At 36.1% G+C, this 60,198-nt stretch overlaps 3 protein-coding genes and 1 long non-coding RNA gene across 4 annotated transcripts; 3 read left to right on the forward strand and 1 right to left on the reverse strand.

Annotated features, from left to right (window-relative positions):
- The first annotated feature begins 3,280 nt into the window (after positions 1 to 3,280).
- LOC106878965 (translation machinery-associated protein 7 homolog) lies at positions 3,281 to 11,217 on the forward strand. Its single transcript, XM_089351500.1, has 4 exons — positions 3,281 to 5,823; positions 9,844 to 9,899; positions 10,059 to 10,146; positions 11,004 to 11,217. Exons 1-4 carry the CDS (start codon positions 5,808 to 5,810, stop codon positions 11,036 to 11,038), a joined length of 195 nt encoding a protein of 64 aa, XP_089207626.1. The 5' UTR covers positions 3,281 to 5,807; the 3' UTR covers positions 11,039 to 11,217.
- Positions 11,218 to 17,271: 6,054 nt separating this feature from the next.
- Positions 17,272 to 30,798, reverse strand: LOC106878955 (folliculin). Its single transcript, XM_014928335.3, has 10 exons — positions 30,618 to 30,798; positions 27,279 to 27,525; positions 25,549 to 25,686; positions 24,340 to 24,561; positions 21,622 to 21,877; positions 21,126 to 21,253; positions 20,389 to 20,502; positions 19,124 to 19,349; positions 18,461 to 18,563; positions 17,272 to 17,611 (listed from the first exon to the last, which is right to left on the reverse strand). Exons 2-10 carry the CDS (start codon positions 27,504 to 27,506, stop codon positions 17,416 to 17,418), a joined length of 1,611 nt encoding a protein of 536 aa, XP_014783821.1. The 5' UTR covers positions 27,507 to 27,525; positions 30,618 to 30,798; the 3' UTR covers positions 17,272 to 17,415.
- A 330-nt stretch (positions 30,799 to 31,128) lies between these two features.
- LOC149136260 (uncharacterized) lies at positions 31,129 to 34,884 on the forward strand. Its single transcript, XR_016241702.1, has 2 exons — positions 31,129 to 33,558; positions 34,578 to 34,884. It is a non-coding gene; the product is annotated as an uncharacterized LOC149136260 (long non-coding RNA).
- Positions 34,885 to 38,183: 3,299 nt separating this feature from the next.
- On the forward strand, positions 38,184 to 58,159 carry LOC106878946 (uncharacterized). Its single transcript, XM_014928325.3, has 13 exons — positions 38,184 to 38,461; positions 41,277 to 41,454; positions 42,542 to 42,649; positions 43,499 to 44,956; positions 46,327 to 47,059; positions 49,321 to 49,670; positions 50,710 to 50,814; positions 51,420 to 51,491; positions 52,954 to 53,061; positions 54,694 to 54,752; positions 55,372 to 55,470; positions 57,071 to 57,120; positions 57,216 to 58,159. Exons 1-13 carry the CDS (start codon positions 38,418 to 38,420, stop codon positions 57,311 to 57,313), a joined length of 3,462 nt encoding a protein of 1,153 aa, XP_014783811.2. The 5' UTR covers positions 38,184 to 38,417; the 3' UTR covers positions 57,314 to 58,159.
- The last annotated feature ends 2,039 nt before the right edge of the window (positions 58,160 to 60,198 follow it).

Genomic DNA, 60,198 nt, shown 5'->3' on the forward strand with positions numbered 1-60,198 from the left:
AAAGGAAGATCATTCACATTGTAAATAATACAGATCATAAAAATAAAGGGAAGTCACCCCCGTTTAAGAAATCAATTCTTGAAAACGAAGACAACATAAGTTGTGTCCCTTCGATAAAGACTTGTCTAACTGGCTTAATGCATTACTGATTGTAATTACATTTTTGCTTATAGATAGTCTAATAGATAAAATAGAGAATTTCGTAGCCTCTCATACGAAACAGAATACATTTTTAAAAATCTGAAGTAATCATCAGAGATCTTTCTGCTTTGAGCAGAAACTGCATGAGCTACCTAAAGATGTTACAAGTTATCCTGATGGTAATTAAAATTATTTCATTGTTGGAAACCTTTGTCTCCTCAGTAATACGTATGACAAGCGATTTTCCCCCTTAGACAGTGGCTTTGCCTGAATCAAGCATCGAGGACTCAATTAGCCTTCGCTTGCAGAAGAGCTCCATCTGGAGTTTCTTGTCAGCCACGATCACAACAGAACAGGATTCATGAATATCTCTGATCGTGGCTTTCTTCAGTCGTTTGGGTTCCAAAACAATCTTCTGCCAGAAATAGCCCACTGACCTAGCTGGGAAGCTGCGACAACCGAATTCAATACATAATGAGGCAGCATGACAATTTTTGATATGTATCTCATCAACCAAGACTTTCTTCAGTTGGTTAGAAATATGTCTGTAGTAACGCCGTGCGCATGCGTAGTCTTACGCATGCGTAGAATTAAACAACCAAGCGTTCCCGCTCAATTCATTCTCTTTCTCGCTGGCCAGCGATTGAGCATGGACGTATTTAAGCTGTCTCTCTACATGTTTCGGACTTACACTCGACAGCTCGCTCACAACTACAGAACAACGTCCCAACAACTATGCTCATACACACAGAAGCTGTAACAACAAGAACTAAAGATGTATATATTTACCACCTGAATAAAGTGTTGTTTAAGTTGATAGTCTGGAGTTCAGCGTTCCGTTATATTCTTTAATTACATAGTAGGAAAGTCAGGTATACATCTAAAGATGTATAACCCACTTTCTACTAAATGTCCTCGCAGGATATTAGTTTGGTCGCTATGATCATTTCCGTGCTCCTGGATAGAAGAACCGTATCTGGTCAGAGCGCTGTTAAACCAACTTTCTTCAGGAAAGATGAGTCTGTTCTTCAGATCCAGTTGCATCTCTCAGTCAAAGCTCTCATGCAAAACAGAGAATGGGTCCTCCGTGGTTGCTTTTTACCTTAGGAGCCTTCTTACCTTCCCTTAAGAATCAAATACATTTTGGTGGTGATGCTTGTTGTTAAAATACATTCATGAAGGAGTTTGACACTCGACATCAGTAACCCTCTGTATAAATTTTCCAGTGAAGGGAACCTGAAAACCAAGCTCTCTTTCTGGTACCGCTTGATTTATTTTATAAATGTTTTATAATGAAAAGCTTCGTGGACTTTAAAAACCCTCTTAGAACACTATACAAAATTCAATAGGGCTTATTAATTTTCTGGTGAATCATTACATATCCGGCAATTTAACTCCAATGGTTGGTTTTATGAATAAATAGCTTTAAATTATTAAGAAGCAACAAAGAATTAAACAAGTGGATAACTGATCTAAGAACTAACAACAGCATCTAACCTAGAGTTAAAAGCAACTTATCAAGAGAGTTTTGAAATAAATGTATATTTTGCTGTATAAATCATATCTTGAATATACATATATGATATAATATAATATAATATATATGTACATCTATATATATATATATATATATATATATATATATATATATATATATATATATATATATATATCTATTTATTTATTTATTTAAAAGCAGCAGAAATATAACAAAAGGCTGTTACTCGGAGTTTCACGTTCCCGTTCATCCCGATGAACGGGAACGTGAAACTCCGAGTAACAGTCTTTTGTTATATTTCTGCTGCTTTTAAATAAAGCATATTACTCTATTTCTGGTATTTGAGTACTCTTTTTTCCACCTTGTTGCACATTTTATGTTCTTACTCCGGTATATATATATATATATATATATATATATATATATATATATATATATATATGTGTGTGTGTGTGTGTGTGTGTGTGTGTGTGTGTGTGTGTGTGTGTGTGTGTGTGTGTGTGTGTGTGTGTGTGGAGTTAAACGCAGGTGTTATTCAAATTCTTTTACTTCCGACATATGTTTCGAAGACAACATTGGTATTATTCCAAAAGGAATAAAATGGTGTAAAACAATGTAATCTTCTCATCAGGGAAACAAAAAAAACCAAATTCATCAAGGAAACAAGGGAAAAATACACACATCCATTTATATATATATATATATATATATATATATATATATATATATATATATATATATATATATATATGTATATATATATATATATATATATATATATATATATATATATATATATATATATATATATATATATATATATATATATATATATATCATATATATCATAGAATACAGATAACATATTGTGTGTGTGTGTGTGTCACAACCTTCTTCAGTTTCCTTCTATTTTTCTTTTGGTATATCCTGTCACTTTCACTATGGATGCGATAGACATGCTTCTATTGTTCTACTAATTACTACACCTGTACATCCATCCTCTAACCACTCACTTTAATCTGGTCGTCTTTAATTACTAAAGGCAATGAATACACCTGCTAACCCTAACCCTAACCCTAACCCCAGACATAACGAAAAACCTTCAGTGGATATGAAAATCGCGACTCAGTAACTGGTTAAGTAATATATAACCCATTTGGTTATTTGTCTTGCACACTTGCCTAAGGTTTCATACTCTGTTAAAAAGTAAAATCGTTGTCTATAAATAGACAGATCTGCCTTTTGTCAGATTTGCTGCCAGTCTTAATTGCTTTAATTTAATCTTTAAATTATAGCATTCGTTCGTCAAATTATCTGTAATACAGTTGACGTTGACTAGATCCAATTAGCTTTGCACTCAGAGGACCGAGATAATGTATAGGACTAACTTACAGATCTATCGTCTCAGATATGCTACAGTGTTTCAGTTAAATCTGGGTAATATTGCACATTCTGTTTGTTTTCATGAAGTTGTAATTCAATAGTCATTAAAAGTAATTGGTAAACAATTTGCTCTTAAAGTTTGTATTATGTAAAAAAAAAAAAACATTAATTTAAGGTAAATATGGTGGGTTTGGTTGGAGTGAGAAAACAACGAATTTACGAGAGGAAAGGTCGAGAGTTGTAATCTGTTGTATTATGAGGCGGTGAGCTGGCAATATCATTAACTAGTCGGACAAAATGCTTAGCGGCATTTCTTCCGGTTCTTTATGCTTTGGGTTCAAATTCTGCCGCGGTCGACATGGCCGTTCATCCTTTCGGGGTCGATAAAATAAGTGACCATTCGAACACTTGGGTCGATGTAATCAACTTACTTCCACCCTTAAAATTGCTAGTCTTCTGCCAAAATTTGAAACCGTATTGTAAGGTAGCAAGTTGGCAGAATCGTTAGAGAGTCGAGAAAACTGTGGTGCTTTCCACGCATTTTCGATCGAATCTCCTTCGAATTAACAAGGGATCCCTTGACGACAACGTAAACTTCATTTGATTAAGGTATCTTTGGCTCAACGAGCAGCTAGCGGATTACCCCTCGTTTGGGCAATTACCACTTCCTAGGTTCTGCTGGCTATGAAACATATATAGCCTGAATTTTATCTACTCCATTCCCTAGTTTGGGAGTGTGTGTGTGTGTGTGTGTACAATAAACACTAGAAATGTACAGAAAATAAACTCCATCAAATACTATGGTGGAAAACTAGAAGTAGTCGATAGCTTCCGTTATCTAGGTGACCGAGTCAGCAGTGATCCGAGTGTTCCGAGAGCGTAGCTGCTAGAATAAGAATAGGCTGGGCAAAGTTCAAAGAGCTTCTACCTCAGTTGGTAACAAAGGGCCTCTCCTTCAGAAAGGCAGACTGTATGATACCTGTGTGCAAACAACTATGCTACATGGCAGTGAAACGTGGGCTGTGACCGCAGAGATCATGCGAAGGCTTGAAAGAAATGAAACTAGTACGTTTCGATGGATGTGCAATATCAGTGTGCATGTACTACAGAGCGTAAATATCATGAGAGAAAAACTGGATATAAGAGGCATCAGGTGTGCTGTGCGAGAGAGACGAATGCACTGGTATGGTCGTGTGATGCGTATGGATGAAGACAGCTATGTAAAGAAGTGCCGATCTTTAACTGTGGAGGGAACCTGTGGAAGAGGTAAACCCAGGAAGACATGGGACGAGGTGGTGAAGCATGATTTTCGAATGCTGGGCCTAACGGAAGCGATGACAAGTGACCAAGACCTTTGACGATAATGCTGTGCTTAAGAAAACTCGAGAAAGTGCATTGTGATCAGCGGTGTATAACAACATCCAATAGTTTGATCAATATAATGATGCTATATACATCTATATATAACACAATTGTGGATCGGTTATTCTTCACTTTAAGACATCATGATACGAGCAATCAGCTGTCTTTCAATTTAAGCTATCACTATTTTTCAACAAAATTCTCCCACTCCTCAAGGAAAGAAATGATTCGAAATAAGAAACGTGTTTCAGGAACAGGAAACACGTTCCTCTAAAGACTGCCATTGCAAAATATTTTATCAAAGACTTGCCGCAAGTGGATATGTAGCGTAACAAAATTGGGATTTTGAAAGAAGTATCTATATAATGATAATTCCAGTTGTTTGAAATGTAGAAAAGAATACTTTTGATTAAAGGAAAGAATAATGGGACAAAATCATCCTAATTTCCTCTCGCTTACTCTCTTTTTCTGTCAGAGAAACAAGTGGCCACGGTGGACCAAACCAAAATAAGGAGTCCTTACGCAGTTGCTTGACTTGCCAGAAATAATAGCCCTGCCCTGTCATATTTGTTTCAAATTTTAGCACAAAGCCAGCAAGTTCAAGGGAGGGGTTAAGTCGATTACTTCAACCCCAGTGTTCGACTGGTACTTATTTTATCGACCCTGAAAGGATGAAAGGCAAAGTCGGCTTCGGCGGAATTTGAACTCAGAACGTAAAAACGGACGAAATGTTGCAAAGCATTTCACCTGTCATGGCAACGATTCTGCCAGCTCGCTGTTCTGCTCTGCCCCGATCGGGATTTCAAGCGACGAACATTTTAACACCATTTAAAGGATAATAAAATAAGGAAAGGACAGTGAATACTGTATCATAGGTTGTTTAGTGCAAGTTCTTGCCCGTGAATCGAAATATCTTAATGCAAAACAACCGTTCAAGTTGGAGATCAACACAAACAATGGAGAAAATAGGTCTTAATTGATTCTTGTTTCTCTCTTAATTCATTCTTTAATTTTTATGTATATGAGAACTATTCCGAAAGTCTGCCAGTATAGTTTTGAGGAAAGAAACAGAAGAAATAGAACTCAATACATGAGTGGGTGTATGCGTGTTTGTGTGTGTGTGTGTATGCACATATGCACACACACACACACACACACACTATATATATATATTGAGAGAGAGTGGGAGAGAGATGTGTGTGTGTGTGTGTGTGTGTGTGTGTGTGTGTGTGTGTGTGTGTTATCAACAACGCACGCAGTCATCAAACACTTTGTGCATGGTTACGTATTTCATTACCGAGAACCAACTCTCATTTTACATTAACTCCGGAGTATGCGCATTTATATAAACCTTGATTCCTTCCCTTCGTCATTCACAATCAAAGGAAAGTTCGCGTTTTTTTTCTCTGAAACTTAATTTAAAATGTCTGGACGTTCTGGTATGTAGCTTCTTTCTCATATTTATTATTAATATTGTCATTTAATTTCTGAATATCTTTACTCAATGTCTTGATGTATATTTCTATTTTTTTAAATTGTTGATTGCTCTTTTTTTTGTTTTTTAATTGTGTTTTAATTGAATTATGCCCAAAGCATCGAATGATTTATTAGTCAAAAGAACTCAAATTGTTCCAAAGTTCTTGAGTTAGCGATTGTTTATTAGAAGTTGTAATTAGTTATTGCTTTTTATGTTTTTATGTTGATTTAAGAATAAATTTCTCTGTTGCAATGCTACGTTTTTTTTGTTGTTGTTTTTTTAGAAATCTGTAAATGGTTAATTCCTTTGCTTGTGAATTTAGCAGGTCACGATTTGGTGCAACGAACATTCTATCACCTTTTAACATATAAAAAATGTGAATTTAACAATTTTTGTGTCGTTTTGAACGGCTAATATGTCTTCCACGCTGTGATCGTTTTAGTTTCCACTCACGTATCAAATCACTTGCCGGTCATGTACCCCTCCGAAAAACATTTTTATTTCTGTACTAAATTAATTCAAACTTCGAAGCAAGATTTAAGAGATGATAGAAATTAAATTGTGAAACATTAGAAAATTAATATAAATGACTTTATTAATAGTAAGAAGTTATAAAATAGCTTTGTAGTTAGTTCGGACAATTACAGCCGTAAGTAATGTTATGGCCATATATCACGTGGAGTGTTTGGTGTAAATGTGTGGGCTGAGAAGTAAGAAATATTCGAGTTGTTTTAAATTACTCGGACAGATTGTTAATCTAGATCAGTCCTGATTGAACGATTTCTATGATCAAAAGTGTTTCAGTTGTAATCTTCCTATCTTTTTTGTATATCTGGGGCTAACATTGTTCTGTAAAACAATAAGGATGTATTGTAAGGGAATTTGGCGGTATAACTATAGTCCCTTTCCCACTGTCTTTGTATCCACATAAAGTCGGTGGTGGCGGGCAGCAATCTGTCATTAATGCCCATATTTTTAGTAAAATTTGAAGGGGATACGTTTTCGAATGCATGGATTATGGTTATGATTATTTTAAAAAAGAGTTCCAGACCGTTTTAATCATTCGGTAACTTATTAATTGTCTTTGCAAAGTGTAACGGGACACATTGCAATATTTCATTCAGAATGTAGGTAGAATTGTTCTTTAAGGTTTCTATGAGTGAATCGACTTGAAGAATCTTGACTTCAGCTTGCTGGGCGTAAAGAATCCACTTCCCCACCCAGCTCAAATTATTTAGGATAACAAAACTATTCCTTTGTGTCGTGCACCTTTTATTATAAAAATTTTAAGAAAACTAACATTTACTGTATTCCAAAATTAACTGATGCCGTGATTATATAGATAATATTGCAAAATATGTGGTTAGATATGCTATAAGTATAATGATAGCGTTGTTTATCCAAGGTCAGCTCTGATCAAACAGACATGCTCAAAAGCTTTCTACCGTGAACATCTCATTTAAATCTGAGGGATTAATGATGGTGTGTTAGTGATCTGATCTTATCTGAAAAATTACATCCCATCCCATCTCCAGGGTACCCTCTGAAGAATCGTCGCTTTCCCAGGCCTGAAGTCGTGATTCTTTACCTCTAGAGTGGGCTTATGTTAAATATGTCTGAGAACATCAAATAGAAATGAGGAAGGAGACATTCAGTTTAAGAACAGTAGAAATTTGTCAGGTGTAAAAGAAGACATTATCATCATTAAACCAAAGGCATATCTGTGTGGTTTAAGTTTACTTCACAACCACATAGTTTGTGTTCAGTTTCACTGCATAGGACCTTAGGCAAGTGTCATTTACTAAAGCTCTGGTCCAACCAAATCTTTATGAATGGATTTGGTAGGTAAAATCTGAAAGAAGCCTATTGTTTGTCTCTAAACAAACTTCACTGTCATATTTCATGAGACCTGTGCAAGCATGGATAAGTAGATGTTAAAATGATGATGCTATTAATACTGGTATCACTCTTTCTTTCAAACTATCAATATAGATAAAAATTGGTTGAGCAAACCTTGGGATTAGAAATAAAAGAGGATAATTTTAATGTGAACATTTTCTAATACACCACTCTCCAAAAGACTCTGGTGTAGTGGTTCTTTAATGAACCTGAACTGGAAAGCTACTCTAACAATACACATGCAAAGAATATTCCACTAACTGAGAGGTGTTCACACACCATAATTAACATTTTCAAGGCATTAGGAAAGTGAAGAATATCTTTCTATATCACACAGTCTACAAGCTTTCTTGTTTCTTAAATTGTAGCCAATACTTCTGATCTTTAACCAAAAGAATTCCTACTAACTTGCAGAACTATAACAGTCCTCTTAATAATCCAACTTCATTTGCTGCCCATATTACTTCTAACTACCAAAAAAATATACTCACAAACTGTGTCTCCACATTGTTTGCTTCATTTTCATGTGTGTGCAATTACAAAGTTGAGTCTGTATATGGATACTAAACCTACCAGAAAAAACTAAATCTCCCACAAATCAACTCCTGCTGTCTTCAACAAAGGGATATGTGTGGTAATGTAAAGCTAGATACTCATATGGACAACCTTAGCATCACAGCAATATTGGCCCTTCAAGGGTTTAAGAAATGTATCACCTGAGCAAAGATAAGTTTTAAACCCACCGTGATGGTCAACAAATTCCATTTACCATCTCCTGCATTACAGAGCGATCAGTCAAGAGTGTGAACAAGCTTTTTGACTCAACTATGAAAGACTCTGCTACCATTTAAAAGTTCAGCTAAGACCGTGAAGCTAGCAGGCACCGGGCCTTGTTCTATCTATATTGTATCTGGGTCCCAAGTTTTGTGACCTCTGCTTCTTGATAGATTCCACTGACAACAGTTGACTCCCTCAAAATGAAGATTGGTGGCTTTTTCTACAGGTAGCTGGATCTTCCTCACAATGTCATAGCATCTAGCTTCTCCCATTCAATGGCTTGTGGGGTGCTGCAGAACAGAGACCAGAAGTTTTCCTCAGCTGGCATCGAAGTGAGGAAATGGAAGTGACAGTCATAGCTAAGGCAAAAGGTGCTGATAGACACCAGAGCAACAGTCTTAAGGGCGGAGGCTTAGAATATTTCCCAAAGACCCAGGGCAAGGTGACACACCATCTTATCAAGGAAGTGGTTTGTGTAAGATAAGGAGCAAGTGAGCAAGATAACGGGCCTCAAGCAACAAGAAGTATGGACAAAGGCCGGGAATGCTCACCAGAGGGGTCCTTTTTCATCATGACAATGCTCCAGCCCACACCTCAGTGGTTGCCATGACAACAATTCGTGATTGTGGATACAAACTTGTTCTCCATCCGCCTTATTCGCCAGACTTAGCCCCCTCTGACTTTCATCTATTTCCATAAATGAAAAAAAGCCCTGGCTGGTCGCCATTTTACCAGTGACAATGACGTCATAGACGCTATAGAAAGTTTCTTGGAGTTCCAAACAAAAGAGTTCTACGCCGGGATAATGGCACTTCAGCACCGCTGGAGAAAGTGTTCAGCCATCGAGGGGGACTATGTTGAAAAATAAATCATCAGAAGTCTTGTACCATGTTTTGTTTTTTTGAGGCTCAAGACTTTTCAGACACCCCTCGTATGCTTGGACTTGTACCATAGCTGCCCAGCTGAATTCCCTCTTCCTGCAATTCTCCATTTAATTTTTGCTGGATTAAAATTAGTGTTATCTTCATTCTCCCCTTTTGAAAGCAATTTCCAGTACTTCTAATGACTTTTTATCTCATTCCAGTTAAAATTTCAATTGATTAAAAATATCTTTGACTTATTACTTCTGTGTGCTAGCTGACAATGAACTCTATTTATTGTATATTAAAGCTTAGTTAGCTAGCGACTTGTCTTCTGAGGAGCCAACACAACACTAGCAGTGTTCCAAGGGTAGAGGGTGTTCTACAATACATGTTTCATCAATATAATCTGTTTTCCTGTACAGTAATTTTTTTTTTATTCACAGGTGGGAAAAAGAAGCCTTTAAAGGCCCCTAAAAAGGATTCCAAAGAATTAGATAATGTAAGGAATTTAATTTTTTTTAATTTAAATCATAAAAGCTTGTGCATTAAACTTGTACACATGAACATGTTGTCTGGTGTCAGATTTGTGCAGTTCTTTGGTATTACCACCTTCTATTTCTGTTGTTTTCTAATATGATGTATTTTATCTATTTGGCAGGAGGATGTAGCATTTAAGCAAAAGGAGAAAGAAAAAGAAAAAGCTTTAAAAGATGCAAGGGCTAAAGCAACTCAGAAAGGCCCAATGGGTATGTATGTCACTGAATATTGATTATGTTGGTGAACATTAGAAAAAAATAATAGGAAGATTCTGGTGAATGTTTTAAAGATGTCATGTCATGTCATATACACTTTTTTAATATGGTTAGGGATAAAATATTTTATAAACAAGAGGATGTATGAGATATATCTTTGGTGGTTTGTGAGGAGGACGTAATGCAAGGTGATCTTTGTGTAGCAGTTGAATCTGTTTTGAAAGAGATTAGATTGTCATAATTACATGAAAATGGATTGGTTGCATAATTCTGTGTTTTGGGACAAATATCTGAGACAAGCTGAGAGGTGTTTACCATAATTGGACATTTTCAAGGTTATTAGGGAAGCAAGGGTTATCTTCCTGTGTCACAGTCTATACAAGCTTTCTTGTTTACTAAATTGTAGCCAGTGTCTCTGATATTTAATCAAAAGAGTCTCTACTGTTATATTTTCCCTTTAGCATTCATTTTACTGTCAATTGTAAAGCTTATTTATACACATTGTTTTGAATTAATCCTGCATTATCTCATAACTGAGATTTTGCTGATGTGCTTGTCTATCTTTAGAATTATATTGTAGAGTAGAAGTGAGAGGCTGGATATGGCCAGTTTAAATGCTAAAGGGTTAATAAAGTATTATGAAGATACATTATAGGCGTAGGAGTGGCTGTGTGGTAAGTAGCTTGCTTACCAACCACGGTGCTCCAGCATGACCACAGTCAAATGGCTGAAACAAGTAAAAGGGTCTTTGTAGTTTTATAAAATGTTAAAGAAGAATGTATGTTGAAGTGTTTGGAATGATGATGATGATGATTAGCTTTGTTACAAAATGTAAATCTTTTTCATTTCAGGTGGAGGTGGCATAAAGAAGTCTGGAAAACGGTAGTGCCAACCCATTAGCAGTGATTGGCTTCTACTGTTTTCAGCTGCAGATTCATGATTTTCATTTGGATATAAATATTTTTATTTTAAATAAGTCTTCTGTTTTCATTTTGAATTTAGAAGCATTTCTGATCAACTTTTCAACTTGATGTCCTGAATTAAACATTAAATTTTCGAACCATACTTCAACCTGTGGACCATAATTTTACTAATTATTCTGCCTTTGTGAATTTGCATATCTGTATTGCTTTTTTTTTGAGATTTAGTTTACCTAAGTAAAAATTGTTAAACCTTCACCATCAACATTTTAGGTCCACTTTTGCATGTTGGACCAAGTCAGTTCTTTTGTGAAGTTGATGCCTTCCTCCTGAAAGAAGGACATATACAGCTTTTAAACCATTTCTTTGATAATTCGTTCCAGATTTGCAAAAAATTTAATGTACGGCAATTGTCATTATCATCATCAACAACAGCATTTAACTTCCATTTTCCCTGCTGGCATGGGTTGAATGGTTTGACAGATCCCAGCAAACCATAAGGCTGCATTAAGCTTCAATGTTAGTTTTTGATGTGGTTTCTATAGCTGGATACCCTTTCAACCATTTTACAGTGTGTGCTGGGTACTTTTTTGTGCTACCAGCACTGGCGAGGTTACCACGTCATGTAACCCCTCATTACTTTTTATTGTTTGGAATTTTCAGAAAATTTTTGCAAATTTGTATCCTATGCACAGGAATTCATACACCAAATATGAAATCACTTGGAATAAAAATTGAAAAGATTCTACAGTCCTATTCAAGAGGAGAAACTAAAAATAATTCAAGTATCCAGTTGGGATGGACGCAACATTGTTTTTGTCCATACCATATTCAATTATTTTTTGCCAGCCAAGTAAACTGGAGCTATAGCTAATAGAACTGCTTTCCTCAAAGCTATCGTAGGATTTTTTTTCTCTTACTGTCATTGCAAGCAAGGCTATGGTGCAGTCAGTCTCCACTTGAACCTGTTTGATTTTGCTTATACAATTGACATATCTCCATAAATACTATGCTTTTTAGCTAGTCCAAAATTTAAAAGAAACTACCCACCATTTAAATTTGAAGAGAGAGAGAGCAATGCACAGGTTTCTGGTCTGAAGAACAGTTTAGGTGATAGAATGTCACAAAAGCAGTTGGTCTAGTTGTATTACAAATAAAAACGGAATGGACTGAATTACAACATTCTTCAATAATTGAAAGCTTCTTAGTTGGAGAAAACAAACAGCATTAATTAGCAACTCTAAGAGAAGTGAAGATAATTTTAAGAAATTAAGAATGACATGCATAAGGAAAAGACTGATCAAAATTTCATTTTTATTTTTGCAATCTATGTCAAAAGTATTGTCAAGTGATGGAAACAGGCTTGATTATAGTATATTGATGTTGTCCATTAAGACTGAAACATGTCCATAGTAGTCTTCTTCCCTGCAAAAATCACGTTTACCCCTTCAGTTTTCTTGGTCTTATGACTGAGAGTAGTGGAGGTGCAATGGCCCAGTGGTTAGGGCAGCGGACTCGCGGTTTTGATTCCCAGACCGGGCGTTGTGGGTATTTACTGAGCGAAAACACCTAAAGCTCCACGAGGCTCCGGCAGGGGATAGTGGCGAACCCTGCTGTACTCTTTCACAACTTTCTCTCACTCTTACTTCCTGTTTCTGTTGTACCTGTAATTCAAAGGGTCAGCCTTGTCACACTGTGTCACGCTGAATATCCCTGAGAACTACGTTAAGGGTACACGTGTCTGTGGAGTGCTCAGCCACTTGCACGTTAATTTCACGAGCAGGCTGTTCCGTTGATTAAATCAACTGGAACCCTCGACGGAGTGCCAACAACAACAATACCTGAGAGTATCTTGTATTTCTACAAGGTTACCATTCAACTCTGCTGTCATCTTTTGGATTGGTGCCTCTGAATGCCTTGCTTGACTAAATTCAAAATCAAATTAACACAGTTGGTCCTCTTCTTTCTACTAGGTTAGAGTCTTCGGCTCATCATCATAGTGTATCTTCATTGCCATTGTTCTCTAATGAACTTTCTGGTCAAGTACCCACCGTCAAGATCTTTAAATATATCCTCACTTGATTCTCTTCCCAGGTTCATCATTTCTCTGTTGAGCTTTCTGTTAGTCATAAATCCTTTTATTCTGATAACTTTTATCCTTGAACTGCTTCTGAGCAACTCACAACCATCACGTTTTCCTTTATATTTGGGCCTTTTGAATTCTCAGGTCCCTTACAATAGTGGCCTCAAGTTTTGTTTGGGAAAAATTAAGAAAATGTAACTTGACAAGATTACTTGGTCTTTTGAAATCATACCTGCCACCTTTGAGAATATCTGCTAGGTTGTTTTTTTGTTTCCTTTCCCCAACTTAGGAAATTTCAATGGATTTTCTTTTCCTTTTTTTTTCTTACATATATATATATATATATCATTCAGTACATGGCACTATAACTTTTTTTTAAATCCAGCAAGCTTCCACACAGTCATTATCGAAAGTCTAAACTTTCAAACAATGAACTTGTATAATTTCTGCAGTCTATTTTTGAAATTATGTCAATTTAACATGGTTGTTTTCTTGTGAGTAAAACTAATTAACTTAAACAGTCAAATTTCTAAAGTATTGTTGTACTGAATGGCAAGTGTAGAACAAAAATCTCTAAACTTGGCTTAAAAGAAAATAATTAAAATCTAATTTAAGAAAGTAGAATAAAACTTTAATTAATTACAGTTCAATTAGTACAGGGCCAACTAAAATCTGATATCCTGAAATTAATCTTATTCTGAGGTTGAAAGTAATTATAGTAAGAAGAATAGTGTCCCTGATCTTTTTACAGTCCAGGTAAATTAATTTCAAATTTTGGCACACGGCCAGCAGTTTTGAGCATGGAGGTAAGTTGATTACATTGACCTGAGTGTTTAACTGGTACTTAGTTTATTGATCCCAAAAGAATGAAAGGCAGAGTTGATCTCAGCAGAATTTGAACTCTTTGCATAGTTTGTCATAGGTTCTGAATTCAAAAAACAAAACTAATTTGGTGCCCTGTTTCAGATAATATTCTTAGATATATGGAGTATACAAATTTCAAGATCTAGTTCTGTGTGCTTCCAATATCTTTAAATTATGCCTTAAAGTACAATTGTCTGTCATTAACTACTTAGTGTGTTCCTTTCAATTAGGAACATTGCTAGACAGTTGAAGATGGATGTGGACAACCACTTAGAGAAGAAATAAAGCAAGTTGGAAATCATTTTAATGAGTGGTAAGCAGTTTGCTTCCCAGCCACATGGTTTCAGGTTCTATTCCATTGTGTGGCACATTGGGCAAAATTCTTGTACTACAGCCCCAGAGTGATCAAGCCTTATGAGTGAATTTGACTGACAGGAACAGAAAGAACCCTATCATGCAATATATATATATACACACACACACACGTGTTACTGTCTCCTTGCCTTGACATCATGTGATAGTTGTTAAATGAATGTCACTGTTATAAGAACAGTTTCCATTCCTAATCTTTCATGAAAACGTCTGTGCATAGGGAAGTATTACCTTGGGAACAGGTAAAGGTTGGTGACAGGAAGGGCATCCAGCCACAGAAAATCCACCTCAGCAATCTCCATCTGACCCATGTGAGCATGGAAAAATGGACATTCAAAAACAATGAGAATAACAGACTCCCAGTACAATTAGCTTCAATAGCTTACCTTTCAATTTATAGCATGGAACATTCTAATCATTAAGATTAGATTCAGATTTTTAGAGGTGTTGACTTGTTTGTCATTGTCTAAAAGAAAACAAAATAGTGGCTACCATAAATTGAAACCAATCACTGGATTAGTCTAACCCTTTAGTATTTAAACCAGCCAAAAAATTCCACCTGTTTCATGTTAAAACTGGCCATATCTGGCCTCTTTCAGCTACCTTACAATATCATTATAAAAATAAAGAATTACATCACGAAGCTCTTGAAACTAAGAGGTAATGCATGATTAATTCAAAAACAATATTAATAAATAAGCATTACATTCGAAAGTAATCTGAATGCTAAAGAGTTGAACCAAAGAAATAATTCACAAAATAGGGAAAATAAATTAATAGTACCAAAGGTTTTGCTTTAACTGGTAAAGTGAAACAATTACATTTTTCATTGCATATCCAGTAAAAGATCTGTATACAAGACTTCAGCAGTTCCTTGACCAAAATATGTGGTGCTCAGTTATTCTGTAGCACATATTTACTGCTAGGTGCACAGACTAGTATAGTTAATTACTGCAAGCAGATAATTTTATTGATTTTATTAAGCTCGTTTAGTTCTGCAACAGCCACCAGACATTTTGTTTGCATTCAACTGTTCAAAGAAAGAAAGCTCATCTGACTTTCAGTTTGCTTCCCAAAAAGATGTGTATCTGAAGCTTCGAGAGCTATGGGTGACGTTATTGGGTTATAGCAGTGGAAAAGGCTAGCCACTGAATTTGGTTAAAAAGAGACGATGAGCGATGGCTAGAAGAATATCGAGCTTTATTTGATAACCAGTTGATCTAGCAAGCAGGGCCTCATATTAGTGAAGGTGTGCAGTGATGCCATCAAGAGGTAGGCCCTGAAATGGCACACATTCTCTCCTGATGACCCTATACACTAGCTGGCTTCTGGTATGTGGAGCTTTCGACTGGTAGCACTTGCATCTGCAAGTTGTTTGCAAAACAACATATATATATCTGAAAAAAATGAATAGAAATGGCTTTTCTGATAATTTTTCCACTTTAATAATTACAAAAGGTAAAAACTGTTTGTAAATTTATAAACATCTAATTATTAATGTGGAAAATTTATGAGAAAAGCCATTTCTATTCATTTTTTCAAATATATAATACTGTACAAAGGACATTTTATTTCTTATTCTAGTATATATATATATAATACAAATCATATGTGAGCATATGCATATATACATACATATATGTACATACCTACATCTAAATGTATATATAGATGCATATCCAGGTACAGGACATAAAAAAAGGAACTTTTTTTACGGACAACAGAATGAACACATAGACAAGCCACATATGGAACTTTTCCTTCATCAGCTGCCTCTATTCTAAACTAGGCATTTCGAGACATTTATGTATGTATATATATATATATAGAGACATTTATGTATGTATATATATATATATACACAGACATTTATGTATGCATATGCGTATTTACTCGTCTTGACAGCATGGTTGTAAACAGGTATCACTGTCATACAAGCAACGTTTATTTCGAGTCTGATTGGAAACAGATGAGGGTTGGTGACAGGAAGAGCATCCAGCTGTGGAATATCTACCTCAACAAATTCCACCTGTCCCATGCAAGCATAGAAAAGTGGTCATTATAAGACAATGTTGAAATAATTCAAGCAGTGGCAATAAATGTTGAACTGTGAGGAGCATGTCAAACATTTGTCTTATAAACCTGCTGTTTGAAATTTAATCAATTCCCCAGGTGAAGTGAAATGATTAATCAGAGAATCAAAGCAAGGATGTCACATCTGCTGGTTATAAATTTTACATCTAACTCTCCAATACTCATCATACATTTCGCACAATTTTACACAACACATTTTTCAAATTTCATAGAATTTTAATTTAAATTTGCAAAACAGGTACTTAGCGTATAAAGATTTCAAAATATTAAACATACAAAAAATGGTCTTTTTCTCTTTATATATATATATATATATACATATATATGCATAACATATATATATATATACATATATATATATATATATATATATATATATATGCATAACATATATATATATATATACATACAAATAACATATATATATACATAACATATACATATATATATACACATATAATCATATACATATATATATATATATATATATACACATACATATATATACACACACACACATGTACATACATATATACACTTTATATATGTGTATATATATATATGCATATATACATAACAAATACAAGAACTATTTTTATTTTACTCAAATAAAAGTAGCTCTGAAATTTATAAATATTCTCAGCATTTATAATTGAAAATTCTTCCTTCCCATACAAATTCATGAGCAATTAACATTTCTTTTCTTGCTGATTTGTTTTCGATATATATATATATGTATGTGTGTGTGTGTGTGTATCATCATCATCATCATCGTTTAACGTCCGCTTTCCATGCTAGCATGGGTTGGACGATTTGACTGAGGACTGGTGCAACCGGGTGGCTACACCAGGATACACACACACACGCACAAATGTTTATGTACAAGAAAAAGAGGGAGAAGAATTTTGGAACTGTGATGATGACATCAGTTTAAGGAGGAACCATGTTCATATTCATTGATGTGGACAAAATGTGGTTACGGTATTGAACACTTAAACCAGTCATCCAGAACTTTAGCAACTGTTTGTCTTCTTCTTTGGCACCAACTACTTGCAGAAGTTTCTTCATGTCGTCTTCTGACCGGCTGCCACCAGCTTTGGTGAACTTGAATAAAACCTTTACTTTGCTGGAAAAATAAAACAAAATTGCTATAAAAAATATTTCATCTAAATGGAGGGTGGGGGTTTCTTCTTAATTTTTTTATCAACAAAACAAGAACTGACCTGAACAAAGTTTGAGGTAAATAGAGTGCGAAAGTGAGGGAGAACAAGGAAAATGTGCAGGGGACAGGGGGGGAGATAGGAGGGTTGGTTTGAAAGGGAGGATGCCCAAAACCTGGCAAGATGGTGTGAGGGCGGTTGCCATGGCATTGAGGTAGATCCAGCCTCCCCTATTGACAGGGACAAAACCCATATTTAAAACACTGAATGATGATGATGATAGAATACCAAATACTGCAGTATTCACCTTGAGAGATTCTTTCATATATACATATGGTATTAAAAGCACAGACATATATCATTAGCAAACAAGAAGTGTCTGGCATGAGTTCCAGAACTGCCAGATCATGTGATTTCACCATACTCGCTTCCTCAGTGGTAGGCATCTACCAACCACATACCAGCTAAATCTCACTGCCAACAATATCTAGAATAACAGTGATTTTTTCAGTCACTGATATTGCAGGCTTATTAAAAAACAAATATTAGTGACAGAAGTAATATTAATACCAAATAGCAATCATTATATCTTACTTAATGTGGATGTGTTATTAGAATGCCATATACAGTGATATTTACCTTGAGAGATCCTCTCATGTTTGTGGAGCTCAATACATATGACAGGCATACTGAGCACCCAGAAGTATACTAGTTGGATCATAGACACAAATCTCATTTAATAAACAAAGTGATCAATATTTAGTAGTAAAAAATATATAAATTTCAAATGAGAAAAAATTAAAAAATATGCTTACTTCATCCATTCTTCTTTTAAGCAAATTAAGCATTGTTCAATAACTTCATAGCATAGATTTGTATTTCTTAGTGCAAGTTCCATACGGATTAATACCTTAGGAGCTGAAAAAGGAAGACAATTCTTATAATTAAATACACGTGATTTATCCATGAAATAGAAAAGAAAAAGCAATCAATTACATCAAAAATAATTCAAAACAAACATGCTTATTGTCTTACAAAACTGTTGGACAAGATCTAAGAGGAGAATTTTCGTGACAATTCTATAAAACAAGACTAAAAGACAGCGTCACCAGGCATACACAAGACGACTGTTAGTGGGGCAGAAGAGATTTACTTTAAGTAATACATAGAAAAAGATCAATTCCATATGGATAAGCTGTTAACAACAAACAAGATGAGGACAAATATCCGTCGAATGTAAATAAAGTAATAATAATGTTTAAGTAAATATTATTCTTATATAATCAGGCTTGGCAGAAGAGACCGTCTGGATTAAAATTAACCTATAGTAGTGAACACCAGGGACAAAATTAGCTTATGGGAAACCCAACTTCATGCATAGAACCTGGGATGGTGTTATGAAATATTTTGGGGGAAAAAAAGTCTTATATGCCATCAAATATGGTACATATAAATTGTTTAAAAATGGAAATTTTTACCTTTATCTGGCAGGATAACATGGCTACTGATTTTGAACTCGTAGCTATTGAGATCTTGTGGTCCCTCTTCAGGACTGAGGATCTCGATTAAAAGGAACTGTTCTGAGTTTAGAATATGGTTAGGTAACAAAACTCCAAGAGGGACTCCTAAAAAGTTGCAGCGCCAAGATTCTTCATACTTTTCACTGTAAGGAATTATTTTACAACAGCCTTTCGGTAATAAACCCTGTAGTGAGATAAAGAAATAAATAAAAATGCCATGACGACAGAGAAAAATGATTCAATAAAATTTATTTTTAAAAATGGTGTGCATTGAGAGAAATTAAAGAGAATTATGAACGAAAAATAAAAAACAGAATAATTCAACATTAAATCGTTAACAAATTAATTACATTGTTACAGGGAAGAATAAACAACAAGCTAGACTCTCTTCTTCCAGATCTAGATTTCATATCCAGTTGTTGGCATTATTGGAAGACAGTTCACTCTACCTGTTGAGCCTTCAAACCTAGTTACTTATGTATCATCATCATCGTTTAACATCCGCTTTCCATGCTAGCATGGGTTGGACGATTTGACTGAGGACTGGCGAACCAGATGGCTGTACCAGGCTCCAATCTGATCTGAGTGCTTCTGGTGTATCATAATGAAGCAAATAACAAGTAATTTTGTATTTATCAAATGTGAGCACAGTATCTCATGAAGTTGGGTTCCCCAGTTGAAGACATCAGCTTTACATGTATTTGAAGCAGGACCCATCTGGTGAAGACACTCTTTTATAAGCTTCATTCATAGAACTTCAACTCAATACAAGCTAACACAACACATCACTTATGCATTGATATCAGTTTCTAGTAGTGAGCTACACCTATATATGATGCCTTGTTCAGATCCCAGATCATCAGTGATCTAGCAGACCTATGAACAAAACCATACCAACCATGACCATCCCATCTTATATTTTAAGACATGATATATCTAGGACTATTATCCAATTTGTTCATCATTTTTAAGACAATAGGGTGTGTGTGATTCTAAGGAATTTTGGTAGTTATTTCAAGCAGATCAAGTGACTAACATAGAGGCTCCCACACTGATTCATCTACATGATGCCCATTGAAAGTACTGTGATGTAGTTACATCACAGTGCCAAGATATGAACCACTGACCCTGCAGCTACCAGCCTGTGAAGCCTATCAATTCAGTCTACTGCAACAGCAATCATTATAATAGAACAGATGAAATAATTTTGGGTAGTAACAAACCTTCAAGACTTCTAACATTGACTTGACGAGCTGTTTCTCTGTACCCTTGACAATTAATTGGTTCCCTATGACAATATGATGAGCCACCGTGTGAAAGTTTAAATAACCAAGCACCTGTAAAAAAAAAACACAATTCATTAGGCCTATAGTTATTTGTTACTCACTACGTTTAGATTACACTTTAGCATTTAAAACTGGCCATATCCAGCCCAAATATTTTACCTATTTTATGTTCAAACCAGATCCAGCCTCTTACACATCATCATCATCTTCATCATCATCATTTAACATCTGCTTTCCATGCTGACATGGATTGGACGGTTTGACTGAAGACTGGCGAGCCGGATGGCTGCACCAGGCTCCAATCTGATCGAGCAGAGTTTCTACAGCTGGATGCCCTTCCTAACGCCAACCGTTCCAAGAGTGAAGTGGGTGCTTTTACATGCCACCAGCACGAGGGGCAGTCAGGTGGTACTGGCAATGGCCACGCTCAAATGGTGTTTTTTATGTGCCACCTGCACAGGAGCCAGTCTAGTGGCACTGGCAATGACCTCGCTCAAGTATATGGAATGCTGTGAACAACAAATTATAATTTCATTTCAAATACATTTAAATATATTTAAGATAATTAGTAGGGGAAAAAAAGAACATAATATTGATCTGGTGTGGACAGAGGGGTATAGTAACTTGAGAAATTTAGTATTTTAAAGACAAAAAATTTGACAGTACAAAATTACCTGCATAACATTTTGTAAATTATAAAATCTCGGCTGATTTGGGTCGGCATCCATTGAATCAATGTCTGGATTTTCTTTGTCTGGACTGGATTTCCTCATGTAGAGTTTTATAAAGCCTTCTTCAGTTTCTAGAAAAATAAAAGGGACAGAATAATTTATTTACACTTTAGAAATGTTCATTCATTGATTCACACACAACAGGCTTCTACACAATTTTTGTCTATCAATTTCACTCACAATGCATTGGTCAGCCTGAGGCTATAGTAGAAGATACTTACACATGGGGTCATGCAGTGAGATTGAACTCAAAGCTACATGCTTGCAAAGCAAGATTCTTAACCACACAGCTAGACCTGCGTCTGTGGTCAGTAATCCATCTTAACCTCAGTCATTATATATCAAGCATTAATGAGCAAAATAAATTTCGGAAATTATTGTTCATCAAAATTTTGCTTTCTTTATCAAGATTTTTTTTTTTTTTAATTCTTCAACTCACCTTCTAATCTCTCTGTATCCAGAATAGCATCTTCTGTAGGAGGGGCTTCGAGAGAGGTTTCAGTTATTCGGTTAACGCAAGCTTTAAGGATCCACACAAATGATACATGTAACATTTTGAAAATATGTTTATCATCTGTTAATTCTTTCAACGATCTAGCTGGCTTGTTACCACCTCGTTGAAACCGGAAGCTTGCTGGGTAAATACTGTCTCTGTAGCCTTTCTGCGGACATCTTGTCTGTTCTTCAGTGTAGACCTAATAAACAGTAGACCAAAGTAAAAACGATTCACTCAACTACTTTGAAAAAGAATGATACACACACACATATATATATATATATGTGTATATATATATATATATATATATGTGTGTGTATATACATATATATATATATATGTGTGTGTATATATATATATATATATATGTGTGTGTATATATATATATGTGTGTGTGTATATATATATATGTGTGTGTGTATATATATATATGTGTGTGTGTATATATATATATGTGTGTGTGTATATATATATATGTGTGTGTATATATATATATATGTGTGTGTATATATATATATATGTGTGTGTATATATATATATATGTGTGTGTATATATATATATATATATATATATATATATATATATATATATATATATACACACACACACCTTGAAACTTGAGTATGAGGGGGGGGGCTGAAAAGTCCCTGGCTTTAAGAGTAACACGAAAGGGCTGGCTGGAGGCCTGACCTTCCGACTTCTTTTACAGGGCTTAGAAAAACTGAAGGAATGCTGCAATAACTGCAAATCTGGGAGGGGAATATGTTGAATGAAATCATAATTAACTAATCTTCCTGTTTCTTTTTTTTACCCAAAGCCAGGAACTTTTCAGCACTCCCTCCGGTGTATGCACATATGTAGATATGTATGCATGTATGTATATACGTATGTATGCATGCATGCATTTATTTATTTATGCATATATATGAGGGGATGCTAAAAAGTTCCTGGCTTTAAGGGTACCACAAAAGCCTTATTTGGAGGTCCAACCTTCCCAGTTCTTTTACAAGCCTTAGAAAAACTGAAGGATTGCTGTAATAAGTGTGTGAATCTGAGAGTGGGATATGTTGAATAGAATCATAATTTACTAATTTTCCGGCATTGTCTTTTACCCAAAGCCAGGAACTTTTCAGCTCCCCCTCATATATACTCTCACCATTTATCTCTCTCTTTTTCCAGCTGAAAAAGCCATGTATCTCTTCTATCATACATCGTCCCACTATCATACTTTCATCTCAGTTGAACAGGGCCTTATTTTGAAAGTTACTTGGTGACTTCATTAATGCTGGTGCCACAATAGAAGCACCCAGTACACCTTGTAAAGTGGTTGGTGTAAGGAAAGGCATCCACCTGTAGAAACCATGTCAAAGCAAAAACCGGAGTTAGGCACAGCCTTCTGTTTCCCTGGTTCCTGTCAAACCATCGAACCCATACCAGCACAGAAAACAGATGTTAAACAATGATGATATGTATATATACACACATACATATAAGCATGAAAAATGCATGTTAAAACAATGACCATGGTATATGTGTGTTGTGAGAGAGAGAAAGAGAGAGAGAGAGAGAAAGAGGGAGAAAGAGAGCCATTACAGCTATAGAGTGCTGACACAACAGAGTCTCAAGTTTGGTTCCACTGTGTGGTACCTTGGTCAAGTGTCTTCTACTACAGCCTGGGGTCAACCAAAGCTTATGGGTGGATTTGGTAGACGGAAACTTAAAGAAACTTGTCATATATGTATACATGTGTGTGTCTATACCCTTGCCTTGATATCACATAATGGTTGTAAATGAGCATCACTGTCACACCAGCAATGTTATCTGTTTCCAGTTTTCTGTGAAATGTGTTTGTCCATAGGGAAATATTTCCTTGCTTGGAAACAGATGAAGGTAAGTGACAGGAAGGGTATCCAGCCATGAAAAAAATCTACCTTAAACAAATTCCATCTGACTCATGCAAACAAAATTAATTAATTCTATATTTAAGAGATGAGGAATTATGTACATTATTTACATTATTTATATTTGACGGATATTTGTCCTCGTCTTGTTTGTTGTTAGCACAACGTTTCAGCTGATATACCCTCCAGCCTTCATCAGGTGTCTTGGGGAAATTTTGAACCTGGGTTCTCATTCCTAAGATATTTTTTGATGTTATTATTATTATTATTATTATTATCATCATTAAGGTCAGTGCCTGGAATCAAACTCGGAATCTTGGGGTTAGTAGCCCACGCTCTTAACCACTATGCCATATGTTGAATGAAATCATACGCCATATGGTGTAGTGGTTAAGAGCATGGGCTATTAATCCCAAAATTCCGAGTTTGATTCCAGGCAGTGACCTCAATAATAATAATAATAATAATAATATCAAAAAATACTTTAAGAATGAGAGGTTCGAAATTTCCCCAAGAAACCTGATGAAGGCTGGAGGGTATATCAACCGAAACGTTGTTAACAACAAACAAGATGAGGACAAATATCCGTCAAATATAAATAATGAAAAATAATTGGGTATTACATCATGATGATCTCTGTCTCAAAACACAGGGCGAATTATTTCAATAAATATCAACAATGTTAGCTTATTTTCATTTTTTTTCTCCCATTCCACTTAAACTTCTTCAACAGAAAAAGAAGAATTACACACAAGTTACCTTTTCTGCTTTCATTTGTAGTTGCTTGATAACAAGTTGTAAATTTGGTACAAGGAAAGACCAAGAGTTCAACAAATATAATTTATCCATCATAACAATGATGATGCTATACCAACGTTTAAATCCACGAGCTTGATTATCTTGGATATAGAAAGTGTAACTGAGAACATTGCCTTGTTGTTTATCACCAAAGAAAATAGGACCTTCTCGACCAGGACACACCTGTGGGTTATAAAAAGAGTAAAAATAGCAATAAAATATGACTAAACAGCTAATTTTTTTTCATTAAAATCATTACTTAGATATTTTTCTGTTATAGTGTCCATCTCTTACAAGATACTATAATTTATAAAACAGCAATCAGTTCAGTGTGGCAATAAACCAAGAATAATTCAGAATTATTTTTTCCAAGTATGAACAATTGAGACTAGAGATATTATCCAACCATCGTGTTTTTGGTCTACCCCTAGGTCTCTCATCAATCGACTTGGCTTGAGAAATATCTTGCAATTCTTTCTTGTGACATTCTAATCACATGTTCACAGTACCAGAGCTGTGACCTCTCCATGCAGAGAAATAGCATCTCTCTGATCTCTGAGCTATGCACTCTTGTCAAGTAACGTTATTCTAGAGATCCTTTGGAGTAGGAGCTCTCAACCACTTTTTATCTATGGACCCCTTTGATTACTATTTTATTCTGGTGGACCCCTATACCCATTCAATGTTTAAAAGTTAGTTTTATAGAAAATTCTTTGAAATTTCCTATTTTGCTTTTCACACATTAATTTGTGTAAGTTGAACTAAATAAATGCTAGAGAAAGAAACTTGTTTCTTGAAATGCATACAAAAACACACATCTAAAGCAAAATTTTTTCAGGGGCCCTTAAAATACTGTTGTGAATCCCCAATTTACTATTTTGTTACATGAACTCCCAAAAATCTTATATGAACCTTCAGGGGCTATATGGACCCTGGTTGAGAACCACTATTTTGGAGGAACCCCATTTCGACCACCTGCATTCACAATAATACTGACATAAATTCTCTAAATACAACTACACAAGTGTTTCTCTTACTTATAAGTAATAAAAAAATCTCCATTTTGCACTTTTAAATTATTCCTAAAAAAAACTTGGAAAAAATACCAAATTGATAGTATTCGATAATAATTTTGAAATATATAAGATATAGAAAAAAAGTATACATTACCTCACAACTAAGACTGCGCAGACATGCTTGTCGTACCATACTAAAAACTTTGGGATGGTGTGGATGTTGGCTGCTCACATAACTAATAGGAACTTCATCATCGTGACTAACAAATCCAGTTTTGACAGAATAACAGCCCTGCAAGTAACAAATTATCCAGTTTTTAAAAAGATATACAAGTGACAATTAAACAATTATGAAGAACACAAATTTATAATTCATCTCAAAATAAACTGACATGTTAAAACATTTGCATTCTAATTCGTTTGATCTTTTAACTGGTTTGTATCCAATGGCTTCATGGCCCTGTGGTTAAGAAGTTCGCTTCCCAACCATGTGATTTTGGGTTCAGTCCCACTGTGCTTCACCTTGGGCAAGTGCTTTTTGGCATAGATAGTCCTGGGTCAATAAAGTCTTGTAAGTGGATTTAGTAGACATTGTGTGTGTGTGTGTGTTTGTGTACACACACATGTAAATTAGTGTTTGTGTGAGTGAGCTTGTACTTCCCCACATGTATTTGTTGGTTATAAACAAGGGCTTCACTGACATGGTGTACAGTGTTATTTGCTTCTCATCCACCACAAAAGCATGTCTGGCCTTCTTCACATGTGAAATATTTGTAAATATTCTTCTCACTTTCTCCTTTATTATCATTCCCTTGGCTGTTTTCTCTGCTTCAAGCTACCTGGCTGATATCAACATCTGGTGGTCTGTGTGCTTGTCTACAAACAGTCATGAAACATGGTCCATAACTTCTAATGAACAGCAACTCTATGAAATTTTCCCTAATGGAACTTAACTGCATGGTATTATTGCATCTGTTCATGCAACAGGCAAGTTTGTTTGGTGATATGTAGTATCTTAAGTTTTGTGGCAGAATCTGTTTAGAAATTATGCTCTTTGCTTCTTTTTCAATGAATTGGAAATGGATTTGCAGTGAAGAGAAGGACACAATGAAATTAAGCAGGCCTAGGGAGTGCCCCCATTATTATATGTTCCATATTAAATCTGATATTATGTAGGGCATACCGTGTGACTGGCCTTTGTGCCGGTGGCACGTGAAAGCACCCACTACACTCTCGGAGTGGTTGGCGTTAGGAAGGGCATCCAGCTGTAGAAACTCTGTCAGATCAGACTGGAGCCTTGTGCGGCCTTCTGTTTTGCCAGTCCTCAGTCAAATCGTCCAACCCATGCTAACATGGAAAGTGGACGTTAAACAATGATGATGATGATGATTATGTAGAGCATTAAAAGTCTCTTTGGTTTTTATGACCTTTTCTATGGAAAGGATCAACAAAGAGCATTATCTACATATCTCTGGTATATATGATGTGTTGCTTCACTTCAGTTCAACTGGAGTTAGAGTTGTCAGGATCTTACTGGAAGGTTACTTGTATGTGATGGAGAATTCAAGGGAGCTGAAATTTACTGAGGTGAAGTCTGCTGTAAGTTTGTGCCCTCTTTCCAGATGTTGTTAGACTTGTTGTATGGCTTGTGCTGGAGTGCACATCCAAGTTGAAGGTAAATGATGAGAAATGACATAATAGTCTAGAGATTTTACTGAACAAATATCCAATGTTTACATTTAAAAATAAAAGTGAAATATAAAGCAAAGACAGCAAATAAAGAAGAGAGTAAAAAAGAGACAAAATAAAGGGGAAAGAAAAAAATAGACAGCGTAGAGAAAGAGAAAGAAGGAAGAATATAGAAATAGGAGTAAGATGACATACTTCACAAAGATCTGTCTTCATACTTGTCACAGCAGCACTATCAGTAGAAGAAAAAGAACCATGTCTTATGGCTTTTGACCGGTTGTGTAGATGACCAGCACTGACATCAGACAATGCATCCTCATCATCTACAGCTCTGTGTTCTTGTGGATGGAAAGATTGTGTGCAATATACAATTCTTGGGCCATGGAGTTCACAGAAGTGACACACAGCTATGATAGCATTCATTTTTATAATTTAAAAATATCTGGAATGAAAGATACATACAATGTTACTAAAAAGAAAACTTTAAATATAAATGATTTCTGAATTAGAATCTAGAAAAACACTTGAATTGCTGACCATATAAGGACAAGCTATACAGGTGTTTTGAGGAGGATTGCAAAAAGTGGGTGAAACAGAAACAATTAAAAGTGGAGGAGGAGGAAATGCCATTTCTTTTCAATTCAAAGTTGTTGCACTTGACAATCAGTAAAGCATTCAAGAGTGTCCAGCTCACAAATCTACCAAAAGTAGGACTGGTTATGCACATCTAGTAAAACTACCTGCCTATAGACTCTGTCACTCATCTATTGGATCAGAGGCATCCTGCTAGATCACACAACTGTTGAGTGTGCTGATTGAGCTCTCTGTCCAACTCTATCAATTCTGGTAACCAAGGTCTGGGTTTGTCCCCTACATTTTTTCCCTTCCAACAACGTCCACTACTGTGTAGAGGATACCACCCTTCATTTGTTCTAACATTCCAAATGCAACTAAGATACTTCATATCAAAGCTGCACTGGGTCCATGAATAGAGACCTCAAAAACATTCTCTAATCTCGTCTTCTTCAATAACACAAAGACAAATTACAACATATATCAAGAAAACAATATTGTACCTAACCCTTCCTAACTTAGATCAATGCAAATGTTAGGTCACACAATTACTGAGGATTTCTCCAGGAAACTGCACATCTTCAGCATAGCAAAGACTGGCCTTCCTATTCAGGGTCAGAAAACAGTACAGTCCCCAACAACTCAAATAAATCCCACAATGAAGTACTTCTCCCACAATGCAGCTGCTACACATTCAGACATCCAAAACAGACCAGCCAACTAAGTGACATGAAATCACTCACCAACACATTCAACCTCTAGTCCATAATCATGCTGTATATACTCACTCCACCTTTTCTACTGCTGCAGTGGCCTCTGCTTCACATAGCTGGCTGGTCTTATTCCACTCCACAACTCAGACACTTCCAACTTGTATTTCCTTGCCACATCATTTATATTGCATTCAACCCACTTAGTCCAGCTGTTCTCCCCAGAATGTCAACACTTTGAAATACCCTCTCTACCCATGTTTTTCCAGCAAACATCAACTTGCAACTATAAGAACACTAACTATGTACATTTCACCAATTTCAGAGGGTTTGCAAAAACAATGGGCACATCCCTTCCTTTATACCTCCCACCCTAAAAAGATATATGGGTTTATGTGCAAGCGTATACAATAAGCAGAGAAACAAAACCATTGTTGAAGAGATGTAGTATTCATTACAGGCTTATTTTCTTGAGATATGCCAAATGTGCAGTTTCATTCCACTACAAAACTAAGACCCTCACAGAACATTCTCAATGAGATAGCACATAACAGGGAGTAATCAAATTATGTGGATGAAGCTTGTATGTGAAAAGAGAGGAAGGCATATAGGCTGGTGCTATCAATACAGGAGTATGTATAAGACATAACATTAATATAGAATATGATAGAGATAACTTGAACACTGAGATACATCTGAGCATTCCACCAACATACACACTACAATGGAACAATCGGACACGAGTCTTCTAAACCTAGTGATTAATGGCAAGTATAACCCATAAACTGGCAAATGTATCTAACATCCTAGACATGGTCAAAAGCTTTGCAACAAATAAGCTTTTACCAAAATGCTCAAGAATAAAAGACAACTGGCATGTAACGTAGCACAGACCTCCAATGTAGTTGACTGTGAATACTAAAAGAAACCTAATGAATATAGTAATAAAGTGTTTGTTTACTATCACCATCATCTAAGAAAAACTGGAGATGAGGGTGATGGGCTAATAATTGACAGGATAAGAGAGATTACCTTTCTAAGGAGTAGGTCACAAAGATGCGTTTCCATATCTCAAGGTAAAATGCACACAGAAAGAGAGCAATTGCGGAAGTTGGTGAAGCCGGCAGTGCCCAATTGCTGAGTAATTTTCTTAGATATGGTTGGGTCTCGCATATGCAAGACTAAAATTCAATCTATGAATATTTTGTACGCAGAACGCTCCTTTGAGGTACTTCCTACGGCCATATTGTGTAATTTATTTACATCTGTCTAATTAGATACATGGCATCTGAAGTTCCGTTTTCTGGAACAAGCCCAAATAACATTTTGTTCATTTTAACTCCCAACGTGTGCATAACAGGAAAACTATCAAACTATAAAATTAGTAAAATTTAAGACTATTTTTGAGTTTTCAAAATCAGTTTAAAGATTTTCCATTTATTTTGGGTTTCTTTCTTCTTTTTTTTTTTTCCAAATTAAGGTACAAATTCTATATCAATATAAACTTAGTGGTTAATGTTTGCTTTAGTACCCAACTAAAATTAAAAAGATTAATTCATTCTAGTCATGAAAACATCAATATAAATGTAGATTAGTTTATCGGAATATTACAATACACAACTTAAATAGAGTTTGAAGAATTCAAAACAATTTTATAACTTCATTATAGTGACGTTTTTTTTCCTTCTTAATTGTTGTTGCAAAAGTTATATAATGTTTGTAATTAAATATTTAATAATGATCAGTGACACGCACATCATCAAACAATTATTTTCCTGCGATTCAATATTGTATATAATCTAACGTTAAGTAAATAACCATGTGCTACCTGAGGTGGTTGAATCAAAGCAAATTAACAGAGAAGATAAATAAACACATTATATAGATATATTGACAAAATAAAAAGATTTGGGAGAATGGGAGTGCGTGTTTAAATAATTAAAATACACTAAATGAGAATAAGAATAAAGTAATTACCGATATTTTATTTATTAAGATAAAAATATAAATGTTTATCAGTAAAAACAATGGTGACAGTTAATCTAACAAACACACTATCTCTATGTTCGAAATAAATCATTTTATCAATCACACGAAGTAAATATATCATAAAAGAAAAACAACATGGTTATAGTAAACAATACGACAAAGGTAAAAATGTCGGGAAGAGGAGACTGACGGTGAAAAAGGAAACTAGACAAGCTTTGGGAGGAGGTTCTTAAAAACAAAATTAATCGATGTATATACAGACCATCAAAAATTGAATGCACTTGTTGTGTTTACAAAGCCGTGTTGGCTAGAACCAATTTAGATATCGGCCACATCCCCGTGATTAATGAACTGGTTGGCACACGATGAATCACGAGAAACACTCCTGCCATTGCACAAGATATCGTAAAATGCCAAGTTTACTAGAAAGCAGAGTTTTATCCGCTGATGTTTCTAACGCTATCTATGATTGGTTGATATTACGAACGTCAGCGTAATACTGACCAATTATAAACGTCGTTTCAAACAGTGAAATGTTTGTATTTGTTTGGTTTTAAAATGGTGTCTGCTTGTTGATAAAAGTTTGTCGAAGTGACTACGACAGCTAAGTTTATTATCTGAAACATACTTCAGTTGTCCTCTCTCTAAGGGAGGCGCAACGGTCCAATGGTTAGAGCAGCGGACTCGTGGTCATAGGATCGCGGTTTCGATTCCCAGACCGGGCGTTGTGAGTGTTTATTGAACGAAAACACCTAAAAGCTCCACGAGGCTTCGGCAGGGGATGGTGGTGAACCCTCACAACTTTCTCTCACTCTTACTTCCTGTTTCTGTTGTGCCTGTAATTCAAAGGGCCAGCTGTGTCACGCTGAATATACCCGAGAACTACGTTAAGGGTACACGTGTCTGTGGAGTGCTCAACCACTTGCACGTTAATTTCACGGGCAGGCTGTTCCGTTGATCGGATCAACTGGAACCCTCGTCGTCGTAAGCGACGGAGTGCCAACAACCTCTCTCTAAACTGAATGAAAGTAATTTTCTTATCTGTATTACAAATGTATTTCGTAGAAAGTTAAGAAATTATCTTCGGTCTGTGTTATTTATTCACTTTTCTTCGAACATTCTTTATCCTAGTTTCTTTGGAAAACCATTTACTTTCTTATTAATGACTTAATTGCGGTATCCTATAATATTTTCACTTTCTTTTACATTATTTTCCTACTTCATTTCTGCCACTTTATTAGTATGTGCTATGGACTGAACCGTGAAGTCAAATCGGACAACCTGTGGCCTCCGTCAAACATCTGCCTGCGTACACAAAGTTTTCCTAGTCTTTAATAAAGAGCAGTCTATTTATTGTCATCCTCTGAGATTCACTTTTTCCCCGTCATAAATCATTGAACTTGTTACCTATTTAAGCTAGATAGACTCGGCTGATTTGAAAGTTGTGAAAAAAGTCACTGACACCACAAATAACAAGACATTAATCGCCGACCTCTCGACTGGATGTCTGATGAGCTACTTGTGTTCCCTCTCCATCCGATAGGTTTCTGCATAGTTTCCATTTAACAAACTTCGCTCATAAGTTTTTGGGCAAAGTTTTGGATTAGCTGTCCTAATGTCACGGGAAAGGAAAAGAATAGATGTTCCATATTTCACTGTAAAAAAAAAAAAACAATAGATTTTTTTGGTAATTTTTCAGATTAACATCCGCACGATCTTCACTAGGGTGTTAGGGCTAAGGTTTTAGGGTCAGGGTGTGGGTTTTAGGGTTATGGTTAGGGACGGAATTCCCTAACCCAAACCTTAAAACCCTAACCTTAACCCCCTAACCGTAACTGTAACCGTAACCCTAAACCCTAACACTAACCCTAAAACCCTAACCCTGACCCTAAAACCCTAACCCTAACACCCTGGTGAAGATCGTGCGGGTGTTAATATGAAAAATTACCGATTTTTTTTTCTTGTTTTTTCATACAGCAGAAATTATTCTGAGAAAAAAAAATTTTTCAAAAAAACTTCATTCCTTTACATTTTGCTCCCTTCTTCTGTATCCTTCTACCCGATTGTAAGCCAAAATCTGCTGGAGTTGCTTGTTTCTGGATAAAACCCCTTAATCCACATTACCTCAGTTCAACAAACTATCATTAACAGGTATCAAATCATTTAGTATATTTCACCATAATAGACCAGTACTCTATCCAGGAGAACATCCATCTCAGCTACTTAACCATGAAATTAGGACTTTGTACTGGTTTTAAAACTCTCTTAGGGTTTTGAAAGTACTTGATTTCCTCTTTTTTTCTCTTTCATTATAAACTTTTCTTTCTTGATGGAACAAGATATTTTTCGTTCTTATTTAGGATAGAGAAAAGTGTTTGAGATGCTTAACTTTATGTTTTGCTAACAAACTTTTTGACTAAGTAAATTATGACTTTCATTCTTTACCTCTTTCTTGTGAATGTTTTTAGCAACACTTTACAAAGTTAAAATAAATGATTCACTAAATAAGTCGTTCTCATAACAACAACTATCAGCCTCACCACCACCAACTATTAGTAAGAAATGAAAATACAATTTGAATCCTTATTATTCTTTCTTTTTCATGTTGTTGTACAAGTTTAAAAGTGTAACAGGCAGTCTTTTTATGTCTGTTGGAATATAATTTATTTGTTACATAAATAGGAAAGGTGTTCATGCAATACAATTAATGGAAACAATAAAATGAAACAACATAAGATGGTAAATAATTTCATGGGCGTCTGCCCGTGATATTATTAACCATCTTACTAACAATAACTCTGAGCACCTTTTCCAACTCCACCTGTCTAACACCCGTGGACATGTTTACAAAGTCAGAAAACAGCACAGCTCCCATGACTTTCGGAAACACTTTTTCATGCTAAGAGTTGCTGAAGTATGGAACAAACTGCCGGCATCAGTTGTTAGTTATCGGAGCACTGCATCCTTCAAAACTTCCATGCTTCCTGAGATTCGCTGACACTACACCTGATGTTCTCCCCTCCATACACACGCAAGCATGTATCTGACTCATACACAGTTCACTTTCCAGACATTTGTACAATACTGCATATGCTTTATACACACTTTTGACAAGTTGTAGTGCACCTGAGCACTGTATACAATAATTTCATTATTATAATATGACACGTAGGGAATGTCTCTGCAAGCAACTCAATACAAAGGCAAGTATATCAACTAAATATTCAAGTGCCATGACATGTCTTCTTCAATTATCCTAGACTGAATACGCAGCTGTGAAAATAGCTATTAGGATGCCGTAACACAACTGAACTCTAAACATTCTGAATTGGCAAGAGTGGAGAACCTGGTGGCTTGGACATCTCAATGCTCTGCAAAATTGGCAGCTAATTTGACTGTATTTAGAGGTTGTGTTCACAGAAAGTTCTTGGTAGGCCACTGAACTATCATGTGAACAATGGCTGTTCATTGAATATTATCTCAATTGCACACATGCTGAAACTATAACTGAACTGTGGCTTGAAATTCGTATGTGGCAAAACACAGGATCAAATCTAACACTACAAAAATGTAAACCATCTTTTCCAATCCTTACAGACCTCCCACTATGAGAGGCACTGCACTAAAGTACTTCCAAGGAAAGACTGCCTTCCAGAAAAGTAAACCCTTACTAATCTCTCTTAGAATGGTCTCAGTTCCTAAAATTACCAGACCAATGCTACTCCACCACATTTACTCCCCACCTCCTCATCACTTCAGCTGTATGATCATCCAGCAGCCTTTCATTTGTGTGTTAAACAATTTGCCCTATCCCTTATTTCCAGAGCTCATTTCTTCTGGAGCACTATTTCTATCTCAATACTGTTCTAGCCGGTATATCCTCATTATCATCCATTTCACACTGGCATGGGTTAGACAGTTTGACAAGGATCTGATAAGTTGAAGGAATGCTTCGTGCTCCACTGTCTGCTTTGGCATGGTTTCTTCAGCCAGATGCCCTCCTAATACCAACCATTTCACCATGTGTACTGGGTGCGTTTCATGTGCCACTACCACTAGTAAAGTCAGCATGCAGCTTCCAAATCTTGTAGAGGATTTACATGGCTGCTCACAGTTAGAGGAGAGAATGAGTATATGTTGTGTATATTTACTAGTATCTTGATTTTTCAGGTTTTCCATGAAGTAATAATAAATAATTCATAAAAGCGTTCTTTCTTTGTAGAATATTGGTAAATTACAGCTCAGAGTTGGAAAATAACAATATTGAAATTAACGATGCTTCTTCTTTGGAAACTATGTCAAACATTGATTTGGATAGATATCTCACCTAAAGTGTATTTTCATCCATATTATTGTGACTGAGGATTATTTTATATTGTTATTCAGTATTTGCCTAAAAGCAAAAACCTGAAAACCATGTTAACATTTTTATAAGATAATATTGGTTTGAATTTTTCATTATCTTTTAAAAATCTGACTTTTGTAAACTAAATTACTTTATCGAAATAAAGCAAATAAATTTCTCCAGAGTTTTATATTTATTTGGTGTTACACTGAAAATTTATGTCTGTATATTTTTTAATGCATGTCATCAAGTTTGTGTGATTCAAGGAGAACAATGTATATTTACCAGTATCTAGATACCGTTTCAACCTTACATTCCTTTAACAGTTATAATGATGTTGTGTTTACTCATGATACTTGTGTGAACTGAGTCACTTAGTTAAGTGTTTTGGACACGAGATATAGATCATCAGCTGGTTCAACAAAACAATATTGACTCTGAGGCTGTGGCTCTATACATCTAACATTAGTTTCATATAAATGCATATCATCATCATTTAACGTCTGTTGTCCATGCTGGCATGGGTTGGACAGTGTGACCAAAGCTGGAGAGCTGCACTAGACTCCAGTCTGATTTGGCATGGTTTCTACAGCTGGATGCCCTTCCTAATGCCAACCACTTTACGGAGTGTACTGGGTGCTTTTACATGGCTCTGCCACAAGTGCTTTACACCTACTTCTGCTGTAGGGGTATGGGTCTTCTTGAGTATGGCCAGGTGCCAGGTATCTCGGTCCTTTGTCATCTTGTTTGAAAGGTTCAGCATCCTGAGATCGTTCTTCAGTACTTCATCCCATGTCTTCCTGGGTCTCCCACTTCTACGTGTTCCATCCACTTTGAGAAATCAGCACTTCTTTATTGAGCTATCCACAACACACCATATTTTAGCTAGAACACAGTGATATATTTAAATAAGTCAACTTTACCTTCTGACAATAGCCAACCCACACTTGAAGTATTTTGCTATAAGATATTTGGTATGTTAAAACTAAAACTACAGGAAAACACAAAATAAGTTCGTCTGAGGAATAGAATTACTTAGTAAAGTTATGAAAATTAAAGGATGTTGTAATGTTAATGTGACATATTCACTTATGTATAAGTTGTGATTTTTTTTGCTGACAACTTCAATGAAAAAAAATATGAAAAAATTGAGGGATGCAAGAAATTACATCAGTACATCATGTGGATTATAAAAGCTTTGTGTCAATTTTTCTGATCAAAGTATGGAGTGTGACTGATGCACAATAACTACAGATGAATGGTAGGTATTGAAGTTGAGATACTGACTAATTGACTGGCGTTTAGCTGCTGAGTGACATCATATCTAATGAACTAGCTTACTGGTACTTGTGCACAAACTGAAATTTTACAGAATAACAAAACATTGATATTAACCCTAATTGTGTATATAGAGAGCTTTCATATCATATTAATGCTGATGGAGTAATCAGGTGAAGAGAGAGAGTACTGCGTAAATGACAGTGCTGGCTGAAAGGTAATGTTTCTTTTTGACTCCGTGTGTGTTGTGCTTAAGAACATGTTTATATTCTTGAATGTGATAAAGTGTAGAATTAGATTATTATCCTGCTTCCAGCTTCAGTGTTGCTGCCAAGATTTGAAAAATAGGGCACATTTCCCCCACTTATTTTGTGATTTAGGGGGGATTTTTGAAAAACAAGGGGGAATTTGCAGCGCTGTTCAGTGAACAAATTAAGCACACTACCGAGCAGTGGTTAAAATGCGAACCAATCAAGTTTATGCATAAATTTTCTTTTTATATGTTTGTTTCTTTTTACACAATATTAAAACAACGGCTAAGAATTTTCTGAAGCAGTGCCCCCACTAATTTTATCTACGAGCTACCAATGCTGATATATGAAGTTAGACCTTCTCAACAATGAATGATAGTGACCTCGTTATCAGAGCTAGTTTTTTTAATGACATGTTAGGTAACACCATCATGGTTTCTCCAGCAAACATGGAGGTTATGGATATGGTGCAAGGAATGAAAAGAGGATAAAGGTTCTTTGAATTTTGTAATGTAAATGACCCAAACATTTGCAACACTAACTTCAGGAAAGCAACTAGTGATCTGACCAGGCAAACATGCAAGCCAAATTGACTTACCAGGATACAGGATAAACAGATGATTGTGAATTAAGTTTTTTACTGGTGAAGAATGTACCACTCAATTTAGACTATTGAATAAAACAAACTGCTGAACCCAGAGACACAAGACAATTCAGAGAAAGAAAATGTGAAAGTTAAAAGATCCCTTTCAAGTGATAAAACATGTCAAGAGTGAGAAAAGACACAAATTTATAACATGGAGGACAACTAAAAATTTATGAGAGACCGCTTGCTGTGAGCTGTAAACCAGATTTATGGTTGAAGCAAGGTTCCAACCAAATAAAAAGAGATATGGTGGTGGAATGGTAGAGAAAATAGAGCTATTAAAAGCTAAAAGGCTTAGAATGATTGGAAGAAAGTGGGAAATAGGAAACAATATTAAGTAGCAAGAAGTGAACTACAAATTGTACATTGTAAGATAGAGAGAGGCTGAAAGTGAGAGGCTCGCCAACATTCTGTTACAAGAGGATCAAAAGCATGAGTTGTTCTAGATTACAAAACAATGTAAATCAAGATGTCATTCTGGTACAATGTGCTTACAGGTAGGCATGCATCAAGATCCGGGTCTCAGTCCCTCCAATTTATTATAGATTTCTAGGTCATATTATGGGTGTTTAAAACCCTTTAATGACCATGGGAACTCTTGTATGCCAATGCTCCTATTCTCTTAACTGAATCTGTTGAAGATTTTGAAAAGAAATTCTAAGCAAGAAGACAAAGTCTAGAATTGAGAGGCTTCAAAGTCATCATCATTATTGATATCTGAGATTTTCGTGGAACAAAATGTCTGTATGCTTGTAAGAAAGTGAATTTTGTAAAATAATACAAAATGGTAAGAGCATCTTACCAATCTACAGCTATTGCATTCTGTCAACAAGATGGCATGATTTTTTTTTTTCTTTTGTAAGAAAGTTCACGTTTGTGAGAGTGATTCCTCCAGCTCCCCCCACCACCACCAGCCAAAAATAATTCTTTAAAATTTTGGTACAAAGCCAGTAATTTTAGGGAAGGGGCAAGTTGATTGTATTGGTCCCAGTACTTGACTGGCAATTTATTTAGTGACCCCAAAAGGGCGAAAGGCAAAGTTGACCTCGGCAGTATTTGAAGTCAGAATATAAACAACCCGAAAAAAAAAAGCATTTTGTCCGACGTGTTAATAGTTATACCTATTCGCCGCCTTAACCACCAAATAATAAATACTATTTATTTATTTATTTATGCTTATTCTACTCGAGTCAGGCTTATTAAAGTTGTTATGAAACGTTAAAAGATTGATTTTGGTATTACACAAGTTTAGAAAAGAAAAAAAATACGAAACTATAAAAGAAACACGTTTTGAGTTTACAAAAAGAACACTACGCTTGAGAAAAGTTAAGGTAGTTTAATTAACTGCTTTTCAGCCGATGAATCATTTGTATTATCTCTATGGCGCAACTTATCGTCTGCCTGTTGTTATCGAAGCAGACAAGTTTTTTATATTTTATAACGCATGTTTTCATTGGATAACACTGTAAACATTAGCATAGTGATGACCAATTATAGAAGGTATTTCAGCAGAAATACGGCGTATCTTCGGAATGTTTCAAAATGGCGCTTGCTGGGCAACATAACTTGTCTGATGAAGAAGAAAAGTACGTTGAATCTTTGTTTAATTATCTTGTTTCCCTTTAAACTTCATGGGATAACTAACACACGAATAATACTCGTCTTAGTATAGTGATTTTTGTGTTAACGCTTACTAATCCTCATGTAACTAAGTTGTTTTCGTTCGTTTAATCATATCCAAACATGTTTTTGTGTTTCTTTTTTAAGTAATTTATTCTTTCATTTATATGTTTTGTTTTTCTTTGTTGTAGTTTTTGCTAAAGAGAGAAATTCTATAAATATTTGCACTATATCTATTCCGTGGTTAGTCTGTAGAAACTTTTCTTTTGCTAAAAAGTTAAAATTTAGGACACTTCCCTTCTCGCGTGTGTACGAAGGAAGGACCCAACAGCCTCTTAGTATGTGAGTGGTAGTTTTTAACCATTCAGGCTTAGCAGTTTTTAAATCGCAAATTCCCAGGATGACTCGAAACTCTACACTAACAGTTGCTGAGTCGACAAAATGTTCTGAATACAAATCGTAAAATTAGTACAAAATAAAAAGAAATCAACAAATGAATTTCATTAAAATTTATAGTGTTCTGTCTGCCATAAATTTCAAATAACATACGGTAGTATTGTTAAAGGTGTTTAGAAATATCGAGATATATCTTTTAATTCAGAGTTTATTTACGACATACTGTTGGCCAAATTTTTTATGAGATAGGACAAGTTTCCGAAATCCAAAATTGTAGAAGACCGACAGCTCTACATGGGTAACTATCGGAAAGCAGTTGCATCAGTTTAACATTTCAACCTGGCACTTAGATGTCTTTAGTACAGTCTACTTTAATACAAGTATTTGGAACTGGTTTCCAGATTGAAAATAACCCAATATTTTGATGTGTTGCATGTATGCCGTAGTTTTTTTCCAAACCATGAAAAAGAAATATACATTACGAAAACACACAAGACAAAAACTACCTAAGTGAAATGGCGAATCTGTAATAAATAAACCTGCAAAATTTAGTATCATTAAAACAAAATAAAATTCAGTTTTGAAATGTTGTGAAGAAGAAATTACGTTCATTTAAACAAAAGCAAATCGTAACTGAATTAGTCCCGGTCAATGTCTGAGAAAAAAGCAAAACAAAAAAAGGGTTTCAGAAGGACAAAGATACATTATATAAGACGAATGTTAGACTTTTCGTGTTTTATGGTATTTTTTAGCAAAATTCACCTCTGAATAACTCCTTCACTTTGTTGCTAAAATAATGATTTTAAACATAGGTATAAGGCCACAAATTTGAGGAGGATACACTGAAATTGTTATAGAAGTGGTGTAGTCAATCGAATTAACTTTAATAGAACTCGTTTTGTAAATTTCTACCAATTTTTCCTTCTGAATACTACCAGGTGTAGTGTTTTATGTGAAGTTTGGGAGGAGGAGAGATAGTGGAGTTCAAGTAAAGAGAGTATGCAACTGCCTAATTTAGAATGTGCTAATAGCAGTGCCAAAGTAGACTGAGGTGTAATTGCACAGCTGTTATTGCAGAATGACTTGCTTAGATGAAAGCATATTGAGACGACAGTGGGAGACCTCTCTGGGTGTAGTTAGCAGCCAGCTTAAGTCTGAAATCTTCAAGCCTCACAGAATTGAGAGGATCTTTCTGAATTGGTGGACACCATTTGTTTTCTAACGAAACACTTTCAAACTTGGGACACTGGTAGAATGTGTCATATAAAACATCTTTTTACTCTTAGTGTTGTTGAGAAAACTTTACATTTTTAAAGTTATTTCATGCTAAATAAAAAATGGTGTCCACCAAATCAGAAAGATCCAATTGAGATAGTATTTGAAATACATATATTGTATTGAAGGCTTAACGTAATGTTTCTCAACCATTTTTTTTCACTGTGGACCCCTTTGATTCCTATTTTACTTAAATGGACCCTCTTAGCCATTTTATGTTTAAAAAATCCTATTATATTTCTATGATTAAATATTATTGCCAGTACTGGCTGACTGGTCCTGTGCCAGTGGCACATAAAAAGTACCATTCTAGCGTTGTCGTTGCCAGTGCTACCTGACTGGCTCCTGTGCCGGTGGCACTTAAAAAGCGCCATTCAAGTGTGGTCGATGCCAGTACCACCTGACTGGCCCTCGTGCTGGTGGCACATAAAAAGCACTCACTACACTCTCAGAGTGATTGACATTAAGAAGGGCATCCAGCTGTAGAAACTTTGCCTGATCAGATTGGAGCCTGGTGCAGCCTCCTGGCTTTCCAAACCTCAGTCAAACCTATGCCAGCATGGAAAGCAGACGTTAAACGATGATGATTATTAGGAATTGTATTTTTTTAAATTGTTAAAATATATTGTGAATTGTAGAAGTATAACAAATTTATTACACACAAATTTTAACAAAATCTTTTATAGACCCTCAAGGGCCATATGGTTGAAAACCATTGGCTTAACTAATCCAAATCAGTATGGGACAAATGACTAAGATAGCGACATTGACAATGGTGATGGGGATACAATCATCGTCATCATCATCGTTTAACGTCCCTTTTCCCTGCTGGCATGGGTTAGACAGTTTGACTGAAGAACTGGCAATGTTTCTACAGCTGGATGCCCTTCCTAAAGCCAGCCACTCTGTAGTGGGTGCTTTTTACATGCCACCGGCACGACCCACGCATAAATGGTGCTTATTGCGTGCCACCAGCACTGGTATCAGTCACAACTACAATTTCAATATAAATTGAAGTCTATTTTATCTACTGTTCTAACTTAATAGCATGTGACATTTTGTTTCCTTCTCTTTTGTTAATCTCAATTCTCTTGTACTCTTATATTTCAGCCAAAACAAATATTTTGATTTACTCTCTCAAATACCCCAGCTACTGACCCAAATTGAAGAGCATGTTCTTTCTCCCACCGATCCAAGTGAAAGTGTTAGTTCCAGCTCTAATCCATCCAATTCTAAGCCTTATGTTTCCTGTATAAAGATTAATGGTGTACCAATCTTGCCTCCAATTGTAAGTACAAGAAACTTGAAATTATATTTATATACTAGCTGGCCCTGTGCTGTCAAAAATGACAGCTAATTGTAGTATTTTATATATAAATAAGGTACATAATCACAGATACAAACATTCACACACTTCCCTTGTACATGCACACACACATATACTCACAGAGTTGAAACACTGTTTGATTTTTCTTTTCAGCATTGAAAGTTCACCATCCCACTTCCATTGCACACATGCACACTCATTCACATGACTCCCTTTTATATACACACATATATACTCATGCAGAGTTGAAATGCTGTTTGATTTTTTTTTTTTTTACCATTGAACTTCCATCAACCCACTACCAAGTTTGCTATCACCCCTCCCTTCTTTATTCATCTATACCCCCTTCGTTTCCCATTCATATATTGTGACGGAGAAATACACAAAAGTTATTATTATAGTAGAAGATATGGATGGTAAATCAAATTAATACACTTGTCAGTGTTCACATACATTCACATACCTCCCTTGTATATGCACACACATACATATACTCACACATAGTTGAAATGCTATTTGATTTTTTTTTTCAGCATTGAATGTTCAACCATCCTATTTCCATTGCACACACAGACACACACACATTCACTTGATGGATGAAGTGACACAAGATCAACAAAAGTAGCAGCCTGACCTATACAAATGAAAATCGTTTTCATATATTCACATTTTATATATTCCATGTTTCGCCTCTTCCACTAGAACTAATATTTCATCATTGAGCCATATCATCATCATTTAACATGTTTTCCATGCTGGCATGGGTTGGATGGTTTAACGGGATCTAGTGAGCTGCGGGGCTGCATCAAGCTCAAATGTCAGCTTTGGCATGTTTTCTACAGCTGGATGCCCTCCCCAATGCCAGCCACTTTACAGTAAGTACTGGGTGCTTTAAGTATACTTGTATATGTATGCTTTTGTATCTATACATCTTGTTTTCAAATTGAGAGTACAAGTATTTAAGGTCATAACTACTAGAATAGCAAAGTGGAGTTGGACTTGACTGTAAAGGTATTAGACTTCTAATTACATGATTTGTCTTCCAAAGCTTGATGATGCTGAAAGAGAAGAAATGAGACAATACAGAGATGAAGCTGTCAGACGGATGCAACAACGTAACCAAAGAAAACTGACATTGACAGATACTTCTGCTTCTGTAAGTAAATTATTTTTAGTATTTATAACAGAATTTTCCATGTATTCAAATTTTTAATTCTTTGTTGGGATGGATAAAGCCTAACATATTGCATGAATCTCTATATTGTAAGTGTTTGGGCTGGACATTGTTCTCACCAGTCTATGAGAGTCCAAAAAAGTTGTGCACACTGCCTTTCTTTTAATTAACTTACTAAAGGAAAATAGCCTGGTAGATTTATGCATATGGCTGGAGCAGCTAAATAACTGTTACCTCAAATTATCTTCTGTAATTTGTTATCCAATGAAGGCACATGGCTCAGTGGTTAGAGCATTGGGCTCACAATCATGAGGTAATGAGATCAATTCTCAGACCAAGCTGTGTGTTGTGTTCTTGAGCAAGACACTTTATTTCATGTTGCTCTAATTCACTCAGCTGTAGAAATGAGTTGTAATGTCGCTGGTGCCAAGCTGTATCAGCATTTGCCTTTCCCTTGGATAGCATCGGTGGTGTGAAGAGAGGAGGTTGGTATGCACGGGCAACTGCTGGTCTTCCATAAACAATCTTGCCCAGACTTGTGCCTCAGAGGGGAACTTTCTAGGTGCAATCCCATGGTCATTCATGTCCAAAGGGGGTCTTGACCCTTTTAGTTGCCATCCATATTTTCAGCTATTTTATCAATTGAAGCAAATAAATGTATGTGATATGATTTAAGATGCTAATCATGGATTAACAATATATTTTTAGATTATCACCATCTTATCCAGCCAGCACTCCAAATTTCTTTTATTTTGTTGTATAATCTATTATAACTCTGCATTATTTCTTATTGTAATTTATGAATTCATAAGCAAAATCATCACATTTCAGATTAACTCTTCTACTGTTGCTGAGAACATTTCAAATCCTCTTCTGGAACAAGACAGAACTGCACCATTTCATGACAATATAACAATACCTGGGTGTATACCTGAAGAAGACAAATCTTCAGACAATCTTCCACAGTCTTCATCCCCAGAAGAAGAACTTGTTCCCCAACTTTCACATGAACTAATCCCTCCAAAAGATGAAATCTCTTTTCAGGACAATAGAGGACAGACAAATCTAAATTCACCTACAGAGAACAGAGAAGAGACAAATTTAAGCTCACCTTCACTCAGATTAAAATATTGTGACAATTTACTGATTACCAGCTCTCTTTCTGACTTGGGCTCCTTAGAAGAAGGTTCATTACCCACCGAAATGAATGGTATGCCCCTAACTTCCCGATGTGAGCAACAAATTACTAAAGATCTTTCAACTCTTATCAAACATTTACCTGACAACTGTAGTTCTGACAATTCTGACTTTAGTGATTTCGTTTTTGCTTCCAACTTCGATTTAATCTGTGAGTCTCCTGAGCTTGATAAGGAAATTCCTCCTGTCACTAAATCAGCTTCAGATGAACCAGTAATCTGTTCCTTTCTTTCCAATATGAAACCAAACACAAGTGATTCCTCTCTCCATTTACCAAATGATACATCCCAAAATGTTCTGAGGGCTCCTATATTTCTCACGGATGAAAATGGTTTGGAATTGCACGCGTTGCCAGCTGAAAGCCAAAGTTCGATGCAAATTAGTGTTAATGAGGGGCAAGGATGGATCATGACCTCTCCTTTGATTGCTTATGTCACCAAGAAACGACCTGAAACAGTAGGCATGTCTTCCAATTCATCTCAAAAGCCCATTAAAATCCAACAGGCAGGTAACGCCACCTTTACAATTGACCGCAAAGACGATGGAGAAGAAAGTCACCTTGTTCGGCCTGTAATATCTAGCAATCAAGATTCTTGGGGCGCTAATGTTTGTCAAGCAGACTATAGTAATAACTCCATTTCTCCTAAAGCTAAACTAAACCAGTCCTGTAATAATAACAATAATATTAATAATAATAACAACAACAATTCTGTCCAAGTTCATTCTTCAAATCAAGAGCAAATCATTACAAATCATCAGAATACAAATCCTGCTGTTTTGCCAGCAAATTTGAACACCACATGTAATTCAAGTAAAAGAGACAAGTCTTTCATCGATGCCAGTTTAAATGAACCAAAGTTAGAGGATGATGAACGCAAAATGCTGTTGCCATTTTTGTCTTCACCACATAATTTATCTCTAAAAGACCATTTCAGTGATGATTCTTTAGACGAACTTTTATTTGGGATTGACAAAATTGGATTCGTTCCACGGAAGGATGGTGATGGCAGCGACTTGAAGGATTTAAGCAATCCAGTCAAAACAGGTGCTATCAATAAGAAATGTAATTCTAAGCAGCCAACTAAGACACAAGTAAGTTTTTATATTATTTATTTACTCTTTTACTTTTGGTTCCACAAAAAAATACACCCAGGAAAGTGGTTGGTGTTAGAAATGGCATCCAGCTGAAGAAACCATGCCAAAACTTGAGACATGTGATTTGTCTAGGAAGGCAGTAACTCCATATAAATTCTGACTCACACTGTGATACCCCATCTAGCCCATGCCAGCTTGGCAGACAGTCACAGAAATAATGATTAGGGGGATGATTTGGTAGTATTATTATATTGATACAATTTTGGCTCAAGACCTGTGATTTTGAAGAGAGTGGTCAGTTCATTTCTTCAACCCCTTTACTCAACTGATACTTATTTCATTACCCAGAAAGAGTGAAAAGCAAAGTTGATCTTGGAGGCATTTGGACTCAGAACATAGAGGGCTGGAAGAAATGCTACTAAGCATTTTGTCTGGTGTATGAATGATTCTGCCAGCTTACCATCTGATATAATATTAATATATAAGGCAGCAAGCTGGACAAAGTACTTAGGAACATTTCATCTGTCTTCATGTTCCGAGTTCAAATTCCACCGAGGTCAACTTTTCTTTTCCTCCTTTCAGAGTCATTAAAATAAGTACTGGTCTTATATTGGGATTGATAAAATCAATTAGCCACCCGCCCCCAACAAAATTTCAGGCCTTGTGCCTATAGTGGAAAGGATTATTATATTAATATATCAGTTAAGGTAGCAAGCTGGCAGTATCGTTAGCACGCTGGGCGAAATGCTTAGCAGTATTTTGTCTGCCACTACGTTCTGGGTTCAAATTCCGCTAAGGTCGACTTTGCCTTTCATCCTTTCAGGGTTGATGAAATAAGTACCAGTTACGTACTGGGTCAATGTAATCGACTAATCCTCTCTCCTCAAATTTCAGTCCTTGTGCCTGTAGTAGAAAGGATATTAATATATCATCATCATCATCATCATCGTTTAACGTCCGCTTTCCATGCTAGCATGGGTTGGACGATTTGACTGAGGACTGGTGAAACCGGATGGCAACACCAGGCTCCAATCTAATTTGGCAGAGTTTCTACAGCTGGATGCCCTTCCTAACGCCAACCACTCAGAGAGTGTAGTGGGTGCTTTTACGTGTCACCCGCACGAAAACGGCCACGCTCGAAATGGTGTCTTTTATGTGCCACCCGCACAAGAGCCAGTCCAGGGGCACTGGCAACGATCTCGCTCGAAAACCCTACAAAGGCCAATCAGCATTCATTATATTAATATCACAATATTCATGTGAAAAATCTATTGTATATTTTTATTTTAATCACTTTCTAGTAAGAGTTCTGTTATGCTAAGGTGTAATAACATTCATACGTTCATCTCTGAATTATTCCTTTCCAGACCAGTCTCCCTACCAAATCAATTCAAACTAACTTCACTACGGTAACAACTCATTCTTCTCACAACTTGCCAGTTTCCACTGCTACTGTTGCCATGGCTGATATCCCTAATCCATCAGAGGTATGCAGTCTTGCAGAGATCTCTGCTTCAGATTCCACAGCCAATCATTTAAATCCAGCAGAAAAGAAAATAGCCATAACTAGTCCAAGCCTAATTCCAAAGTATTGTAGTGATTCGTTAATTCGCCGGGGCTCGTATACCCTTGGAGAGCCATCAGTTGATTTAAGAAAATACTTAAACAATTCAATCCACAATTCCCATGAAGATAAAGATGCTGACAATAACAGCAGTTGTTCAGATTCTGACAAAATCCCTACTTATGAAGATTTTGAAACTCAACTTCTGAAGAAAAATTCTGAAAATGTCAGCCCATTACCTATCAGAGTTGAAATAGACAGCTTTAAATCAGAACAGCAATCTACAAGACAAAACGAGGTTAAAAACACAAGTAGTAATTCTATCCAACATTCTTCCCCTGTTACAAAAGAGAAAATTCCCAGAAACTCAATTTTGGAAAATATTCCATTATCAGCAGCTTCATGCCAAAGTGAATACAGCCCATTAAATACTTCAAGAAAAAAATCTCCAATCAAGAAAAAAGAAGACAAATGCAACATGAATACTTCTGCATTAAATCATACACAAAATGGTTTGGAAACTTCAGCTTTCAAAGGTAACATTCACTTTAAGTTTTTAAAGATTTTTTGTTTGTTTTTGTTTACAATTTGTTTACATAGGCACAGGAGTGGCTGTGTGGTAAGTAGCTTGCTTACCAACCACATGGTTCTGGGTTCAGTCCCACTGCGTGGCACCTTGGGCAAGTGTCTTCTACTATAGCCTCAGGCCGACCAAAGCCTTGTGAGTGGATTTGGTAGACGGAAACTGAAAGAAGCCCGTCATATATATGTATGTGTGTATGTATATATATATATATATATATATATATATATATGTGTGTGTCTGTGTTTGTCAACCGATGCTGGTGTGTTTACGTCCCCGTAACTTAGTGGTTTGGCAAAAAAGAGACCGATAGAATAAGTACCAGGCTTACAAAGAGTAAGTCCTGGGGTCGATTTTCTCGACTAAAAGGCGGTGCTCCAGCATGGCCGCAGTCAAATAACTGAAACAAGCAAAAGAGTAAAAGAGTAATTGCAAACCTCCTTAATTTCAATGTTTTGCTTCTAAGTTAAGCCTTTGCCTGTGCAAAGCATTTTCATAAGTTTGTCCTAATCATTCAATGCTTGCTTTCAGACTTTTTAGTTAGCCCTTGTTTTATAGATCCTAAGTAATATAAAGCTTTCCTTTCATAAGCCTCAAGTTACTCTGGTGGTTAAAAAAAATTGGAAGTGTATATCATATATGGTGCATGGACATCAGGCAAATACATCCTGCACATCACGTGATACACAGGACAGGCAGAGTGTTAAAAACCAGGCAGTTACATCTTTATCTTCTATCTTTTACTGGTTTCAGTCTTAGACTGTGGCCATGCTCGGGCACTGCCTTGAAGAATTTTAGCCTGGTACTTATTCTGTTAGTCTCTTTATGCCGAACCGCTAAAGTTACAGGGATCTAAACATACCAACACCAGTTGTCAAATGGAGGTAAGGGATGAACAAAGGCACTTGGGCCTCACCGAGGCGATGACTACGGACCGAGACCTTTGGAAATGGGCTGTGCGTGAGAAGACCCGGCAAGCCAAGTAAGATCGTTGCCAGTGCCCCTGGACTGGTTCTTGTGCGGGTGGCACATGAGATGCACCATTTTGAGCGTGGCCGTTGCCAGTACCGCCTGACTGGCTCCTGTAGGATTTTCGAGCGAGATCGTTGCCAGTGCCCCTGGACTGGCTTGTGCGGGTGGCACATAAAAGACACCATTTCGAGCGTGGCCGTTTTCGTGCGGGTGACACGTAAAAGCACCCACTACACTCTCTGAGTGGTTGGCGTTAGGAAGGGCATCCAGCTGTAGAAACTCTGCCAAATCAGACTGGAGCCTGGTGTTGCCATCCGGTTTCACCAGTCCTCAGTCAAATCGTCCAACCCATGCTAGCATGGAAAGCGGACGTTAAACGATGATGATGATGATGATGATATATATGTATCTATATATATATATATGTATCTATATATATGTATCAGTGCCACCGAACTGGCTCCTGTGCAGGTGGCACGTAAAATACACCATTTTGAGCATGGTTGTTGCCAGTACCGCCTGACTGGCCTTCGTCGGTAAAAGCACTCACTACACTCTCAGAGTGGTTGGCATTAGGAAGGGCATCCAGCTGTAGAAACTCTGCTAAATCAGATTGGAGCCTGGTGTAGCCAACTGGTTTCACCAGTCCTCAGTCAAATCGTCCAACCCATGCTAGCATGGAAAGCGGACGTTAAACAACGATGATGATGATCTATATACACATACACACACACACAACAGGCTTCTTTCAGTTTCCATCTGCCAAATCCACTTGCAACGCTTTGGTTAGCTCAAGTATATAGTAGAAGGTGTCATGCAGTAGGACTGAAACCACAACCATGTGGCTGGGAAACAAGCTTGTAGCGTACTTCTCTCTCGGACGTAGCAGATAACAGCTAGCCTTCGGCTGCATCTTTGGTCCCTGTTGTGTCCACCACTCTGATTGGTTGGTATTGGTGCATTTTTGTCTCTTGTTCTATTTTGCGCCAGATAGATTTAGCTGCTATTGCTAGCAGTTCAATCAACTGCATATAGGCTCTATTGTTGCGTTGAGTTTCAAATATTATTTCTGTGGGGAGACACAGTAAACAATCTAACAGCATAACTCCCTCTCTCTTTTGTGAAGTTATGCTGGATTATTTCAGAAAGATTTTGTTTTTTTTAAAATCTCTATAAAATGTGTTTTGAGAAATGTTATATCAAGCAAAAAAAAAAAAAATTATTAAACTTGTATCATTTCAGCTTCTAACTCGCCAGGCCAGTCTGCTGTTCTTACAAGCAATGAGCTGTTTGACTGGGAAGACATGTTTGAAGATGAGTTGAGATCATTTTTCAGTGAAAAAAGACAATCATTTATGAAGATGCAGCAACAATTTAGAGAATATGAAGAACAATTTGAAGAGGAGTACCAGAGAACTCTTGACAGCATGAAGAAATCTCAACGTTGGCCAAAAGAATTCACACCTGACATGAATATTTTCATTCCTAAAACAGACATGACTGGCAATCCAACTGAGGAGCAAGCATTGTTGAATCACCAACACACTCCTGAATCTACCACTTCACAACGAAAATCATATAAACTTATTAAGGTATGTCTTTAATTTTAATCAATCAATAATTTTACGTGTGGAGGCACATAGCCTAGTGGTTAGAGCAGCAGACTCGTGGTCAAGGGATCACAGGTTCGAATCTCAGTCCTGGTGATGTGTGTGTTTATGAGTGAAACACTTAAGCTTCACGCAACTCCAGCAGAAGATAATGGCAAACTTTTGTTGACTCTTTCGCCAAACCTTCTTGCCTATATCCAAAAGGAAACCATCAAGCATATTGGTAATTACTCACAATTAAACTACAATCACAGATGTGTCACATCTCACCTCGTACATGAAGCCCCTTTTTCTACTCCTCTATTTGTCATTTCCTGTGACCCTTCACCAAACACGTTACCCAACTGTTTCACCTAAGAACTGCAACCTTTTGGGATTCCTCTCCAGTTCACATTTTTCTGCAGGCACTGACAAACAGGTGTTCCAACTGAACATCAATTATATCATATTATGAGACCCTACAGGCACCAGGGGTTCTGACCCACTTCCCCCAGCTAATTAATAAAATAAACTCATAATTTTGTTCTGGTTTCAAATCCTGCAGGGGTTAACTTTAGCTTTCATCTTCCTAGGTTTGATAAAGCACCTGTAGAGTATTGGGAATCACCCTGACTGAGTATACCGTTTTTCCTATGACTTCCAGGCCTTGTGCTAATATGAGAAATCATCATCATTATTATTGTGGTGGTGAGCTAGCAGAATCATTAGTACATTGGACAAACATACTTGGCAGCATTTCTTCTGACTCATTCAAATTCTGCCAAGGTTCACTTTGCCTTTCATCCTTTTGGAGTCAATAAAATAAGTACCACTTGAGTCTGGGGGTCAATGTAATTAACTATCTGCCCCTAAAAATTTGCTGTCCTTGTGCCAAATTATTATTATTATTATTATTATTATTATTATTATCAAAAGAATGATGCATTGGTAAAGTATATTTTTGTCGCTCTGAGGTCAATAAAATAAGTATAAGTCATGTGTCAATGTAAGAAATTACTATTAATATAATTTTTTTATGTAGACTGACCAAGATCCTGCCAGTGTAATCGGTGCTGCTATAAAGGGCTTTCTCACAAGAAGACTTTTGTCCTGTCCTAAAGTGGAAGCTTTGAGAAAAACTATATATGTGAGTGAAATTTCTGACTTACTTCACTGAAGTATCCTTCCTACATCTAACTACAGTATGTTACTTTGTGTGAGATGTTAGTCATTGCATTGTGAGATGAACATTTCGTGATCAATGGTATCCATCAATGAATGATGGATCAGCAGTATCCGATCATCAATGAATAAAGCTGACACTGGAGCTCAACACAGCCTTGCAGCTTGCCAGATCCTGTCAAACCATCCAACCTGTGTCAGTATGGAATATAGATATTACAAGATGGTGGTGGTGGTGGTGGTGAAGGTGGATTGGTCTATTTGAAAATTAGTTGCTTTGGCTACAGGTACAATGTAATGCTGATCACCACTTGGCTAATTATCCAGTACTAGCAACACCACCAATCCTTGTATAAACACTCAGACATATAAACAGTACAGTAGTATATGTATGTGTGTGTGTGTGTGTGTATATCTATATATATATATATATATATATATATATATATATATATATATATATATATATATATATATATACATACACACACACACACACACACATGTTGTGTTGAGTGTTTTTATCACAAACAGATGTCGCATCATTATTGATTTTCTGTCTTTGTTTAGGAATGTTTAAAGCTACTCAGTGAAACCAACGACTCTTCCAATTTGGATTTGATAACAAGATTAAATAACCAAGTAAGTTCATTCTTTCTTTTTTTCTTCTCATCTCTTTTTACTACTATTGTTGCTTTTTCTGCTCCTCTTCTTCCTCCTCCCCTCCCCTTTTCACAACTACTACTTCTAGTTTTTTTTCCCCCCTCCTGCCATTGTCTGTTTTCTTTGACTCTGTCCTCTTCCTTCTTCTAAAACTACTACTTTTTTTGTCCTTGTCTATGACTCCAAGGCAATGAGACAGTACAATATGGTTGTTCAATCTGCTGGAAATGGCTGTCGAAACTCCCTCTAATCACACCATCGAAGCTATATTGGACAATGTTGTCCAAGGCACATGAAAAGATGGGATGGTCATGGCTAATAAAGCTTTGGTCATAGGTCTGCTTGATCAAGCTGACTTGCAACTAAACATCAAGAACAGTCATATTACTTAGATGGAAATAGGGAATGAGGTAAAATTGTAGATAGGCACAGGAGTGGCTGTGTGGTAAGTAGCTTGCTTACCAACCACATGGTTCTGGGTTCAGTCCCACTGCGTGGCATCTTGGGCAAGTGTCTTCTACTATAACCTCGGGCCGACCAAAGCCTTGTGAGTGGATTTGGTAGACAGAAACTGAAAGAAGCCCATCGTATATATGTATGTGTGTGTGTATATGTTTGTGTGTCTGTTTGTCCCCTCAACATCATTTGACAACCGATGCTGGTGTATTTACGTCCCCGTAACTTAGCGGCTCAACAAAAAAGACCGATAGAATAAGTACAAGGCTTCCAAAGAATAAGTCCTGGCGTCGATTTGCTCAACTAAAGGCGGTACTCCAGCATGGCCGCAGTCAAATGACTGAAACAAGTAAAAGATAAAAAAAAGATAAAAAGATTAAGAATAAGGTAAAACTGAATTAAGGAAAAGAGTTGAATTGTGGATTAGAAATTATGTAAAATTGTGAAAGAAAGATGATGAAAAACTTAATTAACTCTTTCATAAGTGCCATGTTACTCTGGTGGTTGACAAAAAGATTAGGAATGTGTACAGACACCAAGGAAATATGTCTTGTGTACCATATAGACTAAAAACTGGATGAGAGATAGGATAAAATAGTTATATTTCATTCACTGTGACATTTAGTTTGGAACATATCTCAAGCAGAAAGTCATCATCATTTAACATCCATTTTCCATGCTGGCATGGGTTTGACGGTTTGACAGGAACTGACCAGCTGAAGAGCTGCCCAGGCTCCAGCTGGTCAGTTCCTATCAAACCGTCCAACCCATGCCAGCACCACTTTAAATAAACATCATCCAGTAGTAGAAAATCTGCTTCAGTGGATTATGTCTGACCCATGCAAGCATGGAAAAGTTGACGTTAAAACGATGATGTAATGTTTGTAGCAGTTTGAATTCTAGCTGGTTTTATATAGGTGTTGTGTGTGTTTTGTTATTTTCCATTCAATTCAAATATCAAAGTCTTATCTATTTTCTATCTTAGCTGGATGCTGCACGTCTAGATATACATGACATTTTCTTTGAGATGACTACTCAAGAGAGAATGAACATCATTCACCAATCTCGGATACTTGCAGCGAGGAAACTACAGGTAAAAGTAATCACCACAAAAGTGGTTTAATTAATTCAATTGTTTTGCATTTTAATGATTTGGCAAATGTCAGCGAGATTTATTTGTGTCTTGACTTAACACTTCACCATTTAAACCAGTTACATCCAGCACAAATATTCTACTTATTTTATGTTCAAACTGGCTAGATCCAGCCTCTTACACCTACCCTACAATGTCATTCTAAAAATAAACATTCGTGTCATTGAAATCTCAAAGCTACAAAATGATGCATGATTAATTCTAAACAATGTGTATAACCAGGCATTACATTGACAGTTGTTGGCACTCCGTCGCTTACGACATCGAGGGTTCCAGTTGATCCGATCAACGGAACAGCTTGCTCATGAAATTAACGTGCAAGTGGCTGAGCACTCCATAGACTCGTGTACCCTTAACGTAGTTCTCGGGAGATATTCAACGTGACACAGTGTGACAAGGCTGACCCTTTGAATTACAGGCACAACAGAAACAGGAAGTAAGAGTGAGAGAAAGTTGTGGTGAAAGAGTACAGCAGGGTTCGCCACCATCCCCTGCCGGAGCCTCATGGAGCTTTAGGTGTTTTCGCTCAATAAACACTCACAACGCTCGGTCTAGGAATCGAAACCGTGAGTCTGCTGCCCTAACCACTGGGCCATTGCACCTCCACACATTTGACAGTAATCTGAAGCTAAAAGGTTAAACTCTTTTTGATATCAGTCCTACAATATTTTTTTTTCCCCATTAGTTTGATCTGCTGGAAGGGGTTTTGCTCATCCTCACCCCACAGTTCATATGTCACATGACCTGCCCAACTGATACATGTGATCTCTCATTGAGACCTTTCTTATTTATGCTGCAATTGTAACATATTTATATAGCCTGTTGAAGAGAAATACATGCATACACACACACATACACACTTTTATTCAAATTGACCTCCAGACTTATTTTTTAAAGCCTAGTACTTATTCTATCAGTCTCCTTTGCCTAACTGCTAAGTTAGGGGACATAAACGCACTAGTACCAGTTGTCAAATGGTGATATGGGAACGAGTACACACACACACACACACACACAGATATATATATATATATATATATATATATATATATATATACATACACACACTCACACACACATGGGCTTCTTTCAGTTTCTGTCTACCTAATACACTCACAAGGCTTTGGTTAGCCTGAGGCTATAGTAGAAGACACTTGCCCAAGGTGACACACAGTGGAACTGAACCTAGAACCATATGGTTGGGAAGTAAGTTTCTTATCATACAGCCATACCTACACCTATATAAAAATAGCAGATCAGCCAGTGTCTGCTTTGAGAAAAGTTAGTAATAGTTCAGTTATGGATAGGCAAACACCAGTATGAGGTAGAAAGAAAATCCATAATGTTGATGTGACTGAGACAAGTAGATCAATGGTGTCACGAGTGAAAAAACTTGGAATTGATAGAAAAGATGTGCATAGGTTATTTCATTGTCCTAATTAATAACGAAATTATATTAAAGCTATGGAAAATAAGGGTATCAGCTAATATGACAGTCTAAAAGAAATATCACTTGATTGTTGTACAGTCACTTGTCTAATTAAATCTTTATATTTTTTTCATATTTTAAAGGCCAGACCACAACAAATATCTTCAGCAACTCAAAAGTATTTGATGCGGAAAAACCAAATGTATCCTTTTTTTATTCTGCTGTTGTTTAAACTCCACCAGGTCAGCTTCAATCCCACAGACTGAAGAATACAGGCATTCCAGCTGTGACCATTTTAACTTTATCTTTAGACATAGCTTCATTTTTCTAACAAGTTTTATAAGATAGTAGATTTGGCTGCTATTACTAAGATTTTAAGCAATCATCCAAAATATAGCTCCTTGGTAATACTGTGCCTCTACAGCCTATCTAAGTAAGCTACACTTCCACATGATACCTATTTACAGGTACTGAGAATTAAGTGAATTAAGCCATTGTTGATTGTTATCCTGTGTTCTAATGTAATTATAATATTTGTGTAGTTCAATGGAGCTATATCTAAAAATTCAACCAAATAGACCTTCTATTTTCTAAAAAACATCGCTTATGAAATAAGTCCGGTGGTACTTGCAACAGCCACACTCAAATGGTGTTTTTTACATGCCACCTGCACAGGAGTCGGTCCAATGTTTTGTTCACATGCCACCGGCACAAATGCCAGTAAGGCGAAGCTGGAAACGATCATGCTCAAACGGTGCTTTTACGAGTTTAAATCTGTGAATTTCTACACTTCTAAAACTATTACCTTAATGCAAACTCAGAAACCAGAGTCAAAGTGTCTCATCATCTTTATCTGACAAACCAAATACCAGGAACAATTCCAACCTTCATCCAATTCCTTCTCCAGTCCAACCAACAAGGTAAGTATTGTCTGGGTGGCTAACATACCTCATATATGTTTGTCCTTGTAGATAAGATTATATTATCAGCAATGTTAAAGACTACCGAGCCTCAATAGTTAATTTACTCTATCAGTTTCTGGATTTACACATAATTCTTGCTTGTATTGATTTGTGACTCAGTCCCATTCCTGTTTCCTTTTTTTGTTTTTGACATTCATGGGTCTGTTAACAAAGAAACTTTAAACATGCTAGCAAGGAAAGAAAAGCAAACAATATTGATAATTCAGATATAAAAAGCAAAAAGGTTAGATGTGTGTAAATATTGACAGATAATTACGAAATTTGTAATTTTTAAGTGATCTCATGAGATCACTGGTAGGTAATGGATTAAACAAATAAACCCCAGGACTTATTTTTTAAGCCCCTTTTGCCAAACCACTAAGTTACAGGGACATAAATACACCAACACCAGTTGTCAAGCAGTGGTGAAGGGACAAACGTAGACACAGACATATATATATATATATATATATATATATATATATATATATATATATATATACACACACACACACTCTCTGAGTGGTTGGCGTTAGGAAGGACATCTAGCTGTAGAAACTCTGCCAAATTTAGATTGGAGCCTGGTGTTGCCGTCCGGTTTCACCAGTCCTCAGTCAAATCATCCAACCCATGCTAGCATGGAAAGCGGACGTTAAACGATGATGATGATGATGATATACACATACACAACAGGTGTCTTTCAGTTTCTTTCTACCAAATCCACTCACAATGCTTTGGTTGACCCAAGGCTATAATAGAAGACATTTTCCCCAAGGTACCACGCTGTGGGACTGGACTCGGAATCATGTGGTTGGGAAGCAAGCTTCTTGCCACACAGCCACTCCTGCAGTTACTAAATTATTTCAGTTTATTTCTAATATTTACTTTAAAATTAAATCAGTTGGTGAGATTATGGTTGAAAATGCAGTTCTGAATGTACTTTGTTGTTTCATGTTAAGTCTTAACATCATCATCATTTAACATGCACTTTTCCATGCCTGCATGGATCACATGGAATTTGCTGAGGCAGATTTTCTACAGCTGAATGCCCTTTCTGTTGTAAAATACCTGTGGAAAACTTCTATACTGTTTGAGAAATTACTGATAATATGGTAAGTATTACATCCTAGAATTAAAAAATATATATTGAAATTAAAATATATATATATATATATATATATATATATGTGTATATATATATATATATATCGTCATCATTTAACATTCACTTTCCATGCTAGCATGGGTTGGACGGTTTGACTGAGGACTGGCTAGCCAGAAGGCTGCACCAGGCTCCGATCTGATCTGGCAAAGTTTCTACAGCTGTATGCTCTTCCTAACGCCAACCACTCTGAGAGTGTAGTGGGTGCTTTTATATGCCACTGGCATGAGGGCCAGTCAGGCAGTACTGGCAACGGAAACATTCAAAAATTGTTTTTTACATGCCACCTGCAAGGGAACCAGTCTGGCGGCACTGGCAATGATATATTAATTTATTATTGCCAAGGCAATGTCTAATAACATTGTTTTTTTTTTTTTTCTTTCTTTTCTTTTGAAGATCAACAACTCGAAAAATATCAAGCCAGCAGATTCCAAAAAATAGAATTGGTAAGTTGATTTACCAACGTTTTGATTTTTATTATAGATTTTTTTTCAACATTTTGAGGATAAGACATTTATGGGTGTAATTTTTCTCTTCGTAGTGTCTGTTGCTGGGAAAATGGCTGCCACACGATTTGTTTCAACGAAAATGAAAGATGTGCCTTCATTGAAAATTGCCTCAAACAAGCCATGGCGTTGATTAGATCATTTTCATGTGTTTCATCTAAGTCATATTTCAAATTTTATCTGTGATAACAAGAGAACTAATTAATCTTATTTATATTTGTTGGACACATTAAATGCCATGCTATGGTATTCACTGATAGCAGTAACATGTGTTGTGTCGGGGAGAACATGTACAATTTGTGGCTTGTTAAAATGATTTCTTCTTGCCAAGTTTTATTTGGTAAATGACTCTTCTGCTAGTATATGAATATTATATTTTCATAGTATTAGAACAGTTTATGAGACAGATTATAGCTTCACTATAAATCTTTTTTAATCAGATGTTATCCCATTTTGCTATTAAACCTTTTTAGAATAATCATGTTGTCAACAATTCCGAGCCATTTTAAATTATAAATATTCTGACCTAAAATATCTGACACATGGATACCAAAACTGGGAAATCTGTTTGAAGATTGTATCTATTGTAAATAATTCACAAAAATTTTTGTATATTTTTCATTTGGTCATATTCATATACTTACATATATATATACTAGAAAATAAACCAAATTTATTTTCTTTCTGTTACTTACTTGCTTATTGCGTTTCTACATTTGTTTCATTGCATTTTTTCCCTTGTATAGCAAACATCCCATTGATGTAGATGACGGGTACACTACCTGCAAACTGCTAATCTCTACACATTAAAATAACAATCCTTTATTTTTATATATTGTGAGTGTTTATCGTATTTCCCTCTTAAAAGATTTATAAGAATAAAAAAGCAATGAAGATTGTTTAGTATCTCCAAGCTTCTGATTCATTGTTTTATATTTACAATTTGTAAACTTTACATCTAATAAACCCTCTAAACATATTTAAAGTGTTTGGAATGTTTTACTTCTTTTGTATTCATTGAACATTTCAATTCTTGAAAGTCACCTGACCAGCTGAAGAATAACATTTGTCCAGTGCTGTGTGATCATATCATCATCTGTAAGACAGATCTGACTTATTTAGAATAGACTTGGCTGTAAATAGGGGTGACACAGCTCGCTGTTGAAAGCAGGAGCACTGTGTAACATGTGCTATGTTCAAGCCATTGGAAACCTAACATAAGGGCAAGGTTTCCCATCATCATCATTTAACGTCCATTTTCCATGCTGGCATGGGTTGGACAGCTAGACAGGAGCTGGCAAGGCCAGGGGCCACACCACCAGGTTCTAAGGTCTGTTTTAGCTTGGGTTCTATAGCAGGATGTCCTTCCTAACACCAACTACTTTGCAGGGAGTACTGAGTGCTTTTTAGCATAGCACCAGTGCCTAGCAATTTAAATGCTTACTGATTTTATAGTTATTCTACCTAATTATTGAAGAGTGGGTATATCTAGAACACTGATCTTAGGGTGTGGATATAACTAAAAAATCAGCTGTATGCACAGTTGTGGTGTATTAAGCTGAGTGAGGCCATTTGGTGCACTAAGCTCAAAAACTGTGTATGCAAAGCTTGATGTGAAGCAGCAGATGTGTAGTACCATACAAAAGGTGACATGATGCATGTAACCAGATGAAATGAAAGATGACTTGAGTGTATGTCCAAAAGAACAGCAGCTTATTCAAAGAGATGAACAAGAAGTAACAAGTTTGAAACCAGATAAAAGTTTGTTGGAATGAAGTGGTGTGTGTGTATGTATGGTGCTTCAGATTTTTCTACTTCTTTCCAATTATTTCTCTGAATTTCATTCAAGAAATGTTTTATCATTTTTTACCCAATGTTTTAAGACCTAGTTTTAGAACATAAAGCTTATAATAAAGACAGAATTGCCATAGCTAGTACATCATTCAAGAGATTCTCCAGGAAGTTAAGTTTGTACCAAAATTCTTATTTCTTTATTGCCCACAAGGGGCTAAACATAGAGGGGACACACAAGGACAGACAAAGGGATTAAGTCAATTACATCGACCCCAGTGCGTAACTGGTTCTCAATTTATCGACCCCGAAAGGATGAAAAGCAAAGTCAACCTCGGCGGAATTTGAACTCAGAATGTAACAGCAGACAAAATATCGCTGAGCATTTCGCCCGGCGTGCTACTGATTCTGCCAGCTCACTGCCTTTTGTCCCAAAATTCTATTGAATCAAATCTTACCAGGGGCTACTCAGTATTATTATTGCTAATCTACAACAGGATTACACAGAACTAAAGAATTTTATAGTAACTCACAACATTCAATTACCAATAATTCAAGAAACATTCTTAATATCTAAACACAGAACTCCCAGCAGTCAAACTCATATTAGACAGACCTTTCCAAAATGAAGGCAATCTGATTGAATGTATAAAAAAAAACATGCAGAAACAAATGGGAAACAACATGGCACTAGAAATACAAACATGCAAAATAAAAACCAGTAATAAGAAGCAAAGTCTTATAGTGCATTCTCTAAGTGTCACAATTCTGATAAAGATTTTGATGAAATGCAGTTAGTCCAGTTTGAAAAAAAGTATTGCAGAAATTTTGATAAATTTGGTGATATATGATTGCTGGTGTACATTGTAAACGTCTGTTGCTGAATTTTACATGTCAAATCTTTTCATTTACCAATGTAAGTTGAATACAGTTAATTACGTATTTTCATATCTATTTACAAGATACTGCATCCTAGACATTGATTTCCAGAAAACCTGAAATGCTGGGGAATTAAAAAAACAATGAATTGAAATAAAAAGTTTTAGCAAATCAAAACAATTTGCATTGAAAAGAAGAATTAGCAAACGCTAAATAGATTACCGTTAATACGCTGTCTGTTTATACCCATGACATATTTTTCGTCAAATTGATGTCACAATGGCTAGTGCAAAAAATGCCAAAATTTTACAATTTTTGAAAAATCGATGCTGATTAAAAATCGATTTT

This window comes from Octopus bimaculoides, chromosome 4 (genome assembly GCF_046866305.1).
Source record: "Octopus bimaculoides isolate indiv1 chromosome 4, ASM4686630v1, whole genome shotgun sequence".
NCBI classification, from domain to species: Eukaryota; Metazoa; Mollusca; class Cephalopoda; order Octopoda; family Octopodidae; genus Octopus; species Octopus bimaculoides.

Coding starts and splice junctions, on each gene's coding strand:
- LOC106878965 (XM_089351500.1), top strand. Junction 9,900..10,058: donor ATTCCAAAGAATTAGATAAT/GTAAGGAATTTA, acceptor TCTATTTGGCAG/GAGGATGTAGCATTTAAGCA. Junction 10,147..11,003: donor AACTCAGAAAGGCCCAATGG/GTATGTATGTCA, acceptor TTTTCATTTCAG/GTGGAGGTGGCATAAAGAAG.
- LOC106878955 (XM_014928335.3), bottom strand. CDS start 27,506: ATGAATGCTATCATAGCTGTGTGTCACTTCTGTGAACTCCATGGCCCA. Junction 24,562..25,548: donor TGCGCAGTCTTAGTTGTGAG/GTAATGTATACT, acceptor TATAACCCACAG/GTGTGTCCTGGTCGAGAAGG. Junction 17,612..18,460: donor TTAAAAGAAGAATGGATGAA/GTAAGCATATTT, acceptor TTATTTTTCCAG/CAAAGTAAAGGTTTTATTCA.
- LOC106878946 (XM_014928325.3), top strand. CDS start 38,418: ATGGCGCTTGCTGGGCAACATAACTTGTCTGATGAAGAAGAAAA. Junction 51,492..52,953: donor TAACAAGATTAAATAACCAA/GTAAGTTCATTC, acceptor TTTCTATCTTAG/CTGGATGCTGCACGTCTAGA. Junction 55,471..57,070: donor TCTCCAGTCCAACCAACAAG/GTAAGTATTGTC, acceptor TTTCTTTTGAAG/ATCAACAACTCGAAAAATAT.